This window comes from Gobio gobio (assembly GCF_949357685.1).
Source record: "Gobio gobio genome assembly, chromosome: 14".
Taxonomy (NCBI): Eukaryota; Metazoa; Chordata; class Actinopteri; order Cypriniformes; family Gobionidae; genus Gobio; species Gobio gobio.
Window position 1 is genome coordinate 28,681,768 of NC_137107.1, and position 60,948 is coordinate 28,742,715.

Sequence of the window (60,948 nt, forward strand, 5' to 3'; positions counted from 1 at the left end):
CCGGCTTCTAGAGATGAAATATGGATTTGTCTTTCATTTTATAGGATATTTTCAGTTTGTTTTGGGGAAAACCTTCTGGTCAAGACTGCGGTTCGTAGCTTGATGGAAGCATGCAAGCTGATGGAGGGTAAGAGTGTAACGATGTACACAGACTAGCGTTATGCGTTCGGAGTTGAGCACGATTTTGGGGCGCTGTGGAAACGCAAGAAAATTTTAAAGTCTGATGGGCGCACAATTATGAATGCTTCTTTTGTGTCTAATCTGCTAGACACAATTTTCTCGCCTGGCTAGGTTGCTATCTGTAGAATGGGCAGCGAAACTAACAATCTTATTTCAACAGAGTTTATTTCAACAGGAAACTGTGAGAGCAGACACAGCTGCGAAGGCCATGGAAGGGCAACAGACGACACAGCCAGAATGTTTTTATTATCTGAAATAACCACATATGTTTTGCCTTCCTTATAGACTATGCAGTCTTTCAACTCAGGGCCAGAGAAAAGCAGCGATGGGAACAGTGTGACTGCACTGTGCAAAATGGCGTCTGGACAAGTAGTGATGGCAAGCCTTGTTTACCCCAAAAATATTTTTGACGATTATGATTAATGGCTGCATGGGTGATCACGCAGCCAAAGGGGGAATGATACTCAAATACACGAGTTTATGAGGAGGTTACAATATTTGCTGAAAATTTTTCGCATCTTGATGCGTATTTATAGACACGAAAACGAGAAAAGGCCTCGAGTAAATCTGAGACCGTTTGAGACCGTGTTTTTTGGAAGACCACCATTCATGGGAATGGAAGGGGGTAAACAATAGCTTACATCAATAGAATTGTGAATTATTGCATAGAGATGTCTTTTCTGTTGTCTAAGGTCTGTGTGCAGGTAAAATTTGGGGAAACCAGCTGGGACTCCTTTACATGACATCAAACCAGGTGATTTCGTGTTGATAGAGGGCAACGGGAGGAGGAGCTGGAAGGCGAAAAGGTGGCTGGGGCCTTACCAAATCCTTCTAACAAACGCTTACCGCCGTAAAAGTGGCTGAGAGGGAGACATGGGTACACGCAAGCCACTGCAGAAGGTTTTCCACCAGCAGGAAGGGGAGGAGCGAAACCGGAAGTGAAGAAAGCCATGACGAAGTGCCAGGGGAACAAAGCCTGTACTTTGGCACGGCAGCAGAAACAACAGCTAGAGATAAAGAAGAGCTGCTGGCTTTGTCTGCAAATGTCCCATGTCTGCAAAGCAGTACCACTGACTGTTGTAACATTGAATGAAACTGACTGTTTGATCTAGCAGCAAATAACTGAGATAGTGAGAGCTGCGAAGAACATTGAGCACGGGAAAATCCCAACAAAACATCCAACATCTGACTGCGAGAGGACTGAAGTCAGAGTCTGAGTCAGAATTGACACAGTAGTGGGTGGCATTACAACTAATTTTACCTGCCAGGTTAGAAGATCAAATTACACTTCACCTGCGACAGTCTGGGTTTATGGTTAAGCTTATCATTTTATGCCGAGGGGAGTGTTGGCAGGTTGCTGTTATCAAGCTTTGATGAATGTGGGGACGTGCATTTACCAGGTAATGAAAACAGGAAAAAGGATTGACAGAGGATAAAGTTAATTCTGTGATAGGGACTTGACCAGATAGAGCAAATGTGGGTTGGTCTATTTTCCTGGGGGTGGGTGCAGCAGAATCGGTAAACAAGATAAATGGGTTAGGATGGACTGTACTAACTATAGCTAATAGCACGGAACACGCTTTAACAATGGTAGATGAGGAAATTAAGCAAATCCGAGATGAATATATCCAAAACAGACTAGTTTTAGACATGATAACAGTTGAGAGAGGGGGAGTTTGGAAAATGCTTGGGGTATCGTGTTGATTTCATATTCCAGATTATAGTGACAATGTAACCAATATAATTGAGTAGCCTACATGAGACAGGCTGTAAGAAAACCTGAGAGAGAAAAAAAAAAAAAAAAAAAAACAGATGACTCATGGTTTTGTTGGATGACAAATCTGAAGGGATGGGGATAGTGGTTATGTTTTATTGTATTGCAGATTTTTGAAATTGTTGTGCTGATTTGTATGTGTTCACAATGTATTTTTCAACGCATTTCCAGGATAGTTCAACGAGTAGTGAAGCCCAGTGTATCACAACAGATGGTCAAATTAGACATTTATGACGAGTAAGACGAGTGGGTGAAGGAATTTAGTGATAGGATGTAGTGACTAGCAAAGAGAAGAATGAAACAAATTAGGGGATTATGTTTTCGTTGGTTTAAATCTGGGCGGCCTTTAGAGGCCTTAGATATCTAAATATTATAACCATGTTTTTTGTTTGCAGTGAGAGGGGGGCTTTACCCACAAAAATAGCCTATGCATATTTTCTTTCTTCCTTTACAAATTAAAGAGTGTGATGAGAAAAGATTATTGAATTGGATTATTATTATTTTTCATTCAGTTTAGATTTTCGTTTTAATCATTTAAACCTTTACTATTACATTTATTCATTTTCATATATATATATATATATATATATATATATATATATATATATATATATATATATATATATATATATATATATATATATATATATATATATATATATATATATATATATATAACATTTTTCATTATGGTTTATCAATGATGTGATAAAAAGAGGGGATTGTTATGGGAAAATTTAATCATAGCTATACATTAAACATTGCGCATGAAATGTTTATTGATTTGCATATATTCATACAGAACCAGCTTACTGGGTTAAAGGTCATATACAGAATATAGAGAACACGTTCTACGCTCAGAGGTCAGGATGGCCTAAACGTAGGGATCAGAGTTAAAATGAACAGCACACTTGGGATTTGAGCAAGTGCTGCTTTTCTTGTCATGTGTGGAAATTTACAGGAGGAGTGACTTTGTTTGGTAAACTGATAAAAAGCTGAGTGCTGTTATGTATAGTTAGTGCACTCTGCAGACATTGAAGATGGCTGTATGACTGTGACTCATTTCTTGCAAGAAATTAAATCTTTATAAAGACAATTGGGCAATGTTTTGTCTCTTATTCAGTAATGCGGCGATAGTAGAAATTTTGCCACGACAAAAACAATGACATTTTATTAGTTAAAATGCTTTATGAGAAAATCATCAAACATTAAATTACTTTGTGAATGATGTCAATAATCAGTATTATAATCGGTACAACAATACGTTTTTTCCATTTCAACATATAGAAATGCTAAACCAGTGTAAAATAAAAATACAGCAGAGCCATTAATTGGAAAAACAGATTTTTTTTTGTGAGCACAAACTAACAAATTATAACTGAGGCACTCCACAAAATGTAATACTGTCAGAAGTATGTTATCTTTTTTTGATTGTACTTCAAACAAAGTCCACTATATTACACGTAACAGTATAAGCTAAAACATTGAAAGAACACATTTTTGTTAAACTGTTTTGCCAAACGACACAAACATGACGGTATATTAATATAATAAAATAAGTATATAAGAAACATTTTTTGGCTCATAAAGTCAGTTCATTCAAGATGTATTTTGTTGAAATATGGAGGGGGGAAAAAGTTAAGGACATGGAAATGTTCTTATTTAAAACAAACAAACAAACTATTCAGAGGTACTGATTTTCTAACCTTTTGAATTGTATTGAATAACAATAAGAGTCAACTCATTGATTTCACCTGAAAGATTCAACAATTACTGAAATGAAAGATGTCCTGCATCTACCAAAAATGCTTGATCTTTTGGTATCACTAAAAAGAGGGTCAATAAAACACTACTAACAATTTCACATACATCATATTGGGCAATACAGTATCTTCTGCTACTTAATATGGGCGCTAATTAATGCATATAGCACAGGTATAATTCTCCCTCTATATATACATTTCCTTCAGAGCCGTACCGCAACACTGATCAGAGTGTTATGAGCTCATGTCTACAGTTTTAAAATATTAGAGCCCATCAGCATTATGAGCCTTATATAAATACATCAATTTGTTTTAATACAGTCAACTGCATGTACCTAAAAGCTACTGTACATTTAAGAAAAAGATGATATTTACATCCCAAATAAACATTATCAAATGCGATGGTTAATGATCTGGTTATAATGCTATGCAAAAACGATTTACATACAGTAAGGAAGCAATATACATATAAATGGTCCCTTTTTTGCAAAAATGAACACCATGGATACCATGGACTTTGCCTTTTCTGGCTCCATCAGTGGAACGCCACATAATTCTCTGGGATGAGTCCAGTTTTGCCATTATATGTAGCTTGGAGCCAGCCAGGTTCCACTGAAGCATACACTGCATGGACATTAAGACAAACACATAACAATAAAGAGTTAAATGCAGCATAACTGAGTGCACAACATTCTACACAGCCATTTGTTTCTGTTTCCTTATAAAAGTAAAGCAGAGGCTTATAGCTCAAACTGTATCCTTAGCAACAGTACACAAAGTGCAGCTTTAAACCGAGAGTGCGATTACCATTGGAGAAGAGCGCCCCCTGAGGAAAGCTGAGTTCATGACTGTGCTCTGCTTGACAGGAATACAAGGCTTTAGCCTCTCTGTAAAAACAACAGAGGGAGTTAGAGACATGACCATTAAGGAAACTCACTGACAACATTTACAACACTTAACATTTGGCTCTCTTTGGCTTAGTACAAAAAGATATCAAGAAATTCAGTCAAATTACAACACATTTGAATGAATGCCATTTAAAAAGTTCTACAAACTAATTTGATTGTTTTCAGTGACCAATAGCCTTTTAAAAACTAAATTTTTTATTCATCTTTTATTATTTGCAAAGTAAAAAAGGCTGGAAAAAATACAACACAACACCTGAAATATACAGAACAAAGCCCAAAATCGCAATTCTAGGGATATGCAGCAAAAAAAGGGGGATATACAGTAGCATTCTGGGGTCAGTAAGATTTTTAAACACATTTAAAACGTTACAAAATAATTATATTTCAAATAAATACTTATTTACTTTCTATTTATCAAGTAATCCTGATAATAATGTACACGTATTAAGCAGCACAACTGTTTTCAACATTGATAATAAGAAATGGTTCTTAAGCAGCAAATCAGCATATTAGAATGATTTCTGAAGGATCATGTGACACTGAAGACTGGAGTAATGATGCTGAAAATTCAGCTTTGCCATCATAAGAATAAATTACATTTTATAATATATTAAAAATAAAACATCAAACCGTTATTATAAATTGTAATAAAATTTCACAATATTACTGCTTTTCTGTATTTTTTGATCAAATAAATACAAAAACATTTAAAAAAATCTTAACAACCCCAAACTTTTTTTAAAGTAGTGTATAAGGAAAAATGACAGGACAACGACATAGAATAGACCTTGGAAATAACCTCATAAGATATGATAGAGTATAAATGATATCTGATCTATATCTGAAAAATTGCAGATTCTGTTTAGAACTGGAAATAAGTAACTAGTGCAGTCAAATTGATTAATTGTGATTAAACGTATCTAACAACATTTGAAATAAAACTTAATAATACACTTAATCTGGCTTATTACCTTCCTATTGTGGGTTGGGAAATCACAGGACTCTCAAAGATTGCTGCACGGCAGGCCACACTGGGGGATAAAAGCATGGCAAAATTTGATACAGTATTGATTTAAACTGAGATCAGTGTAAAAAATTATTTTACATTATGACAGAAAAATCACTGAGAAGGCTTTTGCTTACACAGATCCCGGTCTCTGGTAGCCATTGTTGGCTGATGAGTCAGCTCTGTATCTCACACTCTCTTTAGGAGGAAGATCAGGCAAATGGAGGGACTTGAGACTGTCTCTCTGACCGCGTGACACCAGGCTCTGGATGGAGCCATGACAACTTCTGAAACCTGAGCGTTACCAAGAAACGAATGTGTGTGTGTGTGAATCAATGTCTTAGAAAAAGTATCCTTTATGTTCTTTCTTTTTCTTATGTTTCAAATGCTTTCTGTAGCCGAATCCTGCAAGGGGGGAACTAGCAGACAATGTTTCTGTCTGTAGTCAAGGCCAACAGGGCTTGAAAGAGACTAGGGAGCAGAATTTTATAGTTAACTAAAACTAAAACATTTCTTATTTAGGGTCAGATTTACTAACGGCTACAAACCCTCATTTGGTGTTATGAAATGACTGTCAGGATTTATTAAAGACACGCAGAGAAAAGATGGCGCTGTAACGGCGTGAATAGGGACATTATTGCGACTAAACCTTAGTGCATATGCATTTGTAGGAGTTTCCCTTTCAGATGCAAAATTTAGAATTCCAATCAATCATGCAAGGTGATTTACTAAGGTTTGCAGTGCACTAGTCAATGTACAGGTATTTGCGGCCTATTGTTTACCGCCCCAAAAAAGCGCTGAATTTGCGCTGCTCTTGGTAGACTGCGCTGGTCATTATGGAAATGATCCGGCTGCATAGGTGTTCTTTAATTTGCGTGTCGTCAGTAGATCATGTACATACATTTTCGCTCCCGTCTGCACCTTTTTTGGAAACGCTAATTTGCCCTGTTTAGTAAATCTGGCTCATACTTTAACTTGATGTACTAAAATAAATAAAATGTAATGAAAACTAAACAGACTTGAATATCTCAATGATACTTAAAGGGATAAGATAGTTCACCCAAAAACGAAAATGTGATGTTTTTCTGCTTACCCCCAGGGCATCCAAGATGTAGGTGTCTTTGTTTCTTCAGTAGAACACAAATGAAGATTTTTAACTCCAACCGTTGCCGTCTGTCAGTCGTATAATGCATGTGAATGGGGTCCAATTCTATTAAAGTAAAAAAAACATGCACAGACAACTTCAAATTAAACCCTGCGGCTCGTGGCGACACAGTGATGTCTTAAGACACGAAACGATTGTGCGAGAAACCGAACGGTATTTATGCTATTATTTCACCTCATTTCAGACAAATGTCATCAGCTCTCCAGACCGCCATAACTTCCTGCGAGTAAGGTCAAAATACCAGCGCGATCAAAGAAATATATACGTAGATTCCTCATTAGACCGATCTGCGCAGGCACTAATGAGGCATCTATGTATATATCTATGACGCGCATGTATTTTGACCTTATTCGCAGGAAGTTATGTGGGTCTGGAGAGCTGATGACATTCGTCTGATAATAGGTGAAATAATAGCATAAATACTGCTCAGTTTCTCGCAGAAACCGATCATTAAATGTGTCGCCACGAGCCGCGGGGTTTAATTTGAAGTTGTCTGTGCATGTTTTTTTTACTTGAATAGAATTAGACCCCATTCACATGCATTATACGACTGACAGACGGCAACGGTTGGAGTTCAAAATCTTCATTTGTGTTCTACTTAAGAAACAAAGACACCTACATCTTTGATGCCTTGGGGGTAAGCAAAAAAACATAAAATTTTAGTTTTTGGGTGAACTATCCCTTTAAATAATACTTCTAGGGAGGTAGAGAAACTGTTTTATCAAGAAGATATTTGCACTCTTGAAGTGAGAATAATGCATATTATGGGATATTGAGAAAGGAGAACCGGAAGTGTACATGTATGGAAACAGGAAACTTTATGATAATTCGTTAATTTGCTTACCAAATTCATTTTAAAAGTGTTTGTTCAATAATAAATGAATATGCATGACTGTACTGAATAAATACTATGAATTTTAGAACTAACCCTCTTAATTTTTATCACCAAGTGGCCTGACTTTATTTTACAGGTACATTTGCACATGCTGTTAGTGTTCTGTTAACCAGTGGATTGTGCCTGGTTAGTGAATTATTTGCAGGATTTTGTGAATTCTCCTCCACATTGTGCAAAAATGCAGCAACATTTTTTCTTACCCTCAGAAATGTGAAGTGAAGTGAGAGAAGAGCAGGTGGACAAACTATGTCGTTCTTCCCTATGATCCTCCAGTGTCTCTCCTAGGGTTCTCTGGAGGATTTCTGAAGCCAGAGAGCTTCGATCTCCAGGGCTTGTACTCAGTGCTTCTTCCCATTCTCCATCAGTCTTGTTGGCGTCCTCTTTGGAGCTGGAATCTGGGCTGGCGGTGCAAGCAGGGCTTTTGGGCCCATTGGAGGAGGGAGATGGAGTGGTCCAGCACAGACTTCCTGATGCCTTGTGTTTGGAACGTGATGGAGAGCCTGTCTTAGAGCAGCTGTTCTGCTCTGAAGAGTGCGATGAGAGAGACTCCATACTGCCCATGGGAGTGCTACTCGGACTGCTGCTGAACGTGTCACCTGATGGAGAGAAGGGGTTAAATTGACTACTCTAACAGATGGACTAAATGCCTGTTTTTGGGGACACTCACTGTCAGCATCAGCTAGGCACAGGGTGGGAGGGTACAGGCCTCTGTATTTACGGGACCCTGAGGACAGGCAGATGGCTTTGCTGCGCCGGGCACTGGCACTGGCACTGGCACTGGCACTGGCACGAGACTGAGAGTGAGGCTGAGGCTGTGGCAGGGGGACGTTAGGGTCTGGAGCTTGATGAAATATCTAAGAAAAAAAGAAAGATAGTAAGAGTGTTTTGATCTAACCAAAGAACATCTGCATTAGATGAGCAAAACTAAATAAAAACATGCTGGAGAAGTAGCGGTGTACAATATACAGTCTCTTATTCTCATCAAAGATCCATTTATTTGATAAAAATGCAGTCAAAACAGTAATATTGTGAAATATTATTACAATTTAAAATAAGAGTTTACCATTTTAACACTTCAAAAATGTAATTTATTCCTGTGATGGAAAAACAGTTTTTTATTATTTTACTCCAGTCTTCAGTGTTACATGATCCTTCAGAAATCATTTGATTTGAATGCGAATGATTTTATGCTCAATAAACATTGCTTATCCTTATTATGTTGAAAAGAGCTGCTTAATATTTTTGTTAGAAATATGATGTAACATTATAAGTGTATTTACTGTCGCTTTTTATCAATTTAATGTGCCCTTGCTGAATAAAAGTATTCACTGCTTTAAAAAAAATATAATTTTATTTTACTTATTGTTTTTATTAATATTTTTTCTACCTTTGCTGTAATCTAATGCTCACTTAAAAGTAAAAACAGTACTAATTTATTAACATTGTTGAAAATAAATATCCATTTTTCATTCCATACATTATGTTACATTACTGATGTTGTGATACCTAAATTGACTAACATCATTTAAAATGACTGATTTTTGTATTATTATTCCTTTTATTTTGAGTTTATTCAGGCAACCCATATTTAAAATTCTGGTTGATAGTTAATGTTACTGCCAATAACCAGTAAGTATCCAAAATTACAATTCTATAACATGAATTGTAATATTGGATATTTACTGGTTATTGGCAGTAACATTAACTATCAACCAGAATTTTAAATATGGGTGCAACCTTGTTGAAAAACCTTTTGAGGGTAAACCTAGTAGTCAGATAAGCAATTCTCATCTTTCATTTAATAATTTGTTCCTCCATCAGCATGCTGTCTATTAAAAGAGAAATATTTGTTTAAATGATCACCTTATCATAGTTTTCTATCAGGATCTCTACAACAATATTTTGAAATTTGATGTTCATCATGGCAGCAACTGTCTCTTCCTGAGAGCGCATGAGTGTTGGGCCAAAAATCACACCCAGGTTAGACACGGTCATCAGATTCTTCTGACTATGTGTGGAAACCCTGTCAAAACAACATACATTTATTTTTAAAAACACCACGGTTAGCACCACCTTGTGGAATTTAAAGTGCACTCATGAACCAATAGACATGCAGTTTCTTCTTCAATGTTCAAGAACTAGAGCGACATACACATGTAGATGTTTTATCAGAATATCCAGCATCTCTTTATTCTTGTCGGGGAGCTTATGGACGAGGGCGTGAACAGCACAGACCCTGTAGTTCTGATCATCAGACTCTAAAAAAATAAAACAATCCAAAGCCATCTAATCATTAAATAAACAATTCACAGATGGACATGATTAGGAGTTCATAGAGGAGAGAACATGCTAGAACTCACTGACTGCCATGATGAAGTCTTTGTGGAGTCTGTAGGTCATGAGAGGTTCTGCCAGACACCTGTGGGAAACAATGACTTACCTCATTTTCCTTGATAACATGTCATTTTCAAAAAGTAAAGATTATGGCGAATATTTATAAACCTGAGGTAATTTTTCAGGCCACTGGTGATGGTCTTGTTATCCCAGGTATCTGGGTCAAGGTCCATATCTGCAGGAGCTTTGGCTGCTGGAAGGGTCAAACGAACTCATGTTAAATGGAATTTGGCTTCTAAAACTGCTTAAGGTTACTGTAAATAGTGTGTATTTCTAACAATAATTTTTTTAAAACAATATTATAAAAATGGTATTATCTGCATGTAAATTTAACAAGAGGCTGCACACTGCAGAGCAAATGGGTGGAGCCTATGTCTAGCTCCTCCTTTCTAGACGTCCAGATGAGCAAATGCAAATGTAATTTGGGCCTAATGGGTAGAGCTAAAATATCCAACCACTTCTTAACCCTACCCACAACTCTAGCCCTCCACCCCATTAGACGTCCAGACAGGAGGAGCTTCATGTCATTTGACTCTGCAGTGAGTACCACTTGAATTTATCAGGTTTCTGTGAGCAAAAAAAAAAGCATTCTGTACTGGATTTCTGGATTACTGTACCAAACACTGTGGTCATCAGTCGCTGGACTTTCGAGTTAACTCCACCTATTCTGTACAGCCCCATTGTGTTAATGCCTAGCAATGAAAGGGAAGAGACAATTGTTGCATTATAAGCCATTCAAAGCAACGAAAAAGTTATTCTGTAAGTTAATCAGAATAAACTTAAGTTAAATAAATTAATTATCATTACTGAATTAACCTGATCCAATTTAACTGAAGCCATGAAAGTCATATTTTTGTTTAGACATGCAGAATCATTAAAAAGTTTGAGGTCAGTGAGATTTTTGGTAAAGTCTCTTATGCTCTTCAAGGCTGCATTTCTTTGACCAAAAATACAGTAAAAACAGCAATATTGCGAAATATTATTACAGTTTAAAAACAATCTATTTTAATATATAATAATAATATTTAATATTTATAACTGGTAACGCTGAATTTTCAATCAGCAATTATTAGTGATTAATAGAAAATAAAAAAACAGCATTTATTTTAAATATAACTGTTTTTGTAAAAATGTAAAAGTCTCTTTTGATCATTTTAATGCATCCTTGCTGAACAAAAGTATTAATTTCTTTAAAAAAAAGAAATCTTACGGACAAAACATTTTGAACGGTACTGTACATACATGCACATAAATGTATATAATGCATGTCATAATATATGTAATGCAAAACTTAAAGTGAAAAGGAAGCAGAGACTCACCTCTTGTTTCCACAAGCTCTATGCATTTCCTTACAAAATTAAAGCCTGCTTCATTTAGGAATGCTGTGGACACAAAGAGTTTATATGTAACATAAATATTTGGCCTCATATGCAGGTGAACTATTTTTGTCTTATAAATTAACATGCATGTTGATGCAAGTCTATATTACAACCTGCCAAATGAACCCGTTCATCTCGAAATGACAATTAAAGAGTTGAACTTACTTTCCTCTTTCTTGCTCAGAAGTGCTGGAAGGGTGTAAATCTAGAAGATATCAGCATGTGTTTATAAAACGCTAAATATAAATGTGATTTAAAGCATATACATTAATGCATTATATTGCATAATCCATATCTCTTCACGCAAATAAATTATAGGCTGAATATACAAAATACAATTTATAGTTTCGTACTTTAAACATACACCCACTAATAATCCTTTGTATATAAGACATTCACAAACTCAGCTAAATAATAGCAGTGCAACGAGGGTCAAATGAGTTGAAGCCAATCAACTACAGCTGACAGCATGAGAGTCAAAACAAAGAGTCATTAGTGAAGTGTAAATTCTCAGCTGTCATCTTTTTCCTGTCCATGTGTACACTATTCATTGCCTGGAGTTCAAAGAGCCTCTATAACAGCAATTACGTGGCTATAATGGGAAAAGGGAGTCAGTGATACATTGGGCTCAAGAAAAAAACAAAAACTCTTTAAAGTACAAAAATAATGACTGTTTAAATGGGTTTCCTCGTCTGTAATAGGTCAGCCAAACAGATAATCCTGACTTACACCATTAGTTGAACCGAGAATAAAAGACTGTTATCTTATCAGGACCTGAAAAGCCTATCTTTACAATGACGTTCTTGCACTATGAACAGTCATATGTTCTGAGCAGCATGGGATGGGCGGTTGCTCTTACCGGCTCTTTTCCGTCCATGGCCTCCATCCACAGCCTTCTGTTGGATTCAGAGAGAGCCTGAAGGGTGATGATGCCATGCCTGTGGGACAGATTGATAGACGTTAATTCTAAACTCTTGGTGTAAGGAGGGAGGTGGTGTAAGAATTTTGCGTAATTTATCGGTTTATTTATTACCTTTTTTGAATCAAGCTCATGCTCATGCCTTTTGAATCAAGCTCATGCCTAAACAATGAGAGGTTTCCATAGCAAAAAGCTTTTTTTTTTACTTTACTGCCATTCACAGCTCAAACATTGCATAAGAAATCATATTTTAGTTGTGAGGTTGCAAACAGAATTAATTAAAATGAATTAAAGGGCCGGGTACTTCAAAATAAGTCAAACACTTGTCTTTCTATAGGCTTTATACTGAACGTCACAGATGGAAAATAGGTCTCATTGCATCCACTTGTCGGAGAAAGTGTTAACGGCAGTATTAACTGATGCCGACATCTATTGACTTTTAAGTCTGCTAACCTAGCTAGTTCTTGTTATTTTTGACATTTTATTCAGTATAAATATCTAAATGTTACTGAGGAAAAATAAAAAACTATTATAAATCAGTCTCCATATCTGATGGACATCGATTATGCTGATCTTGAAGGTATCTTGAGTAAAACAGCTCAATATTAACAAAACGCATGCAAAAGACCTGAACCGGAAGAGATGCAACCTTTTTTACCGTATACAGAAGTTTGTTGCACATCTTATAGTCGTACAGCGCTAAAAGTATCGTTTGAATCACAAACCATTCAACTGATTTTTTCGGTTTGGTTTTGGTCAAAAAGACACGAACATTCACTAGTTTGAAGTCTGAATCACTCAAAAGCTTCACTGAATTCATATCTGATTGACTTTTGAGTTGAAATTAAGTTTTTTTTGTAATTAGTGATATAAAGAAAACCCTAAAACATTACAAAAATAGAACTTTTTGTTTAGTATGTTTAAGGAACTGTTGGCATTAAAAAAAGTAACTTAGGGTGTGTTCACACTTGGTTCTCTTGTTTATTTGATTTTTTGGGGGGGATTTCAGACCAAAAAAGAAAATGAAACATTTAGTCCTGGTTTGCCTAGCGTTCACACTGTCACTTATAACACTGAACCTAAATACACAAAACAAAAAAAGCTTTCATGATGTATATTAAGCGACTGACCTTATCGAACATCCAAAACAACACTGTGTGGCGGGCTAAATGCACTCATTGTACACCGATCAGGCATAACATTATGACATTCATTGTCCTAATATTCAGTTGGTCCCCCTTTTTTCTGACAAAACAGCCCTGACCCGTCGAGGCATGGATTCCACTAGACCCCTGAAGGTGTGCTGTGGTATCTGGCACCTAGATGTTGGCGGCAGATGCTTTTAAATCTTGTAAGTTGCGAGGTGGGGCCTCCGTGGATCGGACTTGTTTATTCAGCACATCCCACAGATGCTCGTTTGGATTGAATTCTGGGGAATTTGGAGGCCAAGTCAAAACCACAAACTTGTTGTTGTGCTCCTCAAACCATTCCTGAACCATTTTGTGGCAGGGCGCATTATCCTGCTGAAAGAGGCCAAAGCCACCAGGGAATAGCCCCATACGCAACAAACTGCGATGCACTGTGTATTCTGACACCTTTTTATCAAAACCAGCATGAACTTCTTGAGCAATATGAGCTGCAGTAGCTCATCTGTTTGATCGGACCACAAGGGCCGCTCCCCATGTGCATCAATGAGCCTTGGCCGCCAATGACCCTGTCACCGGTTCACCACTGTTCCTTCCTTGGACCACTTTTGATAGATACTGACCACTGCAGACCGGGAACACCCCACAAGAGCTGCAGTTTTGGAGATGCTCTGACACAGTCGTCTAGCCATCACAATTTGGTCCTTGTCAAACTCGCTCAAATCCTCATAATGTTATGCCTGATCAGTGTATGTCTATATATGTATATATATATATATGATGGTATTTTTACCAGCTGAGAACTCACAAAGAGCTTAAAGGGTTAGTTCACCCAAAAATGAAAATAATGTAATTTATTACTAACCCTCATGCCGTTCCACACCCGTAAGACCTTCGTTAATCTTCGGAACGCAAATTAAGATATTTTTGTTGAAATCTGATGGCTCAGTGAGGCCTGCATAGCCAGCATTATTTAGCTTTTTTGGCGAACCAAAAATATTCTCGTCGCTTTATAATATTAATATTGAACCACTGTACTCACATGAACTGATTTAAATATGTTTTTAGTACATTAATGGATCTTGAGAGGGGAAATGTCATTGTTGGCTATGCAGGCCTTACTGAGCCATCGGATTTTAACAAAAATATCTTAATTTGTGTTCCGAAGATGAACAGAGGTCTTAGGGGTGTGGAACGGCATGAGGGTGAGTAATAAATTACATTATTTTCATTTTTGGGTGAACTAACCCTTTAAGTAGAGTGTAAAAGAGTTGAAACAGCGGCAGGAATTCCTCCATTGCACACAAATGAAGATCTTCTGCAAGAAGAAGCAGTTCCGACACATGAAAAGACATTTTCAGACCCCCTGAAAATGTGGGTCTCGGTCAGCTTGTTTGGTGCGCACCAAGGTTCGGATGGCAGCATTCAAACTTATTCAAATGAGCTGCATTAATAGAGCATTCGTACCAGTTTGTTTTAATCAAGCCAAACCTTTCAAGTGTGAACACTCCCTTAAATATAGCACATTAGGGGAAGGGAGCTGATATTAATAGAACACAGCAGCAGTTCAGGAAAAAAGTGCAACGTACCGATGGGCTTTATAGAAACATTGCAGATAACTGAACAGAAGCCTTTCACAGGGGTAACCTCTTCAGTTATGAGGAGAGAAAAGAAGAGACGAGTGAAGGAGAGTGTTGAAAATGACAGACCGCAAAGAGAGCATTAAACACAACCCAATCTCCTGCAGCTCTCAAATTTCTCTCACTGTTACAGCCTTTCCACACACCTTTCCACCACCTCAATGTCAAAGCAGAATCGCTTGTCAATAGAGTCAGTCCTCCGTCTGATGCAGGACTTCAGCTTAAACATCTCAGGGGGGCTCAAGATCAGTCCATTCTGTCAATAGAAGACAAAATAAATCTAAATAAAATAATGAAAAATTAAGCTAATAACATTTAAATGATAAACATTTAATACCTGTTTGCCTCCAGACTTGAATTCAGAGTTGCTCATCGTAAACATTTTGGTCCCTTTCTCATACGTGCAGTAATGTCGACTCCATGTGCACCCCAAGGGTCCTTCATCAGAAGACAGGTGATCATTAGTGCACATGAATGTATATATATTAACAATCTACTTGAAAATCAATATTCTAAATCTACGCTGGTGTTCAAAAGTGTGCAGTCAGTATGTTTATTATTACTTTTATTCAGCAAGGCCACAATATATTGATTTAAAGTGACAGTAAAGACAGAAAATAAGCACAAAAAAAACCTTTATACTTTCGATTGCTCTGACATGGACATGCTCAGGTGGATACTCACGTTTCTCTTGCACATAGAGGAAGCCCTCCATGGTCCACTGTCCTGGAGCTTTAAAGTCCTGCTCTGCAGACCTTATCCTTCTCATCAAATTCTCCACTTCCTGTCTTGTGCTCTCAAAATTATTCCTTGTCTTCAGAGGGAACATCAAAACAACAGTGTATTGGTTCTATAGGGACATCACTGTAATCCAAAGTACAGTTCCTTCCATATGCATAAATAAAAACGGGATAGATATATATATTATCACAGGATTAATTCACACAATTAACAATTTTATTATGGTAGCGGCTATTTGCACAAAGTGAAAATAGCATATTTTATTAGCAATAGATGCTATTTACACTAAGTTTAAATAGCAATAGATGCTATTTACACGCAGTGAAAATAGCATTTTGTAATGCTGCGTTCACACCAAACGTGAATAGAGCGTCAAAATCGCGTCTACCACATCTAGTTTGACGCGTGAACATTTTGAATCCATTCGCCATGGCGAATTGGACGCACGTAGAAATCTTGCGTTTGAAGCTAAATAGTTCAAGGCGCTCCAGGAGAAATATGTCATAAAACACCACTCTGCCTCTTTTCATTTTCATAAAAAATTTATATTAAACATTAATAACCACACAAATGTGGTCCAGGCAACTCCTACATTATCTTCACTGCATGTATATTTAAATATCCTTAAAAAATTAGTTATGAAACTTCTCTTTGCCCTCAGTCAAAACTATTTGGCAGACAACAAATTATAGATTCATGACACCAAAGATCGCCCGTTAGATCTACACAAGATGCACTACTACAGGACATCAGAGCCAGCGGCAAACGTCAGAAGGACTAGCCGAGGAAAGGCTGCTCTCGCCGGGGTTAATGAGCGGTGATTGCACGGTGATTGCCTGGATCTCACAACTCCAAAAACACAAGATAATTTTTTTGTAAATAGGCGCTCTCTTAAATAAACCACAGATTTGAGCTTTAAACAACTACACTCTCACCTGAAAAAGTCTTAAAACTACATTTTGTGACACATTAGTGGTATTTTTAAATTATGCAGGGTTTCTCATCACGTCACTTTACCACGTGACCGCAGCGAGCAGGCTCCTGATTGGTTAACGTGGCGCGAATTGACGCCTAAATTCACATTTTTCAACTCGGGCGCCAGACGCGAATTCGCTTCAAACGCGTGAATGCACAAAAGCACCACTTGCGTGTATCGCGCAAGACGCTCAATTCGCGTCCAATTTGCGCGAACTGGATGCACGAATGAGGCGGATTCGCGTCCTTCGCACCGTGTTTCGACCTCCAGACGCGCGTCAACGTGCCTTTCCATTGACTTAACATTGAAATCACTCGCGCCAGACGCTCTATTCGCGTTTGGTGTGAACGCAGCATTAGCAATATATGATATTTACACTAACTGAAAATAGCGATAGATTCTATTAACACTATGTAAAAATTGCAGTATTTTATTTGCAATAAGTGTAAATAGTAGTTAGATGCTATTTATACTTATATAGCCTATATTTTTTTAAACTATTAAAATCCCTACACCTACCCCTCACCCTAACCAATAAACACTTTATTATTAAACACACGTTAGACACTTTATTTCCCCTTTTCAAACATCTTCTTCATTTTTATTGAAAATAGATCTGAAAAAGGAGTAGAGTAAGTTTGGCAAAAGGTGGATCAAACTCGTCAAAACATTATACCACGTGCCTTACCCCTACACTATTACTACTGTTAACAATCCAGCGTCAGTGGGCAGGGTTAGTGTAAATAGCCTCTGCCAACAATGCAGGCTATTTGCACTTAGTGTAAATAGAAACTAGTATGTTTAACACTACACAATGGCCTTTATATAAACACAATGTGTTTACATAAAGGCACTATTTGTTGGCTCATTGTCAGACCTATATGTCAGGCCACGTCATCTGAAGTCTTACATTCTGGAGGTTGAACTGTAGCTGTTGCTTGTATGGTTCAAACTCGTGTGCCAGTTCGTAACCCTCGTGGTAGAAGGTGAACAATCCCTGGAGGAAAGCCAGCAGCTGTGAAAAAGACAGAGGCAGTTTGAACAGTTGTATAAAAGTAATATCACACTCATCTACACATTTATAGGTTGATAGATGTGCAGGATGTGGCTTTCTCTAGGCATGTGTTCCAGAGAAACAACACTGCTAACGTTACAAGATGTACCACTAGATTAAATGCAGTATAGCAATTTTCTCTTGGTAAGAGGAAGTCTAGTTTGTATTTCTTATCTCCCCAAATAAAAGTTGCGTTCATAGTGCTGCAGAAATGGAAATAGGTCCATCTTACCGGCTCAACAAACTCAAATTTTTTCCTCTCTTGCACTTCTTGGATTTTGAAAACATATTCCAGGGAGGCATCATAGAAGACCTGTCTTTCCTTATTTATCTGGGTATCTGCCTATAAAAGAATCACTTACAATCAAACCATTTGGTGAGGGTAAAGGAAATTGTTCAAAAATGATGTTATATACTGTGTACTCTGGATATTGTATAGCAATATATGAACATTCAAGTTACCTCCTGCAAAAGGGACTCTTTCTTTCTGGAAGACAGGCTTAAGTGCTTCTCCAAAACCGTGTAATATTTCTCTGTCTCCTTGTCAAATTTCTTCTTCCCTTCCTACGAAAAAAAAAAGGTGACACGAGTTGGAATTTCCTGTACTGTAATTTTGGTGATAAACGTTTTTTGCAGAGATAAGACGTTATATAAAACATTAGACGTGTAAACAAACACCATGTAAGAGTCTCATGAAAACATTAGAAGAGTTTTCATATGTTTATTTTTATTTCATAGCGCAAAAACAATTCCTGAAATGTAACCAGTAGATGGCAGACTCATATTTGACATTTGAATCTACCAGCACAATATTCTGGTGAAAACACTACAGATTTCCACCAAATTCAATTGGACATTATTTATTTTATTATACATTTATAATAAAATAAAGAAATTATACATTTTTTTTTACACATTATTTGTTTATTTATATATATATATTTAACTTGTATAATATATTTGTATATATTTAGTTTCAAAATTGTTTTATTTGTATTACATAAATTAAAAACATTTGTTTATTATATTGTTTATTATTTCAATAAAATTCTACTTATTTCAACTAGCATGATTGTTTTTGCTTTACTTATTATAATCAAAAAATGTTCTGTGTAGCTTTCTGAAGAAGTGTTTGTACGCTAATTCCGCACAAACAATTTACCATATTAAATCCACCCAGCCAAATTTGACATATTTACATCTGAAGTCAGAACAAACATTGTGAAATATAAAAAGGAAAATGTGCAGATTCAGTGTGGGTTTATAAATAGAAATGAATTAGAATTAGAATTAGAAAAACATACAGTCACCACCAACTAAAGCACAACAAACAACTTTTTTGAATTAAATATTTTCAACAGAATAATTTTTAAGTAGAAATGATGAAGTTGAACAACTATTTACTGTGGATATAGCTCATCAGTGACTCAACAGCTTAGCTGAATGGGAGTAAAGTGCCACTTCGGGACATGTGAAGCATGTACACAATAGTCACTGAGGTACCATCAGTGATGAGTGTGATAAAGCTGATGACATGTAACCACAGATATAAAAAATAAAAACAACAACAAACATTGTGCATATTTCCAATTATATGGGACATCCTATGGCTCTAAATAAGGCTGAGTAAAGATGTTTATAGTAGACAAGACCCCCACTTCCTGTGCCCGCACTGACTGCACCAATTTACGCTGGACGGATCGCTTATGCGCAACAGACCTCCAGTAGTGAGAATCTTTTTCTTGAGACTGCAACTGAAACCAGTTTGAAGCTGTTTGTTTTTCCTGTTTGACATCAGCCCAACCTTTCCCATGACCCTCTAATGGACACGCCATCTAAACCACAGATCGGACTTGCCAAACAACAAACTGGAGGAATGTCATGTTTGAAATGCTTAGTCCAGTTTCTAGGCCCATCTGCTGGCTAGCAATGACATCACTCTCTCTAGGAATGTGTTTCTTTCTGGTCAACGGTTTTAAAAGACATGCAGGCACTTATCAAGAAAAATATATAATATTTAATACTCTGCATTAAAGAAACACTTCTAAAAGTAATGTAGCTAGCAAAGGTATAGCAAGGGTCTCAAACTTTTTTTTGATGATAGGTGATAAGAAAATTTTTTAAAAAATTATACGTTTTTTTTTTTATTCTCTCCCAAATATTTATTTTGAAATATATTTTTATGAATGTACACTAGCATTCATAAGTTGGGGGTAATATAAAAAAAAAAAGAACACATTAAAACGATCAAAAATGAGTGTAAGAAATCTTTCTTGAGCACCAAATCAGTCTATTAGACTGATTTATGAAGGATCATGTGACACTGATGATTGCAGTAATGATGCTGAAAATTCAGTTTTGCCATGACAGGAATAAATTATACAATATTACTGTTCTTACTATATTTTGAGTCAAATAAATGCAGCTTTAAGATTTAAGAGTACTCAATCATTTTATACATTTTTGAGCACAATGAAGTTACATAGTGCATCTTTAAATCTGCACTGATTTGACCCTTAAAGCTGCATTTATATATTATCTGGAACACATCTATATATTATTTTTACCGCTTTCTTTCAGCATTTTCGTTCCAATTCGGACCTAATATTTAGTTATATTAAGTCGGAAATAGATTGTGTGTAAGAGTGTTTTGGATATGTTTTGGATATGTGTGGGACGTTGAACAGCCGGACTGCCATTCCCTTTGGCCTCCATCATGTCTCAATGTCTAAGTTAAGCGAGTTCCTTTGCAGCTCTTGCTGAAGAGCATCGGGCCAAAACTCCCAAATAAGGCATGGAGTGTTTTGGCTCTGGATCTTTGAGCTCAACAGGCACCTCTCCAGCTCTTCTAATGCGACTGGAGGGGTCACATTCACAGATCACCAGGGCTCCCATGCAGCACAAGAAACTAATCTCCAAGAAAGAGTAACGCTTTAACTAGAGTCTGGTTATAAACGTGCCCTCTAGCGCAGCACTCACAGGCCATTTCATGTTGGTCAATGTGGCATTACAGTATCTGGCTATAATTTGACTGCTCTTGTCTTCAACAGGTGTTTGTAATTTCCCCCCTTCCTGCAGGGTTTCGCGGATCTATATTGACCGTATAGGATCCTGTCGCAGGCAGCCTAGGTAAAAATTACTTTCCGCTGACATGTAGAGCATTAACTCACAATAGGGTCTAAGAACTTACTTTGGCTGCTCCGATCTGCTCTTTGCGAAACTTCTCCAGTGGTGTGATCAAGACGTCATCAGCATTCTGTATCTAAATAAAAGAAAGAAAAAAAAAAACTATCTTCAAATAGTCACGTATGACAAACCAATACCAATGAATCATCCATCAAAAACCTTTATACATAACAATATAATCAATAGTCCGTGAGGAAAATTTCTCTAAAAAGGTCTAAAATGATCTTTCATTACATTCGGCCTGCATTCCTTAGTACGAAGTTTAAAATGGGTCAAATAGAAGCATTAAAAAATAGCTACAGGGATATCCAATTAAAAAGAGCAGATGGAAAAAGGATGGAAAGTGATATTGACAAAAAACGTTTGATATTGTGTGAACTATTTCGATTAAAGGAAAACTGAAGAAACACTTACACTTATTGTTCCCTTTATGACATCCGCTCAAACCAAAGTAGCGAAAGTATTTACAATTCACCCATTTTACAATTTCTAGTGTAAAAACCACATTCAACAATGTGGTGCTCAATGTGTGAACTCATCGACATCAGTCGGTTTCTGCTAATAGTTAACAGCCGGCGAACAGTGCATGAACAGTATCCAAGGGAATTACTTTTATTTACTGTAAAATAACGGCGCTATAATTAGTACCATTTTCATGTAGGCACTCCGATTGGAAAAACACACAATTACATACACTAGTTCCTTTTATACACTTTCCCAGGCACAGCATGGTGGACTTCATGTCTCGCTGGAGAATTGGTCAAAATAAGTTCCACATGCTTGCCTGCGCTCAGCCAGCGGCAGAGCTGACCATCCATCTCTACAGGCTCCTTCCACCCACACCAGCATTAATGGAATTTGCACTTACAAATAATAGAAATGTACAGACTCCCAAGCGGATCCAGATGTATGCTATAGGCTTTAAAAGGTTATATGTGACAACTTCATTTTAAGATATGTGTGCATTTCCTGTTTGGCTCATGGTGCACAGCTGAATCTTTCCCCTAAAGTGTAAACCAACAGCATATTTATACTAAACTGCAGTTTAGTTTACGGTATATGTTATACATAAAACACTAAACTTTCTTTCTAAACTTTTGTTATAATATTGTTATTGCAATGCACCAAGCAAGTCAAACAAGCTTATCTTACACAAACATACACGACAGGCTTATAAGCATTAGGCAGATGAGCTGCACATGGGACAAATAAGAGTATCTTACAAAAAAGTATCTCAACATGAACGCTCTTTATATTCATATGGGTTTCATATGGTTTTGAAAAACTATTTCCAAAAAATGTTTAAAAGCACAATATGTAAGATTTTTAGATTAAAATATCCAAAAACCACTAGAACAATGTTATATATTTTGTTGGCTTGTGTATCCCAAATGTTTCCAAGAATGTTTAAATCCAGAGAAATTAGCAATTTTAATCAGGACACAGACCATGCCTCTGCGTCACTTATCAAATGACATTATACCCACATTACCCTCAATTTTCTGTTTTATTTTGTAGAAACCATGGAAACACAAAAGACGTTTTGATGTATTTTATTAGAAAGGTGAGCAACAGTTTGGCTACATACATCGACAAAAACTAATCATTGTTAGCTCAACACAGTTAGTCTTATTGTTTATATCTTGTTTACATGATTTACCGCGCGTACCATGTTTTACCATGCCTAATATTGATCTAGCTCACTGCAGTGTGCAACAACAAGTGTCTCATAGTAGCCGCCAAGCGAACGCACAGTAGCATTATAACATAGCTTTCAACACACTCAAATAATGTATCTAATATGATAAAACAGCTCGGGATGCACCGATCCGATACTCAGTATCGGTTCCGATCCGGGCTTAATTTGCCGGACCAGGTATCGGTAAGACAGGACCGATCCAAATCCGATACTGTGCGTATACTATTCTGTGTTATTGTTAAAGGTCCCATGGCATGGCATTTTTCTATTATTTTATAATGTTTCCTGAGCTGTACTTATATTGTTAGTATGACTTTTACATCATAAAATGTCATAATTTAGAAATAAAAGGCATTTTTTCTATACTGCTGTTTGCCCTGTGGCTGAATGCCCTGCTTCAAGAGGCGTGTCTGCTGTGAGACTTCAGTAAAAACACCCACTGTTGTGATTGGCTGACATCTTTGCATTTTATATGAGCGGAGGGGGCGTGGTTTATCGAGGCACGAGCAGGCACGAGTCTGCCAGGGAGACGGATGGACCTGAGTTCACTTCACATCAGTTCTCAGCATGTCTGAACTGTTTTAGTTACAGCATATACTTTAGGTTATTAGTCTATTTCTAGTCGGAGGGACTGTCACTCATGTCAGAAAGTTAGTAACTTTAGTAAATTATGGATCAGCGCTGACTGGAGACGCGAACCGTTTAGAACGATTCAGTCCGATTTGGTGAACTGATTCGGTTCACTAAAAAGAACTGGTTCAAAAGAAAGATCGTTCGCGAACCGGACATCACTAATGTATCAGAGACTGAGCTCAGCGATTGCTAACAAAGTTATTTATAGTAACTACTGAGTTATGAGAGCGCTGTCAGTCAGCGCGAGTTTATTGTGTTTGTATCTGAGAGTTCTGAATAAACAGTCACACCGAGTCCGTCTCTTCATCATTATTCTACCAACTTTGTAACACATGCAAAGTACCATTACAGCTGTCGAGATGAACGAGTTAAAAGTAAGTGTTGATAATAGCATTATTTTTAAAATAAAATAAAAGCGTCAGTGACGCGCGTTGAGTACACAGCGCAAACAAAGACACAACAGCAGTAATCGGATGTAATCCAGTTTATTGTGGGGCTAGGCTGGCTAGCCCGGATATGCTCAAGCTTACCCCCCTTCTGCTTAATCTCACGCCGCGTTTGGTGCCTCCGCTGTGGGCCAGATGCAGTACTGTGGGTCGGGGATGTTGAAGGCCGAGCTTCGGCGTGTGTGAGGTTTATCTCTGCTGATGTTGAGCAGAAACTCATGACTGTATGCACATTTTAGAACCGATAGACGCGACGAGGACGTACAAAAACACTGACTCACAAGATATAAAACACGAAAACACCGTTCTGTCTGGAGAGAGAGAAGCCGCATTGTGTGCACGAATAATAAATAATTAGCTACACATCAGAAATCACTGATCACAGATCAGAAGGAACTGAAAAAAGACTTCTGTTTTCATTTGTACATCCAAACACTGAGAAACTGCCAGCGTTCACTCGTTCACAAGCAATGATGCAATGATCTCTCGACGAGCGTTTGCATGGGCGTGCCAGATTCTCTGGGCGGAGGAAAGGGAGGTAACCGTGCCTGCTTGGACGTCAAACCAGGAGACTTCAGGATTGGCTCGTCTGGCCTGTCATTTTCTCAAAGGCAGAGAAAGACAGCCACAACTCGGTTTTACACCGATCAACATTTCTATCCACTTGGGGACAATATTCAGGCTAGGGGAACTCATATTAATGTTGAAAAACCTCATAAAATGAAAATTTCATGCCATGGGACCTTTAAGCCCCAGTGCTCCACAAAAGGCACAACAACATTATAAATCATAATCAACTCTTCTTCGTGCACTATATTAAGTGTTCTGAAGACATTTCCTAGTTTAATGTGAGGTGTTCCTGTTTTGGGTCTCTGCATTTTGGTCACATCAGCTCAAATTGCTCAAGAAGTTAATGCTGGTTCTGATAGAAAGGTGTCAGAATACACAGTGCATCACAGTTTGTTGCGTATGGGGCTGCATAGCCGCAGACCAGTCAGGGAGCCCATGCTGATCCCTGTCCACACTGCCGAAAGCGGCAACAGTGAGCATGTGAGCATCAGAACTGGACCACGGAGCAATGGAAGAAGATGGCCTGGTCTGATGAATCAAGTTTTCTTTGACATCACACTGATGGCCGGGTGCGTGTGCATCGCTTACCTGGGGAACACTTGGCACCAGGATGCACTGTGGGAAGAAGGCAAGCCGGCGGAGGCAGTGTGATGCTTTGGGCAATGTTCTGCTGGGAAACCTTGGGTCCTGCCATCCATGTGGATGTTACTTTGACACGTACCACCTACCTAAGCATTGTTGCAGACCATTTACACCCTTTCCCTGGTGGCTTTCAGCAGGATAATGCACCCTGTCACAATGCAAAAATCGTTCAGGAATGGTTTGAGGAGCACAACAACGCATTTGAGGTGTTGGCTTGGCCTCCAAATTTCCCAGATCTCAATCCAATCGAGCACCTGTGGGATGTACTGAACAAACAAGTGCCATCCATGGAGGCCCCACCTTGCAACTTACAGGACTTAAAGGATCTGCTGCTAACATCTAGGTGCCAGATACCACAGCACACCTTCAGGGATCTAGTGGAGTCCATTCAGACCAGACCGAAACCTTTTTCAAATGGAAATACATGATAACAAAGGGAATTTAAATGGAATTGAGATCCCATTTGTCTGGATTGGAAGAAGATACCAAATGGCTCCAAAAGCCACACCCACCGTCATGGGTAAAATATCTCTAAGCTCAAAACACTCTTATTAACTTCTTGTATATTTTTGTGGGGATGAGATTTTTGTACCATTCGCACTGAGACATTTCAAATGATATCAAACACATATAATACAGTATAGTGACAATTTGACATTAAATCCAATAGATTTTGGGTGAATTCTAAGTGATCTCTCAACATGAAGTGGAGTAAGATGGGGGATATTTGGGGCAAGGTAAATACATGCAAATGAAGCCCATTCTCAGTTGATTCACTCAGTGGGACGTCGGCTGCGAAAAAAGTGTCCTCTCAGTGAGTAATTGTTTTCCACCAGACAACTTGGCGTTATGTAAGTTTTCTCAGCCTTTCAGGACCAACACAATATTAGGCCACCTTGGTCATAATGTTATGTCTGATCAGTTTAGGTTAGCTACAGGTTCTATAGGTTATGTTTTTTTTTATGTATGTTCATATATTTTTACATGCACAGCACCGTGACATGGCTTTCCTTTTTAAGTCTCCACATATAGCGGAATGTCAAAAAAGCTCACTTGGACTTGAACTTTAACAATAAGCACTCAACTCATTAAAGCAAGGGGCCTTTCAGCACTTCAGATATAGCAGAGTGCCGAATGCTCCACTGGGTGCAGACAGTCACTCTGTTTGCTCAAGAGTTTCTCCCGTCAAAACTTCCCATGGCCCTTTTTAGCCAGAAAGGGAACTCACTTCTTACATCAGTCCGATCCATCATGTGGGAAAATGCCTCCCACTTAAAGCGGAGCATGCTGGCAGTGCGCCCAAGATGAAAGTACCAGTGGATATGAGACTGTCTGTTAATCTGGCAGAACACAATGGCAGAAGTTCAATAAAATACTACAGTTGTGTTTACATGATGATTCACCGTTACGTGAGGCACAGCCTCTGGATCTGACCGTCTCGCCACTATGCTCCAGTAACACAGAGTACTTCCCATCTGCACCCCTGTGGGAGGGCAAAGCATTTACTGGGAGTTATTCACCCCTTGGCTCTGTTATTGTATGTCTATGAATGAAAAGGCCCTCGGGGACTTTCTCAGCTTGACGGAGGTGTTTGTCATTCTGAGAGGCCCAGCGCAGGAGCCTGTGAGACTGAAGCGTAACACGGCCACGGTCTGCAGGAAGTAAAGAAACTGTAGGAGGCTGCTGGGTAATTCTTCCCCTGAGGCTCTTCACACAGCTCCACTGACCCACTCTCCTTTCTCCGACGAACAATGGATGGGACTAAAACTGCAGCCTGAACGCAGATCGACTGGGGCTCTCCAGGCAAATGCAACATATTTATGCGCGAATCAAGCATTCCCATGTCAGAATTGATAGCCTTTCTTGGGCTATTGACACATTTTGATTTTAATCCACTTTCAGTGTCATTTCTGTGATGCATGAACATGCTAGTGTTGTAATTAAGCAAGTACTTCCATAAAAGGTTACATTAGATTTTCAGAAATATGCTCTGCTGAAGCTCAAAACTTTTTATTTTTTAATTATAGCTTGATTATAAACTATGTAAAATTAAGGGGACACGTAACAGGATGGACATAAAGAGCTAAAGTTAGCCATCTTTTGGGTTTGATAATACAGATTTCTGTCATTTTATCAAACAGGATGGACTATTGTAGAATAAATGAAACCAAATAACACCACAAAACATCAGATAATGTTTGTGCTGTTGTTTGACAACTGACAATGATGTCACTTCCTGGTAGATGATGTCATTAATGAACTGGGTTTCTTGGTTTAAAGTAGACTGTGTACATTTTAGTGGCATCTAGCGGTGAGGTTGCGAATTGCCGACCACTCACCCCTCCCTTTCGAAGCACATAGAGAAGCTACGGTGGCCGACACAGGACAAAGACGTCGTCGTCTGAGACAGCAGAGAGTAGCTAGCACTCTGTAGAGCAGTTTGTCTGTTTAGGGCAACTGTAGAAATATGGCGGCACAAAATGGCGACTTCACTGTAAGGGGACATTATGTAAGGTCTTTATACACCACTGAAAACATAGTTATGTATATTACATTGCATTTCTGTCAAAAGATCCTCATAAATACTACGCACTGCACTTTTAAAGGTAGGCCTATATATTATTAAAACACTAACAAGAGGAATGTGGAAAGACTTCAATTAGCCTATAGAAAAAAAAGGATAAATCTGGAATATTTCTTATAAAAAATTCAGTTCTTCATCTTAGAAGTTATAAAATCTGCTCAAACCAAAGTACTGAAATTATTTCAAATTCAGTCATATGTCATATAACTGTCATATGTTCATTGTGATAAAAGAAAATTCACACTTTTCCAATTGTATTATAGTAGATGTAATGAAACCATCACATTAAACATGAGTTATATGTCGATACATTAAACTCAGTGTACTATTGTAATTTATTTTGGCAATTGTCATTATACATATCTGATATACACTATATTGGCAAAAGTATTGGGACACCCCTCCAAATAATTGAATTCAGGTGTTCCAATCACTTCCATGGCCAAAGGTGTATAAAAATCAAGCACATAGGCTCTCAGGTGAAAGAATGGGTCGCTCTCAGGAGCTCAGTGAATTCAAGTGTGGTACCGTAATAGGTTGCCACCTGTGTAATAAGTCCATTCGTGAAATTTACTCACTACTAAATATCCTACGGTCAACTGTTAGTGGTATTATAACAAAGTGGAAGCAATTGGGAACAACAGCAACTCAGCCACAAAGTGGTAGACCACGTAAAATCACAGAGCAGGGTCAGTGCATGCTGAAGCACAGTGCGCAGAAGTCGCCAACTTTTATAGCTACAGCTACAGACCTCCAAACTTTGTGTGGCCTTAAGATTAGCTCAAGAAAAGTGCGTAGAGAGCTTCATGGAATGGTTTTCTATGGCCGAGCAGCTGCATCCAAGCCTCACATCACCAATTGCAATGCAAAGCATTGAATGCAGTGGTGTAAAGCACGCCACCACTGGACTCTAGAACAGTGGAGACGTGTTCTCTGGAGTGACGAATCATGCTTCTCTGTCTGGCAATCCGATGGACGAGTCTTGGTTTGGCGGTTGCCAGGAGAATAGTACTTGCCTGACTGCATTGTGCCAAGTGAAAAGTTTGTTGGAGGGGGGATTATGGTGTGGGGTTATTTTTCAGGGATTGGGCTTGGCCCTTTAGTTCCAGTGAAAGAAACTCTTAATGTTTCAGTATACCAAGACATTTTGGATAATTTCATGCTCCCAACTTTGTGGGAACAGTTTGGGCATGGCCCCTTCCTGTTCCAACATGACTGCGCACCAGTGCACAAAACAAGGTCCATAAGGACATGGATAAGCAAGTTTGGTGTGGAGGAACTTGACTGGCCTGCAGAGTCCTGACCTCAACCCGATAGAAAACCTTTGGGATGAATTTGAGTGGAAGACTGCGAGCCAGACCTTCTCATCCAACATCAGTGCCTGACCTCACAAATGCGCTTCTAGAAGAATGGTCAAATATTCCCATAAACACACTCCTAAACCTTGTGGAAAGCCTTACCAGAAGAGTTGAAGCTGTTATAGCTGCAAAGAATTGGCCAACTCCGTATTAAACCCTACGGATTAAAAATGGTTCATGTACATGTAAAGGCAGGCGTCCCAAAACTTTTGGCAATATAGTGTAGCATTGTATTGGCAACTCCAGGTGGGAACATTTTAAATCAAGTTACGCCACTGCATCTTTAAGATTCAGAAATCATGAGAACATGAATATGTAGAGCAGAAATGACTCACTAACATGACATATTGCGCAAGGGAGAATTACTTGGGTCTCTCACTGAGAAAGAAAACAATGTTGTGATCTACAGACTGGAAAAGTAATCATCAAAAGGTATGAGCCAACACTGTGTCATGAGTGGATGACCTAAGGTTTGACCTCAGCGTTTTTATTAGACATCCAGAAACAAGCCCAGAAGACACAATAGAGAAGCTTGTCTTTGTTACAATAGAGGCTGCTGTCCTACAGTCACACCATTTACAGCTAATAACTTGGGCTTTCCATTTAGAAAACTTTTTTTTGTTTAAGATTTGGCCAGAAGACAATCTGTCCTACAAAGTGATAATCAATTAAATCAGGATATATGAAAGAAAATAAAAATTCATACATACCACTTGAACACTTTCAAGTATGGGTGATTGCAGCTATCAATTGATACAAATATGTACTCTACCATTCAAAAGTTTGGAGTCAGTATTGTTTTAATACTTTTATTCAGAAATTACATGTTAAATAGATCAAAAGTTAGAGAAAGGACATTTATAAATTTACAAAAAGATTTATGTTTCAAATAAATGCTGTTTTAATCTTTCTATTCATCTAATAAAATAAAACTCTACTAACCTAAAAAGATGCATCATGTTTACCACAAAACTATTAAGCAAATGTTTTTAACATTGATAAGAAAGGTTTCTAAATCAGCTTATTAGAATGATTTCTAAAGGATCATGTGACAGTAGAATAATGGCTGCTGAAAATCAGGTTTGCCATCAAATGGAAAATTGCATTTTGTAAACATATTCAAATAAAACAGTTATTTTGAATTGTAATAATACTACGCAATAAATCAGTTTCTACTGTATTTTTGATCAAATAAATGCAGCCTTGGTAAAAAAAATCTGACCCCATACCTTTGAATAATAGTGTCTTCAATCTATATTATGAAATAAAAGAAACTCCAGTCAATGTATGGAAAAGTGTCCCATGAATCCCAAACAAAGCTGCATGTTAGTTAACATGTGGGTAGGGTCACCAGTGAAGCACAGAGGAGCATTGTTTGCCCAGTGAGGTCTTTCACTGCTGTACTATGACTAATGATCCACCAGCTGCAGCAGTGAACGGCAGTAATATTCCTTGGCAGCACGTTGCCTTATGAATAATGCCCATAAAAGCACCTTTTAGCAGCTGTAGTTGATGGCAAAAAAGAAGCTATGAGTGATATTTCATTGTCGTCTGCACTTGCTGATTTAAGCCATTTCCCTTCCCTCCACGAAGGGTCATGACCAAGAGAAAGCATCTTTTGGTAGACGGCCTGTTTCTCATAACACTCAGAATTAACTGCGGAAGCTCATCAACAAAAAAAACTCACTCAAAATAGCGCACACTTATGGTGCTAAACCACTAGCCTAGAAGTGTGCTATGAGCTTTAACCATGTGTGGACAATACCACATAAAAGGGACAATAAAGAGACAACCACTACAAAAGCAAACAATTACTATGGATACTTCAATTTACGACGCCTGTGGTAAATTTGAAGTAAACCACATCATGTGGTGTGTTTACAGCCATCACTGAGATATTACACCCCAATAACCATTCAAAACTGAAAAAGATGTCATCATTCACTCACCATTGTATGATTTTGCTTCCTTCCATGGAAAGCAAAATCAGACATTTTTCATTTTATTCAGCAAGGGGGCCTTAAATTGATTAAAAGTGACATTTATAATGTTACAAAAGATTTCTGTTTCAAATAAATGCTGTTCTTTTGAACTTTCTATTCTTCAAAGAATCCCGAAAAATGCATCACGGTGTCCTTCAAAATATTAAAGGGTTAGTTCACCCAAAAATGAAAATTCTGCCCTCATGTCGTTCCAAACCCATAGACTGCAACGTAATTTCAACTTTCAAGGCACATAAAGGGAGTAAACATCTTTAAAATAGTCCATGTGACTCCAGTGGTTTAACTTTAATGTTATAAAGCGACGAGAATACTTTTTGTGCGCAAAAAACAAACAAAAATAACAACTTTATTCAACAATGTCTTCCCTTCCCTGTCACTCTCTTAAGCTATTCACTTTGTTGGGCTATTCACAAAGTACAACACTTGTGGGTTTTACAGCAAAACGCCGGCTCACTATTGGCCGAGAACGATCCCACGATCACATGCATGCGTCGTGGTGCTTACGTGAATTGCTTAGGAGACTGGCACAGAAGATAAGAGATTGTTGAATAAAGTCGCTATTTTTCAGATTTCATCAAAAATATCTTACTTCATGTTCCGAAGATGAACAAAGGTCTTTTAGGTAATTAATGACAATTTTCATTTTTGGGCAAACTAACCCTTTAAACAACACAAATGTTTTCAACATTGATAATAATACAAATATTTCTTGAGCAGCAAATCAACATATTAGAATTATTTCTGAAGGATCATGTGACACTGAAGACTGGAGTAATGACGCTGAAAATTCAGCTTTGCCATCATTAGAATAAATTACATTTTAAAATATATTTGATTGAAAAATTCACAAAATATTACTGTTTTTACTGTATTTGTGATCAAATAAATGCAGCCTTGGAGGGTAAAAAAAAAATCGTACTGACCCCAAACTTTTTGAACAGAAACAAAGTGACTTACAAGTCGTCGTCTTTCCTCCTCCACTGTGTTCAGTAGCTGGGAGAATTCCTTGAATGACTGGGCTGTGATAAGAGAGAAGGAATTCCAATCATGAATCCATCGATCTGTATCTGTAATTACTCAATCAGCACATCTGATTTTACCCGTTGAACTTTTGGCATAAAGGAAATACAGAAAACCTGCATATAATATTAGCCAGGCAGAAAAAAATACCATGGCCACCCACAACTGATCAATGCACAAAGGGGTATTCAAGAAACAGCAGACCACATGTTCAAGATGTAGAAATGTGAGGGTAACATAAAGCATATTTCCTTTATGAGTTTGTCATGGTCACTTGTAGAAAAAATGAAGATAAATAATTTCATAAGCCAAATTGCATGTTTTACAGTGATCCTTTATCCAGTGATCCAATATCCCTTCTTTTAATGTTTACAGGATGCGATAATTGAAATGTAATCCAGATGTAGGCTAAAATCAGCACCTGAGAAATGTGGGAGAAAATCTCAAATAAACCACTGTTGATATTATGTCACTACTAAAAGCACATGATGATTCTGAGTATGTGCTTCTGTTTGTTTGTTTTTTCAACAAAGGACACTTTGGCCACATCTCTTCCTGTCCTGGGATATACAGCATTTTTCTGTTTGGTGATAAGACAAGGTCCCACCTCACAGTCCCCCTCGTCATTCTTCTGTGATTTTAACTCCCACAGATGTCCAATTAAGAACTCAGATAAGAACTACTTTCAACTTTAAAATAGGAGCACACCCTCGGCCACTTAAAAATCATGTCACAGCAAGACAAATCTGCTTTGATGCATAGCAGGAGAACAATAAATGCAATGAGATACACTTAAATGGCCTTGCCAGGCATCCATGAAACAATAGCTATCCTGTTGAGATATTCATTTCACATTAGAACAACCTCTACGCTTTCTGGCATTGTGATTTTTCGCAAACACAAAAGTTTGGGGTCGTAAGATTTTTTAAATACTTTGTTTGAAAGCCATCTCTCATGCTCACCAAGGCTGAATTTATTTGATAAAAAAAAATAGTAAAAAAAAACAGCAATATTTTTAAAGTTTTCTATTTTTTTAAAAACAGTTTAACAGACATAAAAAAATAAATTCAATTATTTCAAAATGTAATTTATTCTTATGATGGCAAAACTGAATTTTCAGCATCATTAATCCAATCTTCAGTGTCACATGAAATCATTCAATAACATGTTGATTTGTTGCTTAAGAAACATTTCTTGTTGAAAACAGCTGTACTACTAGATATTTTTGTAGAAACTGTGATACAATTTATTTTCAGGATTCATTGTTAAATAGAAAGCTCAAAAGAACAGCATTTATTTGAAATAGAAATCTTTTGGAACAAAGAAACGATGGCTTTGCTGTCATTTTTGATCAAGTTATTGTTTCATTGCTGAATAAAAGTCTGAATTTCTTTTTTAAAAATCGGTCATCTTACTAACCCCAAACTTTTGAACGGTAGAGGAAATTATTACTGGCTGCTAATTTTCTGTTCAATCCCGTATCTCTAACAAATGGATTGGTTTTGTACATTTTGAGGATCAAATGAATAATTATACACATTTAAACATTAAAATACCATTATTAAGCAGGCTTAAACTTCAAATTATCAGTCTCAACAGTCTAAACATCTAACAATGTTATGACCAAAATGGAGAGCCAGAAAGGAACATTCTGATTCCTTGAACTTTCGTGCAGACAGTTGTTTGGGTTCATGGTTTTGCCAGGCAGCAATTGTCTCAGTCTAATAAAGAACCATCACTGTTGTGTTTCGCACTATGGTACTACAGCAGTGTTCTCAGCTTTATTAGACATTGTTTGTTACTGTTAGCGGGTGACTGAGGACGACAGCTGCGAATAAAAAGCTTATAGATTAATGAACATTTAGAGATTGTTTCACTGCTTGTATCACTGTTTACAGCTTAAAGGGATAATTCACACAACAAATGAATATTCTGTCATTATTTACACACCCTCATGTCATTCCAAACCTGTACGGCTTTCTTTCTTCTGTGAAAAGACAAAATAATTATTTATAGCTGAATACAATGACAGTGAATGGTGATCACGGCTATCAATAAGCCAAGGTTATTAGTGAATAATGACTTAAATCTTTTTCACACACAAAGCTGTCATATGGTTTCAGAAGTCTTAGGGACTAATTGTATGATTATTTATTGTATAAATAATCTTTTTTGGGCTCGACTACCTCTGGTCACCATCCACTTTCATTGTATGGATGAGAGCAGCTCGGACATTCTGCTAAACTTCTCCTTTTGAATTGCATGAAAGAAACTGGACTAGAAAGTCATTAAGGTGAGTAAATGATGACAGAATTTTCATTTGTGGGTAAACTACTCTTTTTAAATATATAATTTAAATTATTATACGATTATTCACATAAGTTTGAATTTTGATCATTTGCTAACTACTTACCAATGTTAATCTCATCATCTGTCTCTGCATCTCCAATGCATTCAAACTGGAAATCCTGAAGGGACTGGGAAAATTTCTGCACAGCAGCAGAAAGATCTGTCGAACAGACAATTATTTTATGGAGCTTCCTTATCATTTGAGCATATTCACTTTGATTTGTTCAGTCTAACAGGAAGGAGATGACATCACAAATACTTATTCATTCAAAGCATTAGTGCAAACTGCAAAGCTCAAGGACTTTTTTGGGAAAACATTCACTGCCTTTTGTTTGGTCCAAGAGCCTGAATGAGCCTTCTGCCAGATTGCTTTGAGGCAGAGAATAAAGAAGAAAGTTGTGAAAGAGAACATTGTTGAAAATAACAAGATATAACCAATGCTGACTGGACCTAAAGTTCAAAGACTAAAACTAGTACAAAGCAAATCCATCTAGAGGGAGGCAGGAGAAGCCATGTTAGTGAAGTGGCTGATAACAGCATCTAGAGAGACTCATCTCCTTTCTGATATCATATCAGATCCCAGCTGAATAAACAAGCATTTGATGATGGCATACACCAACCCTGTACATGCTCACTTCTTAAAACTGTTCAATATGAGTGACACTTGAAATGATTAGCTCACTTAGATGAAATTTTTAGACCCTTTACATTACAAAGCTGTATTTTCAAGTAGTTGAAATGTCTAGGACGGAATTCAAGAGGGCAAAAAGTCAGCTACTAGGTTGGTCCTTTCTTAATATGGAAGACTGAACTGCACTTTCTCAATATTTTTGTAATTAAATAATAAAAGTAAATAAATACAAGCAATACTAACAGTCAACAACTATTATAACAACAACAAAAAAGAACATTTGCACAAACAAAAAAACTCAGCAAATGTATACATATATGGATTTTTATGAGGATATATTCTGAGAATCCTGATATATTTCTAATTCGAGCGATTATAAATCTCCATTAATCATAGGTTATCTTACATTTTAAAAAGACAGACGACCTGTAACTTACTTTTAAGCGCGCTGATAAGCATATTTCCGTCTTTGATTAGTTCCTTAATGAATTTATTAGTACGATCCAGCTCAATTTCGTGGCATTTGAGTCGCTCTCTGAAGTCGGGACTGTCCAGAAAAGAATCACTGAATTCCAGCGCCGGGAGCCCCATTGTAAAAGTGGGGATGAATGAAAGAGTGAAACAAAACCTGACGAACACCAGCAACCAGGAAAGCTTTAATCCTCGGGAAAAGTCGATTTCTTAATAATGTAAACTTTCCACGGTTACGAGTCCCCAAACACCGTATCCCGAAACCCCACTTCCGGCATTTTGTTTCCCTGCTCAATCACCGAGGTTCAGCAGAGCGAGAAAGCGAGTGTAGCGGTGACTCCTACTGGTCTAATCCCGCTCACCTACAGTAAAACATGAGGACATGATTAGGCTGTGCTGTGTTTGGTATGTAGGCTAGCCTACTACACCCTCCTGAGGTGATTGTTGAAGTTGTAGCCTACGTCTCTGTGTACGAATAGATGAAGGGTTCGTTTGCAGGGTTTTATGCTGGAATTTTTTTTTTATGTTAGAAATATCCTGAAATCATCTTTAATTTAATACATCCTTGATGTAGGATACTAATGGCAGGGACCAGAAAGTTTGCACAAAATGTGTAGGCCACATATTTGAGTCACTAACACCCACACAACATGGGTTTTCATGTTTTATGGGGACATCCAGTCTACATAATATTTTTAAATTGTATCCTATCCAATAAATTTTAAAACTTTCTGCATTTTTTCATTTAAAAAAAAAACTGTGTGTGTGTGTGTGGTTTCCATGTTTTGTGGGGACTTTCCATAGACATTAATATTTTAATACTGTATATTCTATCCCTATATTATTCCCTATGAATAATATTTAAAATTCCCCACAACATAGGGAATACCTGAACCACACACACACATTTATGTTTTTAGTGTGGGCTTGTGGTAGCCTAATCATTTTTAAGTAAATAAATTCACAAAATGAGCATCTGTGGAATGTTTATAATGGAACTACATACCATGCCATACTAGTAAATGTTTCCTTCTGGAGCATCAGTGAATGTTTCAACCTTTTTTAGTAGTTGTGTTTGAGTCCCTCAATTGTCCTCAGTGTGAAAAGATGGATCTTAAAATCATACAGTCCCAGCTGGAGAGGGTTCAAATATGAAAAAGATGCTGGAAAACTGAAGAATGTGCAGGACCTGGAGGATTTTTCTGAAGAACATCGGGCAGTTTAACTGCTCAAGACAAACAAGGGACTCATGAACAACCATCACAAAACAAAAACAAAAAACAGCCGTGGATCATCCAGGGAACGACACACAGTATTGAGAATGAATGGTTCATAAATCTTTGAACGGGGTTATTTTAATAAATTCAGCAATTTTTATTATTCTTTTTTTGTCTTGTGGACTAAACATTTTTTATGTAAAATATCTTATTCAGGACAGTACTAAATAAAAAATAACATGCATTTTGTATGACCTCTTTTATTTAGTAAAAATTATTCACATTTTCACAGATTCTACAAGTTGTTTACATACTTTTTCTTGCCACTGTATGTGTATGTATATATATAAAGGGTGAGAATGTAAAAGAACACAAACATTAGTTTGTGTACTTGTGGAGCCCAGTCCTAAACAAAAGGAAAGACTGCCATCTGGTGACCCACTCATGAAACGTTAATATAAAAACGTTGATCTGTTCTGTAGTCCAGGGGTTTATGATGCCAAGGACCCCCAAATATGACAAACCTTTTATGAGGGACCCCCTTCCTAAAATCCATCTATATATATATGAAAAAACATTATAACTGTTAGATAAATAGTATGTTTACATTATACTATACTTAATGTTGTTGGATGTATACACCTGAAGAACATTTTTCAATGAAAAATGATTTGTATATGCAACTTTCACAATAAATACTGCATTAAGAATGCTGCCTTAAAACCCCAGTGAGCAAGACTATAGTGAGAAAAACTCACTAGAAAGATACAAAGCGCACATACAATTCTGGAAAGTATGTATACAACAAGAAAAGAGAGACACATTTAGAAATGAAACCGTTAGAATGTTTGGTAGACTTTAACCATTTTTGCTTTGTCTTTTTACTCTCTGAAAATTTCTGGGGACCCCTTAGAACCTTCTGGAGGAACCCTGTGGGGTCCCCGGACCCCAGTTTGAAAACCCCTGCTCTAGTCTGTTTGCCCTGTGAAGGCAGCAAAGAGTTCTGATTATAGTAAGATAGACAGAACTGTATGGATTTTTATTTCATAATGTTTGTCATTTGTTTGTCAACTTTTCTACAGTATCGCTACAGGTCATGTAACTTGCTACTGCCAGCTGAGGAGACTATTTTTAACATGACCCACCATCTTGTTCCTTAGAAAGGTCTCTTGGAACAAGTCGGGGAACTTCTTTAGATATTGTTCACCCTTTAGGTAAGTTGTCTGGTAACTGTTTAGGCAGCTGTTTTGCTGTCAGTGCTATCTGCAACCTATACACAAATATAAATGCATGAAGGTGATTGTGTTATAATTTTATCAATGTGTCTAGACGTGTTACAGTATATTACAGACATTTTAACGAATACTTACTACTTAACTTTTTTCAGAAACTGCTGTTGCTCATTGACGCTTCTTTGGATAATAATGGTATGTTCATTTAATTTTCTCATCAGTGATAATACAGTAACAAATGTACTGCTCATGGTTAGTTCATGTTTGTTATATACATTAACTAATGTTAACCTTATTGTAAAGTGTTACCTGAAAGTATAATATAGCATTTGAGGCATTATATAGATTTGAATTACAGAATTGGTCAGTATTATATTAGGGAGCATGGAATGAAATGCATTATTATAATTAACTGAGCAAAGAATGAGATGATATCATTTAATATAATAACTCAAGATTGGTATTTTGTGGCTTTAAGTCCACATCATTTAGATTTGAGGCCCTTTATATACTATTGTACTCATAAAAAAATCTAAATTTATAGTCTTTCTCTTCTGGTAAATGTACCAGAAGTATTGATGACTCATCGTGCACTTAAGGGTATACCCAAAGTTTTGTCCATTCAAATGCACTTTAGAAAGAGAATGTCCCTTCCCCTAAATTCTACATACCACCTGACTCCAACTTGTCACGATTTGCGTGTAGCTAAATCCAAAGATGAAAAGCATTACTCAGTATGACGATGAAACTTTAATAAACACAGAGCGATAGCACACAGCACATCTAACTTTAACGCAGAACACAAAACTAAAAAAAACTGAAGGCTTAAATATACTGAGGCAGGAAATCAAAGAAACAGGAACCAGGTGTGTTCTAATCAGAAACCATACTAACAAATGAATGCGAACTTGGAGACGTTGACAATGAAAACCATGGCTGCATCCGTAGTCACATACTTCCCTACTATACAGTAGGTAAAAAACAGTATGTGACAAAAGTAGTATGTCCGAATTCACAGTACTCATAAAAGAGTAGGCAAAAAGTACCCGGATGACCTTCTTCTTCCAGTGAGATTCTGAAGTGTGCATATGAATATAATGGAAACTTTACTTTCCCATGAGGCCACAGGAGAGGACTTGTGAATGGCAGTGATGCAACATAATGACAACATGGCGAATGTAGTACGTCCTGATTATCTTCATACTACACACATTCATACTATAAAGAACGTACCTTGAAACGTAAGTGGTCATGAAGTAATTACTTATTCAGAATAAGTACGTATTCAAGAGAGTATGCGATTTTGGATGCAGCATGACCTAGAAACTAAACAGAACATGACTATGAACCTAAACAAGACATGATAAAGAAACTAAACATGACCGTGACACAATTACCAAATAAATAATACATATTTTTCCCAATCCTGTTTCAATAGGAAATACAGCAATATAGAATGAATACTGTGCTTGTCTTTATGAGTCATTTTGGTGTGCTTGTCTGTTGCGTTTTCCCACAGAGCCACTATAGGAGATCTGGTCCAAGGTTGCACAGGCATTGTGAGACCTGTTACAGCCGCCGCTGCAAAGCCTCCATAGAGATCTCCGTGTCATGCATGGTCATGAACTGCCGTTTGCTCTGTGGGGCCTCCTTCCACATATGTAAAGAGGACGAGCACTCTCTGTTGTGTCCCAACGAGAAGGTACCCTGCATTAACGCTCACTATGGCTGCCCTTTCACCATGCATCGCTCTCAGCTGGCCAAACACCTTGAGGTGTGTCCTGCGAGCGTCGTCTGTTGCTCGATGGAGTGGAACCGCTGGCCTGTCGAGAACCCAGATGCCCCCTTGTATGCAAACCTTCTTAAAGAGCTCCACGAGCAGGAATCACTGGATCTTTCCATGGCACTGAGAGACCAGAAACATCTATGTGCCAGGTTGAAAATGAGGAGCTGCTTTGTTGAGTTGATGGAGGAACAAGAAGAGGAACCTGCACCAGTGGAGGGGGATGACAAGGAGGAAGCAGTGTGTAATGGGATTCATGTCAACGGACATGGAGGTTCAGTTTTAGTAAATGAAGCATCAAAAGCTCGTGAGAAATCTCTAAATGAAGATGTGGTCCTAAATGGTACCATTGACAAGGAGAAGTACAATCTGTTTGAAAAGATGTTTAGCATGGAAATGGGAGGTTGCAAGCAGGCGGAGGCAGAGGCAGAGGCTTCAAAAACAGAAGATAAGAAAGGAAAAAATATGCCACAAGGAGCTTCTGTAGAGCCTGAGAAAGAGAAAGACAATGTATCCCATGTGGATACCTCCAAATCTGGATATGCACCTTGGCAGGATGGCGTCCTGGAGAGACTCGGGCAGGATGTGAAACCCAGAGAATTCAACATGTACATAGTGCATCACGGCCGCATGCTGATCTCCTTTGGTCAGATGGATGCTTGCACACCCAGAGAGAGAGATTTTGTTTATGGGAGCCTGGAGCCAATACCAGTCCAAACTCTACGTTCCTTTAAGGTTCCCAGTAGTTACAGACAAAAACGCATTGAACATAGAGAATTTTGTGCAAGAGTATTGACTGAGCACAAGTGTGTCGGCACGTCTGACCTTGATATTTCTGAAGAAAATGGCCAGGAGATGGATGAGATGTTTGCAACCCTACTCTGTTCTGCAGAGGCTGAGGTAAGGGGCCACAAAATAAGTGAAACTGTGGGGACAGATGGACTTTACGTTGATATCGCGACACAGACATATAATTTTGCCACAGCTCCCTTCAAATACAATGCGACTCTGAGTGAAATTACAGCAGACAGAGATTTGAAGCTTTACGTTGAGCTTGATACAGAAACTGTTACCCTCAGACACAACAAATCCACCTCTGCTTTCACGTTCCTGTGTGGCCATTTCTTCCGGCGGGATGAGTTTGCCTCACACTTTAAGAACGTGCATTTGGATGTACAATCCTGTCTGAGTGGCTGGTTTGAGCAGAGATGCCCTCTGGCCTACCTTGGTTGCACTTTTAGTCAGAGAAGATTACAGCCCGCCACACACAGGGCCAAAGTCTCCTATAACCAAGAGCTCAGTATTTTCACCCTCACACCTGAGGTTCCTACCTCTCTTAGCGATTTGCAGACTGTCGCACTAAAGGCACGTGCCAAATATGAAGATTCTCTCAGTAACCTTCCCTTTGAGGTGCTTCACCTCATTGCTGGTTACCTGGATAGTTTCACCTTGTCCCAGCTAGCCTTGGTCTCACAAATGTTTAGGGATATATGTGCCACGCTTCTGCAGGAGAGAGGAATGGTGGCCTTTAAGTGGCGTAAGAAGTCATACTCTCATGGAGGAGCCCGCTGGAAACCCACCATAGTAAGGCTTTTACTCTGCATTTTTTTAAATGTATTAATTTATTTTATATATTTTTATACCAATGACTTAAACCAGCCATAATAATGCATTACAACATTTGTTTATAATTAATTGCTATTAAAAATATTTATTTAAAAAAATTAAATAGCAATTCATTAAATTTACCATATTAAGTCATTTGTTTAGTAGACCTACATTTTCTTTTTGTTTTTTTTAAATGAAAAGATTCTAATAATTCAAAATCTGCATAAAATGAAGATAGGACTGATAAAATTGGTATTAAAATCAGAAACGGAATAGAATTTAGGCCAATCAAAAATATTGAAAGACATTTTCATTTGACAGATTTTCAAAAGTTTCAAGTTTAAGGTAAACATCTCTTATTGACATTACCTATATTCTCTCCCTCATATTTCTTTATCTCTCTTTCTTAGGTCTGGGAGTTCAGTACTCTTTTCAGCAAAGTGGATAACTGGTGCATCGGCAACACACCATCAATGGCTGAGCACCTGAAACACTGTCCATTCTTCCAAACGGAACAGAAAACTGAACCTTTTGCCCTGGTCAGTGTGTTTGACAACAAAGGAAAGAAGAGACACGATTTGGTTTCTTTGTTTATGGGACGCAAATGATACTGTAACTGGAACTTTTATTTTGAAGTTTTTTTGTATGACGCTTACAGTGTGGTTCAAATGTCTACTAGTGAAAATGTATTCTATTTATCATTTTTTTCTGATACATTTTTTTTCTTTACAAATCATATCACGAGTGTAAAAATGGATATAACAATTAACATTAATTTTAGGATGTTTAAGTATATACGTTTTTGCTTTGATGACAGCAGAACTCAAGTTGCATGAACTCCATAAGTTTGTGTAAAACCTGATTTGCTTATTAGTGGCCTATAGAAATAATGCAGAATTGTGTTACTTTTGGTTATTTATTAATCATTTTATTTCTAGGTTTGAATAAAATGTTCACTTTCAGGTCTCAAATGTAATTTTTATGTGTTTGACATCTTTGTAAAACTTCATTAATTCCTCACCCTCATGTTGTTCCAAACCTGTAAGACTTTTGTTCATCTTCACAACACAAATGTCAACACAAACAACAAAAATCACAACACAAAATCTTTTTGAAAATCTGAGAGCTTTCTGTTCCTCCATAGACAGCTACGCAAGACGCAACTGACATTTTGACACTTTAAAAAGATCATAAAGAGATCATAAAGCTAATGCATACACTGTAAAAAAAAATTGGGGGGAAAAATTGTGTAAATTGATCATTACATATTGGCCCAATAAATGACTTCCAAATAATTATCGCCATGCAAAAAGATGAATTGTACTAATCATAGCTTAAGGTCTTCACTAAAAATTAAAATTGTATATTCACCGAACATATTTAATTGTGCTCAGTCAATCTATGAAGTCGAAGTGAAAAATCCATGTTGGCTGAACAAATCCTCCGTCCGAAAAACGGTATACGCATGCGCAAAATGCGCTTGAAAAAAACCGTTTGTGTGGAGATTTCAAACGCGGAGACGCGTGAGCGGCAGCGCGAGCGGAGCCGAACCAGCAGGTGCTGAAGACCGAAACACATTCCCGAGAGAATAGAGATATTCATCTCACAAAGACTTTGGTGAGTATTTAGCACTGAAATTATTCTCCAGAGTTTTGCTTTATGACCGGGTATGAAGTTTAAAAGACATTTTGTAGAATCACGAGTTCATGCATTCATTGTTTTCATGAGTGTGTTCTCGTTTACCACATAATTATCTAATGGTAGCCTGTAGCCAATAGTTTTATTTTCCTCATGTCTTATATGTCTAAAACAATAGGTAATAAGGAAATTAAGTCATTTGTGTGATATGTGCGGCATGCGACTGTTGAACACGGTGCGTTTGGCGTCGGCCTCTTTCAGGGCTTGAGTTATTGCCTTTTAATATCAAACACGTCAAGCTCGTGATTTTCTTATGTCCATTCATTCGTCTCATCCTCATTATATAATGAAGAAACTTCTGTTCTGTCTCTTGCCAGATGTGATGCAGGGGAGCTTTGTCATTAATGTTAGTTTTTATTTTTATTTGCAGGTTTTTAGCTTGCAGTGCCGCGTTTTCTTCACCACAACAACACATCCTGTTATGCAGAAGACTTCTTGAATGTATTCAGAGTTTTTCCTTATTGAAAATAAGGTATTTTCACCCAAATATCCTGTGTTGGAATTTACTTGTTAATAAAGTAATGTGATAAAATGTCAACCCTGTTGTCTGTTTCTGTATTTTGCTTAATATATTTATGTTTTTAGTCATTTTTGTCTTTTGGGACAGTGAGAAATAAACAATTGTTACTACAATTTAAAATATTTAATTGGACCAACCTCACAGTTTCACTGTAAAACATTTCTCCAATTCAAAAATTTCTAGTGACTGATCACATCTAAATTTTTCAATTTGGCCAACTAAAAAATTTAGATGTGATCGGTCACTAGAAAATTTTTAATTGGAGAGGTCTGACATTTTTTACAGTGTTGGTAAATTAAATTTTTCCATTAGCTCAACATATTTCTAATTGAGCCCATGTTAACAGGCTGTTGCCACAATGGATAAAATTCAATTCACAGAAATTCAATTTGGCTAATTGAAAATTTTAGATGTGACCAGTCACTAGAAAATTTTGAGTTGGGAAGATTATAAATTTTTTCCATTGGCTCAACATATTATTTCCAATTGAGCCCATGTTAACAGGCTCTTGCCACAATTGATAAAATTACATTTACAGAATTTCACTTGGGCCAATTGAAAACTTTAGATGTAAACAGTCACTAGAAAATTTTGAGTTGGGAAGATTATAAATTTTTTACAGTGTATGAATTGCGCAGTTAAAGGGATAGTTCACCCAAAAATGAAAATTAGCCCATAATACTCACCCTCAAGTCATCCTAGGTGTATATGACATTCTTCTTTCAGACGAATAAAATTGGAGTTACAGTATATTACAAAAGTCCAGGCTAATCCAAGCATTAGAATTGGATTTATAGTTGCTCTGTTTTTGAAGTCCATAAAAAGTGCATCTGCCCATCTGAGGTGTTAATAAAGGCCTTCTGAAGCGAATCGACACGTTTATGTAAGAAAAATATTCATATTTAAAACTGTATCAAGTAAACTTTCGGCCGACCGCCTTCCCTGTTCAATTTATGGAAAAATTGTTGAAAGTTCACCCGCTGATCAAAAGACTAACGTGACCAGGTCCGCTCGCCATGACTTCACGTACGCATCTTGAGTTTCACTTTCAACATTCAACACTTTTCCATGGAAGGCGGTCGGCCGAAAGTTTACTTGATAAAGTTTTAAATATGAATATTTTTCTTACACAAACGTGTCGATTCGCTTCAGAAGGCCTTTATTAAAACACCGGAGCCGCGTGAAGCACGTTATTTGACAGACAGATGCACTTTTTATGGACTTCAAAAACAGAGCAACTATGAATCAAATTCAAATGCTTGGATAAGCCTGGACTTTTGTAATATAACTCTTATATTATTCGTCTGAAAGAAGAATGTCATACACACCTAGGATGACTTGAGGGTGAGTAAATTATGGGCTAATTTTCATTTTTGGGTGAACTATCCCTTTAAGTCCACATTTTCTAAAGAAAAATTATCGCTTTGAATAATAAACAGATTTAATTTAGGCTTTTATTTACATAAATAATCATCAACTCACAAATCAGTTGTGGTAAACCAACGGAAGCTCAAGCATGTTCGCTTGACGTGCAATAACCAATGAGGTTCATTCTTATGTGTTACGCAGCACGTTTGTGAGCTTCAGTGAGAGTTTTTTTCTCGCACAGCAAGCAGGTGTGACTGATCTTGACACTAATGTAATGTATTTGGTCTTTCTTTTGTATTCTGCATTGTGATTTGGACAATCCGTTCATACGATTTCATTCTCACACTCCGGTGGGCTCAATCCTCCAATATATGCGAGGAAATCTGTTTCTGAAATAAAACATCCTCTCAGTGTGTTTCACAGCAGACATTAGGCATCAACAGTGTGTATTCCCCATTGCAACTCCGTATTACATTACAACAGTATACAAACATAGTTTACATTTGAACCAATAGTAGCATTGCAAAACGCGACCACAGTTTGTATGAAACTTGACAATCGTAATAATAAATAAAAAATATATAAAACATACCTGAAAAGTGAAATAAAACCTCCTCTCAGTGGCATTTTGCTGCAGAAATTATAGGCATCTAAATAAAATATAAGATAAAATTAACAAATATATATATGAAGAGTTCAGATGCAAAAACCTCTAAGTCCATCTGACATCTTTTCTTTTAAATTAGCATTTTTTATCAGGCTTCTATGTTTAGGTTCAGTAATTTCACTTTAATAGCAATGAAAAGGTTATTAGTCAGTTATTGAAATGCCTTATTTTCAAAAATGTCACTTTAGTCAATTCACGGGTATTTAACAAATTTAACTGTCTTAAACCAGCTAAGTCCATGTGTGCTTTTTATGTTGTTGCAAAAACCACTAAGTCCACCTGTTTGGACAAAAAGCAGTCAACAGTTGCAAAATCACTAAAGATGCAACTGGAAACATTGCATATGATGAAAGGAGAATTCAAAATGTAACAATGAAGAAACTGATCCACACAGTAGGGTACTCGCAAAATCCTGTCATTGCAACTGTAACAATGAAAGCTTGGCAAATGAAAGACGGCTCTTTCGCACAGCGTCATTCATCTTGAAATCATATGATTCATTTAATGACTTCTGTGGACTTGAAAGTAATGAAAGTAATTGATAAACGTATACTATATGCAGAGAGCATTCGCTCAATATCATCTATTTTTTGACGGAGGTGGCGTTTAGTGTCATTTGCATCTGAACTCTTCATATCTCGTTGAATGTGAATTGAATGTAAATCGAATTGAATGTGAATCGGATTGAATGTGAATTTAATTAAATGTGAATCGAATTGAATGTGAATTGAATGTGAATCGAATTGAATGTGAATTGAATGTGAATCGAATTGAATGTGAATTGAATTAAATGTGAATTGAACTGAATGTGAATCGAATTTTATGTGATTTGAATGTTAATTGAATTGAAATGAAATAACTTAATGTGAATTGAATGTGAATTGAATGAAATGTGAATTGAATGTGAATCAAATTGAATGTGAATTTAATTGAAATAACTGAATGTGAATTGAAATTAATTAATTGAATGTGAACTGAATTGAATGTAAATTGAAGGTGAAATGTATGAAAAATACAAAAATAAAGATATGAAATTGCATTTATACAATATTTGACTCAAATCGCATCTGTGACTGACAGTCCCGGTCTTCCTTATTACTATCAGCATATAAATATACATATAAATAAATAAACATGTAAATCTTTTGAGAGTCAGAAACAAAACGTTTGTTTGTGTAAACTGATACTTTGCCACCCACAGCGGTTACAAACGCCATTCTTTCAGTTTCTTCATTTAGCAGCTCAACGTCACCAGGCAACCTCTGAATGATCCCCTGACAGCAGGTGCTCGTCCTCATTAAAGATGCACTTCACCTGAAAATGAGCATTCTGTCATCATTTACTCACTCTCATCTTGTCCTAAACCTGCATGACTTTCTTCCGCAGAGAAAAAGATGGTTACAGGCAGCAAGTTCCCTTAAGTTACAGTGAAGGTGAATGGTGACTGATGCCGTCATTCCGCCTCATATCATACAGGAAAATCATACAGGTTTTGACAACATAAGAGTGAATACATGATGACAGAATTGAGTGAACTATCCCTAAACTCATAGGCAAGCAGAGAGATTATTATAGCAAGGTATCATTATTCATATTGACGGTAAAGGCTACCTAAACATGTTCTAGTCACATCTTCAATAAATGTGTCAATTCAAATAAGAATGTAAAAATTTTAGTTGTAAGTGTACGGAAAAGTACTTTTTTCCATTTTGGGGTGAACTAACCCAATCAGTCAGTAAAACATTAAATCACTGATAGTAAAGCAGCATGTTTTTTCCATGACTTAATTGCATCATGAATGTTTTTGAAAGAAGTCTCATGCTTAAAAAAAACAGTAATATTGTGACACTGAACACAATTCAGTTTTCAGTAAATACAAATAACTGAATAATTAGGAATGATGATTGTTATAAGTAAAATATTTGGGATTTAAAACAACATGCAATGCAATTATGATTTCAAAGAGTGAAGGGTGAATTCAGGTTGAATGGGACACTGCAGCATTCATATTTAAACAGTCTTTTGCGGAATAATATTTTCACAGAAACTAACAGAATAAACTTACCTCACAATCGGCTGGCAGTTACTCATAGAAATAAACAGCTTTTTCTGAGGTAAATGATTCCAGGATTATTCCACAACACGTCTCAAAATGATGTAAAGTACATGCAGGAATGTTGATATGTTTATTTGAGTTGATGTGGGCATTGCTCTTTTGATAATGAAGAGGTTCACGAACGACTGACATCTCTTTTTTTTCAAACAGATTACATAAACAGAGAATATTTGTTTTTGTTTTAATTTTCTACGTTTCTTTAGACATATGTCTCATGTTTGTGTGACAAGTATTCACTAGGTTAGAGTTCATTTTCTGAAGAGAATCAGATTAGACGTCATTGAGAGAGAGGCTGCAGATCGTGCATCATGTTTGTCTTTATTTTTGCAAAAAGCACAACATTTTAGCGTTTTTATTGTGAGTGTACACAAATAAAAGTGGAAATTTAACAGATTATAATGATGTATAACACTTGCCTGAATGATAAAAATCGACAGAATTATTTGAGTCTCTTTAATAAGAAAAAAAATTGAGGCTGTTGCGCCACAAGATCTTCGACCTCAAGGGGTTAATTTTAATTCAAACAGCGAGCTAAATCCATAGAGTAGCCTATCACTTTTCGTGCACACCATATGCACAATAATTGTATTATTAGAATAGCACCGTTGTACAAATAGATCTAACAAACAAATGCTAATCTAAGTCTAATACTGAAACTTTAAAACAGCCCGACGCAGCACAGCTGAAAAAGAAAAGTTCAAGAAACTTTAAGACGCTGTGTCAAACTTTTTAAAAACTTTTAGCAAGATGCTGCGCGGCGGTCAAAGATTGAAGTTTTGTCGTGAACTGGGACTGAGTTTTTGGATACCTTGAAAACACCGGGTAAGGGTGCAGAACATGTAACTCGACTCTTGAATGCCACAGAACAAGTCACACTGCTAAGTATAAGTGTCTATTTTTAACTATTGGGCAGACACAGATATAGGCCTACTCAAACTTAGTAAGCTGAACACCGCTGTGGAGCTCACAGTAAAACACTATGGTAGGTCAACTTTTGTTTGCCTTTTTACCAAATGCAAGATAAACATAGCAGTCTAAATATGTAGGGCCTATATTGTTTCTGCAAGAAGCATTTAGGTTTTCAGCATTGGCTTAGAGTTAATAATGGGCTATTTCTCAAATACAGTTTTTACCACATAGAATAAGAATGAACACAGTATAGGTAGGCCTACAAAGGGGCTAAAGGCATACCTACCTAAAGAAAACTCCCATAGTGTTTGCAGAAAGAATATATATGTTTGTATTGAACATTGATGGAGCATCAGATTTTGTGTTAAAACAAATCATAAAATTTTGTTTAAAAATGTATGAGGGGGCAAGCATAGGGCAAATGCAAATTTGTCCCATCCAGCACAGGGCAAAAGCCACACAATACATTATTTATACAAACACTTCAGCTAAAACAATATTTTTTTTAATAAGTTAATACTTATTATTTGATAAATAAACTAATACATTTTTGGTCAATAAATATACTGTCATTAAAATATGTTAATATAAAAATATATTTTAAAAATACAGAAACAAAATCATTTTAAAAAGTAAAGATTCTGAAAGCATTGAGTTCATAGCTTTACAGTAGTAAGAATAAATATATTTGATTAATTTTTGTTTTTTGTTTTTGTTTTTAAATGGTTTCATTATAATGGTGATTATCTCTAAGGTGGACACCCCAACCTAATGTTAATTGCTACACTCTAAAAAAAAAAGGTTCTATATTGCACCAAAAATGGTTCTTGGCTCGTAATCATAGGGGAACCTTTTTTAGTGCTATATTGCACCAATTTTGGTGCTTCAGTGGTTCTTCAGTGGTTCTTCAGAGGTTCTTCACCGGTTCTTTGACTAAGGTGCTATATAGCACCTCTGAAGAACCGCTGAAGAACCACTGAAGCACCAAAATTGGTGCTATATAGCACTAAAAAAGGTTCCCCTATGATTACGAGCCTTTTTTTTTAGAGTGTATCTGAATCTTACCATGTCATTTCAACAAATGGAAAAGTCAGCCAGTTGTTTATTATCATGTTTATTATTGTGCCTTTTGCCCCAATAGCAGGTGCATATATACGTTACTTTTACATATTCTTCCATTGCTATAATTATCTTGAACAAAACTGAAAACCATTCAAAAGACCTTTGTCTCAAAATATATTCAGTCATTTTAACGATTCTCATTTATTCCTTAAATCTACAACATTTAAAAAAAATGATCAAACATTAGATCAAATATTCTGTAATCAACTTTGCGCTGCTGCCAGTGATTGCATCAAGGATAAGCCAAATTTTCATGTGCATTTTGAAAAGCGGATGTTTGGTAAAGTGCTGCTGCAAGTTGTGCCATCTATTGGTTTAGAGGAAAATAAAATCAAAGGCGCCTTTTACGTCATTTACATTCACTTACAGTTATGGGTAAAACACTTTAACTGTCTATCCAGTCTAAAACACTGTAAAACACCATTATCTTGCATTTCGTCACAGGGTAGACAAAGGACCCAAACATCCAAGCTTCATCGCCACTGTGAGAGCTGCCACAGCCGCCGCTGCAAGACGGCAATTGAGATTTCTGTGTCATGTGCGATCATCAGCTGCCATTTGCTATGCGGTGCCGTGTTTCACCTGTGCAAGGAAGAAGAACACATGCTTTTGTGCCCCAATGAAAGGGTGCCTTGTCTCAACGTTGAATATGGCTGTCCATTCACCCTGTGCCGCTCAAACCTAGCTAAGCACTTGACGGTGTGTCCTGCTAGTGTCGTCTCCTGCTCCATGGAGTGGAACAGATGGCCCATCGAAGAGTTTGAGACCCCTGAGTTCTATGAGAATGTTTTGAAGGAGAACTACACTCAGGAACCTCTGGATCTCTCGATGGCTCTGAGGGACCAGCAGCACCTCTTTCATTCTCTCAAAATGAAGACTATCTTCCCTGAACTTACTGAAAAGTTGGCTGAGGAGCCTTCAGTTGCAGTCCCAGAGGGGGCCGTGGGAGGGGAACCATTCTCCAATAGAGTCGAGGAAGCGTTTGTGTCTTCAAGCACGGAAACTGAAGAAGGAGGTCTGACTCAGGAGGAACGAGAAGAACTGGCGAGGAATCCTAATGCGTTGAACCTCGAAGGCTATAATATTTGGGAAAGAATGTTTAGCATGGAATTGAGTGGCTGCAAGCAAACAATAAAAGCTTTGGGGAAAAATCCTGAACCCTCTCATGGTAATGAAATAAAGCCACGAGCAAACCCGAGCAGGCTAGAAGTCTTACAGGAAGAGCGGGAAATGCAGATTGACAGTCAAGATGCAGCTACTGACATCCCTCAATACAACCCATATGAAATGGATGAGCATAAATTCCTCATTGCCACATCTCTCTTTGCATGTGACACAAGACCCAAAAAGAAACTTGTTTACGAACATTTGGAGCCCATGAAGATTAAAACAGTCCGCACTTTCAAAATCCCAACCAGCTTCAAAGCCAAACACAGTCGCATTCGAAACCCCTCACATAACAAGAGGGTGAACACAAGCGTAGACACATCTGACTTAGGTGTCGAAATCGATGACATGCCAAAATGGGATGAAGTTCAAGCTACTCTATTGTGCTCTTTGGAGAGGGAACTACGGGGGCATCTCATAGCTGAATCAGCGTGCACAGACGCCCTTCTTCTGGACGTTGGAACTCAGACATATGATTTCTACTCTGCACCTTTCAAAGCAGAGACCTCGCTGGCTGACATCACTGCTGACCGGGCTTTGAAACTTCATGTCCACATTCAGGCTGAGAGCGTCACCAGAAGGCACAACAAATCCAGCTCTGCGTTTACGTACCTGTGCAACCACACGTTCAGACGGGATGAGTATCCCTCACACTACAAGAATGTTCACTCTGATATCCAGAGTTGCGTCAGTGGATGGTTTGAACAGCGATGCCCTCTTGCCTACCTCGGCTGCACTTTTATTCAGAGAAGGTTTCAGCCCAGCTCTCACAGAGCGAAGGTCTTCTATGACAGAGAGCTCAGTACCTTCTGCCTCAGACCAGAGGTTCCAGACACACTGTATGAAGGTGTAAAAACGGTGACCATGGAAAGAAAGCGTGCACGCAATACAGATGCTCTGAGCAGGCTACCTTTTGAGGTTCTGGTCCATGTTGCCGGATTTCTCGACAGCTTCACCCTGTCACAGCTGGCTCTGGTGTCCCGTCTCATGAGGGAGGTATGCAGCACCTTGCTTCATGAGAGAGGGATGGTCTCATTGAAGTGGGAGAAGAAGGTCTACTCTCATGGTGGATGGTGCTGGAGAACCAGAAAGAGGGTGAGTTTCTACCGCAATTAAAAATCTGAATAATGAAAAGTTGCAAACTTGTGTAGAGAATATCACAGAGTGGTGCAGGTTTGACGTTACTTTGTAGGCCAACCGGAAGTTAGCATCACCCTCAATAAAAACCCATAAGGATTTTTCCATAATCTTTTGGATTATCGCAAAAAACAAGCTACTTACTTATGTAAAGATATTTACACGTTTTGTCCATCAAGATGATTATCACAGATGAACACAACTTTTCTTAATTTTGAAGCCTAAATGCAGTCGCCAGAAGTAAAAAGCCAGGTTATAAACGGACTACACCACGGTCACTCGACTTTAACGTCACCATCACTAAGCTTCCAACAACTATTTCAGTTTTTATCTAAAAACATTTTCCCATTAGAGTTAGAGTAGTTTATAAGATCACAATTATAAGCAGAACGAGGCTGTAAAACAGGGCCGTGCAGAGAGTTTGTCAGGGGCAGGGGCTCAAATGTAAAAAAGGGGCAATATGTAAACATATTAACAACCGCCTTTTTTAAGATATAACATCTTAAAAATAAATTACGAGTGGGGTGATACCGATGTCTGGAGCTTGTGTTCGCCACAAACCTTATTTCAGCCATTTAAACAAAATCCCATAAAAAAAACGATGGGACGATGGAACCGGAATTGCTAAAATGCTAACTCGCATGTGATGTCATAGCTGCACCACTTTATTGAGTCGTAAGTCTCAATGAACCATTTGTGGAATAACGGAAAATAAATATAATTTTACAGTTTTATGCTATTTTTGATAAACCAGAGTCTCAGCTTTTAAATAATGTTAGTTGTATTACGAAATTCAAACAATAATTGTTTTGATGTTCAGCACAGAGTGCACAACTGATCATTGCTTGCCCTACTAGTAGTACAACAAAACATGAGTGGACATGAGAAGGTAGGCTATGGTAAAAGATACAGTACAACTTACTGAAATGTAACATCTTTCATATAACAGCCATGCCAGTGTTTCAACAGTAGTAAGACATCAATAAAACTGCTTATGAACATGTCAGGGAACTTTACATTTACCTCAGGAAAGTCTGTCTGTGTCCATCCATAGCTCGCTATTTAGCTAGAGAAAAGAACTTAAGAAAAGGGGATGCTGTTGAAATTGTAAATAATATATTGTTAAATATATGCGCTGTATTAGATTTATAAATGAATTATACAGTATATTGGATATTTTAACCTGTTATTGGTTTTCTATTGATGTTTTTTTTTATGTATTTTTAAAATTCCTTCTGAGAATGTTAGAACCTTTAGGGGCAATTTTATCAAAAATGCATTTTTTATGACAGGCACCATTGGCACAAAATGTAAGTTTCGCAGCTGGAGGTTGCTTATTCAAAACAAAGGCATAGCTTGATGACGCCTTAAGTTTGTGGGATCATGAGAGTTGTTGTCATCACCTCAAAAGAATCCGATGGGACTCGGGCAGAAATCATATTCATGAATGAGCTAATGTATTAAAGATGTATTATTAACATTACTGTAGTATGAAGCAGGGTGGAGTGTAATGAGGCCACTGGAGCGATTGCTAATGAGAGACAAGCACTGGAGCTTTTATTATGCCGCAGACGACCGCTTTGCTTCTTCCGGTCATGCGTATGTGGGGTAACGCAGCGCTATTTTATCATATTAGATACATGAGTATGTTGAAAGTTATGTTATAATGCTACTCTGTGCGTTCGCTCGGCGGCTACTATGAGACATTTGTTGCACACTGCAGTGAGCTAGATCAATATAAGGCATGGTAAAACATGGTACTCACGGTAAATCAAGAAAACAAGATATAAACAATAAGACTAACTGTGTTGAGCTAACAATGATTAGCTTTCTGTCGATGAATGTAGCCAAACAGTTGCTCATTCGTCTAATAAAACACATAATATATTAGAGGATTTAAACATTTTTGGAAACATTTGGGATAATGTAAGTACCAAGTCAACAAAATATATAACAGTGGTTTTTGGATATTTTAATCCAAAAATGTTACACATTTTACAGATATTCAGTGCATGAATCTTAAAATGTGTCAAATGTCAAAACAACTCAGAATGATACAGCAGTTCACTTAGTTTGTGTATGTGCATGAACATTTTAAACAAATGTTTGACTTAATATTACACTAATTGACTTTCAAAACGTCATCAGGTTTGGCAGTTTAGCAACCTGTTCTCCACTGTGGACAGCTGGTGCTTCGACAAACTGCCTCCAATTTCTGAACATCTAAAGGTTTGTCCATACTACCAGAAGGAGAGTAAGACAGCGCCTGTTCCTTTAACTGGTATTCATGAGTGCCATGAGAAGGAAGCGAGCAGGGATCAGAGTCTAATATCCATGTTCATCAATAATCTGTAGAATCTGTATTATAACAGACAATGAATTAAATGTTGTTTTTGTGTGACTTATATATGAAGTCGTGCATCTATGCTGAATTTCTGTGCCACTTTGTGCTATTCTGTTTGTAATTTTATTTAGGTGCAATAATTAATAAAAAACAACCCACATTTTCTGCTTTGCTATGGAATGCTTTTGTACTGTTATTCTGGTTTCTGTAAAATGTATATTCTGTCCTTTGACCCAAAAATGAAAATTCTGTCGTCATTTCATTCCAAACATAAGAAGCCATTTTGTAGAACAAACTGTTTTGGTTACCATCAAACAAACTTTTATGTTCCCCAGAAGAAAAAGAAAGTCCTTTGGAACCAAAAATATCAAATATTTCTTCCTCATAGTGAATTGATGGTAAGTTTAGGTTTAAATAATAATTAAATTGTTTACTGTTTGGTAATTTGATCATTTTTCACAGGAGTAGATAAAGGGTTAAGTCGGATTAAAAATTCAGGAAGCTAAGAACAATAGCCTACTTGTGTTTTATATATTAGATATTTACTTTATTTTGGTTATGCTTGTTTTGTTCATGTTTCTTTCTTGTGTGACAGTGAAGGATTGATCATTGTGTTAATTAAAAGTATTTCAAATATTAATGGAATGGATCATGCAGGTTGTTTTGCAGATTATTATTTTTTTTTTAAGACTTTACATAATGCAATAAATACTTGACCTTTTGTTTTGAGGATAGGAAACAGGCTGGTGGAAAATGGGGAAGAAAAATAATGCATGTGTTGGCAATTTCAAGAGGTTTTTTTTTTATATAGTTAAAATTTTGGAGAAATGAAACCCATAATTTTTTCTCAGCAGCAACTCTTTTTTTCTTCTTCTTCATTTTACTGCCTACAATCAGGAAAAGAAGTGTAAAATTTACAGCGAGACTCTGGTAAAGTAGACCTGTCTAACTACTAAGAATTGTATGACTTTATAATCGTAATTATATTATTTTACATCGGCTTTAAGTTTCTTTTATAGTACATAACCTCAAAATGCCTGTGAAGTTGTTGTCCTAATTTTTTATTCATCCTAGATGTTTTAGGATGCAGTTTTTGGCTTTGTTTGCTTTTCTTTGGGTGGGAGTGCTGCTTCCCTCTGCTTCCTGTCAGGAGAACTGTGCGTTACATGGGAAAGATGGGCTGAAGGGAGTCAATGGTCGGGACGGCTTGCCAGGAGCAAAGGGAGAGAAAGGAGCACCAGGTAAGAAAATAATGTATAATATGCATCCCATGTTCATGGTTAGTTGAAAATGACCGGTTAAAAATAGCATTCTTTACAATTGTTTAGAATAAAGGAAATGAAATGATGGTTTATGAATGTTCTATCAGCATTGCAGGATAAGCTGAACAGTATCAACGTAGAGGAGCTCAAAGGAGAGATGGGCAGCAGAGGTCCCCCAGGAGAACCTGGTCTAAAGGGTTTCATTGGTGAACAGGGCCCAATTGGTCCCCCTGGTCTTAAGGGTCCTAGAGGATCCAGCGCACGCATTGGTGGCGGTGATGGCATCGCTGACAGTCAGAAGCCAGCTTTCTCTGTGCTGCGAAACCGAACAGATTATGCTTCATATGATAAACCTATAACCTTTGATAGCGAATTTAGCAATGTCAATAATATTTTCAAACGTGACACTGGCTATTTCACTTGCACGGTTCCGGGTGTGTATTACTTTGTGTTTCACGCATCGTCTGAAGGACGCTTATGCCTCAGACTTAAGAGTAACAGTGAATCTCCAGTCAGCCTAAGTTTCTGTGATTATAACCTACGATCACTATCTCTTGTTGTGTCAGGTGGAGTCGTACTCAAACTATCTACAAATAATAAAGTATGGATTGAGCCTTTTGCAGAGGCTGGTGGTAGCAAAATGTCCAAAAGCATGTATGTGGTGTTCAATGGATTTTTAATCAATGAAAGCACAGAGTAGACTTGATAGCCTAGCCTGTGTTAAACACATTGCAAATGATTATTGACTGATCGTAGTGTTTTACTGAAGTGATGTAAGCAACTTAAAAACAAATTAAACCATCGAATCTGCTTTGTTGTATGCATGAATAAAAATCTTGTATTCTTGTATATTTAAAAATGCTTTGTTGTCTTTGATAATTGACTATACAACATTATTTTGATTGTAAATTCTGAAATCTATTAACAATGAAAAATGCAGCCTATCTAATGAAAATAAAAGTTGTAAACAAAAACCAAAACCCTCTAATTTGCAGTTTTATTTCCAGAAATATAACGAATAAGGTTTTGTTTGAATTCAGTTTTGTGAAAAGTCTTTGGATGGGTGCAACTGCATGTGCAGTGCAAAAGAGGAACTGTGATTGTCATTGTATTGGCTTCTTGTGTAGGCTGTATAGGATTATAGAGCTCAGTCTTTCAAGACGTGTGGATCTCCTCGCGCCACAGCAAACATGTTTGGTGGTCACATCATTTTTGGAACACTTTTAGCGGGTTCTCTCTGCCTCCATCTGGTCTCTGCGGACACTTGTCCTGCTGGAGCGATGCCTGGTTTGCCAGGTATCCCTGGATTTCCTGGACGGGATGGAAGGGAGGGGGTGATGGGAGAGAAAGGAGATCCTGGTAAGATTGACTCTTTCTGTGTGTGTGTGTGTGTGTGTGTGTTTTTTATTTTCTTTATGTAAAATAAAACATTCAGAGTACTTTGGTTTGTGGGTACCGAGAACCAGTCCTTATTCAGAACCTGTTTTATATTTTAAAAAGCACAGTTCTTTATGGAACCTTATAAAAAGGCTTCTATTTAGCACCAAAAAGGGTTCTGCTATTGTTGCAAGCCAAAGAACCCTAAATTGGTACTGTTTAGAACCACTTTTTCTTAAGAGTGTAGGCTAATTCTTACCAAAAGATTTAATCTGAGCAAGAGCAACTATGAATCAATCAACATACAAAGATACACTTTATGATTATATATATATAACATGAATCTAGAGCAGTTATTCAAACATTAAAACTAGCTATGACCAACATTGAGGGAATGTTTTGGGACCCATTAATAAAAACAGGTCCATAAAAATGACTAAATAATATAGCTTATCCTACTCATTAAGGGTTAAAAATGCTAACAGTTGTCTTTAAGAGATAGGGTATATTGTACCTCTAACATGATGTTAAAACAATGGTGTGTCTTAACAGGGATTCCTCTCAAGCCTGAAGAAGCCATAAAAAATGGTGAAAAAGGGGTGACTGGATTCACAGGAATGCCTGGAAAGAGAGGTCTCCGTGGGGATTTCGGCACAAGTGGACCAGAAGGCCCCCCAGGACAGCCAGGGGAACAAGGCAATTTAGACGCTTCCAAATCTCACCTGCACTCTGCATTCAGTGTGTCCCGTTCCACAAGGCTTCCTCCTGAACCCAGTTCTTTGATACGCTTCACTAATATCATCACCAATGTCAATAACCATTTCAGTGCTGATGAGAGCAAATTTGTATGTAAAATTCCTGGCACTTATTATTTTGTGTTTCATGCATCGTGCAAAGAAAAAAGTCTGTGTGTAAACCTAATGCACGATGATAAGAAGCTCGCCATTTTCTGTGATCACATGCCAAAGAACAGCCAGCAGGCGAGCTCTGGTGGACTAGCTGTTGATCTGAAAGAGAATGAGAAAGTCTGGCTGATGACAGGTTACTATAATGGCCTGTATGCAGAAGGGAAGAAAGGTGACAGTGTTTTCTCAGGTTTCCTGATTCATGCACAATGATTGATTGATTGAATTTTGAACTATAAAATTTAACATTAAGACAAAAGGCTATGTTTTACTCATTTAAAAAAATGCATTACGTTTTGAAATCTCTGATCAAATAAAATCACTCTTCGGTAAATTGTTTGTCTCAAGTTTAATGAATTCATTCTTATCAAATCTTTATTAGATTTCACACACGTAAACCAAGACCTTACACTCTAAAAAAAAAAGGTTCTTTATGACAACAAAAATGGTTCTTGGCTCGTAATCATAGGGGAACCTTTTTTAGTGCTATATAGCACCAATTTTGGTGCTTCAGCGGTTCTTCAGAGGTTCTTCACCAGTTCTTTGACTAAGGTGCTATATAGCACCTCTGAAGAACCGCTGAAGAACCACTGAAGCACCAAGTTTGGTGCTATAGCACTAAAAAAGGTTCCCCTATGATTACGAGCCTTTTTTTAGAGTGTATATAGCACTAAAACCAAATAACCATTTTTGGTGCCATATAGAACCTTTTTGTTTTTAGAGTGTAGCAAATCAATACTGACAATATACAATTATTCTACAATTTTCAAATCCTGACAATATGATTTTTTAACGAAGTTAGCTAGGTTATCTATATCATAAAAAAAGACTGATACGATTATTATGCTCAGAAATGCTGCATTTATTTGATCGAAAATATAGTAAACAGTTGTATTGAGAAATATTTTTGCTATTTAAAATAACTGTTTTATATTTGAATATTTAAAAAATGTATAATAATTTTTTCCTGTGATGGGATTGAATTTATCATCATCATTGCACAGTCTTCAGTGTCACATGATCCTTTAGAAACCTTTCTAATAGTCTTTTCTTATTAATGTTGAAAACAGTTTGTGTTGATATTTATATTAAAGCTACTTAATTTGTGTTTGTCTGGCATCATTTTAAAAGACCCCCACAATACTTCCCTGAATCATTTCTCTGCTTCATTTTCAATTTCTCAGAAAAGGGATGTGAAACTTGCAAACATTAGCTAAATTAAATGTCGATAATGAAAAAGTAATCCAAGCTTTATCGAGATTCTGATGAATATGTGTTTTGTTACTTCCCTTTATTGTGCAACACTGATCTTCTCCTCTGAAAGTGGGAAATCAAACCAGAGCTCTTCATACATACAGTACATGCAGGAGAAAAACATTTAATGTGACACTCTTCTTGGCCCTCATCTGTATTTACAGCACTTTTTTGGAAGATAAGATGGTAAGATAAAAGTCTTTTTATTGGAATAAATCTGTGCTTTGCTTCTGTTTGCAAAAAGTGCTTGTTTTAGCAGTCGCTGTGTTATATGTTTCAGTTTGGGAACTGAATTTTCCAATAATTTTCCTTGAGTTGTTTTTAAACTATGCTGTTCGGTATTCTTTGTTTTAAAACAGGGGTTTATCTTCATGTCTGTACATGTAGTGCCGCAACTTGCTATTATGTTGATGCTGGTGGCTTCCTCTGTGTCCGAGACATGTGATGGGAACAGGGGTTTCCCTGGAAGACCAGGTATTCCAGGAGTTACTGGTACCGATGGGAAGGATGGTGCAAAAGGAGAAAAAGGAGATCCAGGTGTAGTGAAAGTGCTTATTTTCTATGTGGAAAAACTGCTTATTGATTTTGCTTATCTCCCTTGACAGTCCGAAATAAAGGCTAAAAATCCAATAATGAAAAAACAACTATCTGGTTGTGTGTTTACAGGTGATGATGCTGTGCCGGTAATTGGGCCAAAAGGGGATCCTGGAATTCCTGGACTCCCAGGCAGGCCTGGTCAGAAGGGAGATAATGGACTACAAGGTCTGCCGGGGAAAAAAGGACAGAAAGGAGAGAAGGGAGTTTTTACAGGGGTAGTTGCTCCACACCAGTCTTCTGTTTTCTCTTACAAAAAAAGTCCTAGGTCACAGAAAATGACTTCAGACACCGTAATTGTTTTTGACATCCCTCTGATCTCAGGGGATGTGGATAGTGAGGGTTTCAAGGTGAAAACAGCTGGCATGTATTACATCAGCTACCACATATCATCCAACCAGTATGCCTGCCTAAAAATTCAGGTAGGGGAGGAAGAGAAAATCAGATTCTGTGATTCACATGGTATGATAATGGTAACTGCAGGTTCTGTGGTACTGCCATTGAAAATGGACGATAAAGTGTCTATAAAGGCCACTGCAGGAAGCCTTATCTTATCTAGAGACATTGACTGCACTTTTACAGGCTTCTTGCTCTTCCCAATAAACGGATAAAACGATTTTAACAGCCACATTCTTGTATTTACTCTTCCTCAAATCATAACTTGTAATCATTGCTTGGGAATATCCAATGTTACTTTTGATTAAAACTATCATATATTGTTGTTTATTGACTTATTTCACTGCAAATGTAATTTAATTATGTTACGTCATGATTAAATAATTGATTTTCTTGGCAGAAAATGAATAAATAGAAATAGGAAAGAAGTTTGGGGTCAGTCAAATGAAATAAATCAATGCTTCTATCCAGCTAGGAGGCATTTCATTTATGACAAAAAGTAAAGACATTTATAATGTTAAAAACATTTCTATTTAAAAAAAGATTTTAACTTTCTATTCATCGAAGAATCCTGAGAAAAGTATAAAAAAAAAATTTAATGAGGATAATAATAAGAAAACTTGAGCACCCGAATCAGCCTATTAAGAATAATTTCTGGAGGATCATGTGACACTGAAACCTTGAGTAATTCAAATTCAGATTTGCCATCACAGGAATATTATTATCAATTTTTTGAATATA

The 60,948-nt window shown here is 37.3% G+C and overlaps 5 protein-coding genes across 6 annotated transcripts; 4 read left to right on the forward strand and 1 right to left on the reverse strand.

Moving 5' to 3' along the window:
* Nucleotides 1–2,712: 2,712 nt before the first annotated feature.
* Nucleotides 2,713–35,895, reverse strand: arhgap42a (Rho GTPase activating protein 42a). 2 transcript variants are annotated; one of them, XM_079834942.1, is made up of 25 exons: nucleotides 35,498–35,881; nucleotides 34,494–34,589; nucleotides 32,018–32,079; nucleotides 21,130–21,201; nucleotides 18,402–18,503; nucleotides 18,172–18,282; nucleotides 17,796–17,900; nucleotides 15,853–15,982; nucleotides 15,506–15,606; nucleotides 15,315–15,424; nucleotides 15,118–15,177; nucleotides 12,324–12,402; nucleotides 11,630–11,669; nucleotides 11,405–11,467; nucleotides 10,703–10,777; nucleotides 10,194–10,278; nucleotides 10,052–10,110; nucleotides 9,844–9,949; nucleotides 9,555–9,714; nucleotides 8,359–8,545; nucleotides 7,892–8,287; nucleotides 5,769–5,925; nucleotides 5,597–5,656; nucleotides 4,525–4,604; nucleotides 2,713–4,341 (listed from the first exon to the last, which is right to left on the reverse strand). In XM_079834942.1, exons 1-25 carry the CDS (start codon nucleotides 35,649–35,651, stop codon nucleotides 4,253–4,255), a joined length of 2,739 nt encoding a protein of 912 aa, XP_079691068.1. In that variant the 5' UTR covers nucleotides 35,652–35,881; the 3' UTR covers nucleotides 2,713–4,252. The 2 variants fall into 2 exon arrangements, with proteins under 2 accessions (XP_079691068.1, XP_079691069.1); XM_079834943.1 differs by lacking the exon at nucleotides 15,118–15,177 and having other exon boundaries at nucleotides 35,498–35,895.
* A 1,851-nt stretch (nucleotides 35,896–37,746) lies between these two features.
* Nucleotides 37,747–54,578, forward strand: LOC307137089 (uncharacterized protein). The gene is made up of 6 exons (XM_079834569.1): nucleotides 37,747–37,962; nucleotides 38,136–38,175; nucleotides 39,500–41,347; nucleotides 41,782–41,910; nucleotides 50,216–52,033; nucleotides 54,224–54,578. The coding sequence occupies exons 2-6, from the start codon at nucleotides 38,173–38,175 to the stop codon at nucleotides 54,428–54,430; spliced, it is 4,005 nt and encodes a 1,334-aa protein (XP_079690695.1). The 5' UTR covers nucleotides 37,747–37,962; nucleotides 38,136–38,172; the 3' UTR covers nucleotides 54,431–54,578.
* A 555-nt stretch (nucleotides 54,579–55,133) lies between these two features.
* c1qa (complement component 1, q subcomponent, A chain) lies at nucleotides 55,134–56,666 on the forward strand. Its single transcript, XM_079834817.1, has 3 exons — nucleotides 55,134–55,349; nucleotides 55,494–55,660; nucleotides 55,789–56,666. Exons 2-3 carry the CDS (start codon nucleotides 55,504–55,506, stop codon nucleotides 56,379–56,381), a joined length of 750 nt encoding a protein of 249 aa, XP_079690943.1. The 5' UTR covers nucleotides 55,134–55,349; nucleotides 55,494–55,503; the 3' UTR covers nucleotides 56,382–56,666.
* Nucleotides 56,667–56,758: 92 nt separating this feature from the next.
* On the forward strand, nucleotides 56,759–59,071 carry c1qc (complement component 1, q subcomponent, C chain). The gene is made up of 2 exons (XM_079834818.1): nucleotides 56,759–57,040; nucleotides 57,611–59,071. The coding sequence occupies exons 1-2, from the start codon at nucleotides 56,872–56,874 to the stop codon at nucleotides 58,174–58,176; spliced, it is 735 nt and encodes a 244-aa protein (XP_079690944.1). The 5' UTR covers nucleotides 56,759–56,871; the 3' UTR covers nucleotides 58,177–59,071.
* Nucleotides 59,072–59,219: 148 nt separating this feature from the next.
* c1qb (complement component 1, q subcomponent, B chain) lies at nucleotides 59,220–60,532 on the forward strand. The gene is made up of 3 exons (XM_079834819.1): nucleotides 59,220–59,403; nucleotides 59,577–59,754; nucleotides 59,884–60,532. The coding sequence occupies exons 1-3, from the start codon at nucleotides 59,401–59,403 to the stop codon at nucleotides 60,420–60,422; spliced, it is 720 nt and encodes a 239-aa protein (XP_079690945.1). The 5' UTR covers nucleotides 59,220–59,400; the 3' UTR covers nucleotides 60,423–60,532.
* Nucleotides 60,533–60,948: the final 416 nt, after the last annotated feature.

Bases quoted from the DNA above. Each gene is read 5' to 3' on its own strand.
- arhgap42a (XM_079834942.1), bottom strand. From the start codon at position 35,651: ATGGGGCTCCCGGCGCTGGAATTCAGTGATTCTTTTCTGGACAGTCCC. The intron at 34,590-35,497 runs GTAAGTTACAGG...TCTGTTCGACAG, and splicing joins GCTTATCAGCGCGCTTAAAA to ATCTTTCTGCTGCTGTGCAG. The intron at 10,111-10,193 runs GTTTATAAATAT...TGTTTCCCACAG, and splicing joins GGCCTGAAAAATTACCTCAG to GTGTCTGGCAGAACCTCTCA.
- c1qb (XM_079834819.1), top strand. The intron at 59,755-59,883 runs GTGTAGTGAAAG...GTGTGTTTACAG, and splicing joins AGGAGAAAAAGGAGATCCAG to GTGATGATGCTGTGCCGGTA.
- c1qa (XM_079834817.1), top strand. From the start codon at position 55,504: ATGCAGTTTTTGGCTTTGTTTGCTTTTCTTTGGGTGGGAGTGCTGCTT. The intron at 55,661-55,788 runs GTAAGAAAATAA...ATGTTCTATCAG, and splicing joins GGGAGAGAAAGGAGCACCAG to CATTGCAGGATAAGCTGAAC.
- LOC307137089 (XM_079834569.1), top strand. The intron at 41,911-50,215 runs GTCAGTGTGTTT...ATTTCGTCACAG, and splicing joins AAACTGAACCTTTTGCCCTG to GGTAGACAAAGGACCCAAAC. The intron at 52,034-54,223 runs GTGAGTTTCTAC...AAACGTCATCAG, and splicing joins GCTGGAGAACCAGAAAGAGG to GTTTGGCAGTTTAGCAACCT.
- c1qc (XM_079834818.1), top strand. From the start codon at position 56,872: ATGTTTGGTGGTCACATCATTTTTGGAACACTTTTAGCGGGTTCTCTC. The intron at 57,041-57,610 runs GTAAGATTGACT...GTGTCTTAACAG, and splicing joins GGGAGAGAAAGGAGATCCTG to GGATTCCTCTCAAGCCTGAA.